This window comes from Pangasianodon hypophthalmus, chromosome 23 (genome assembly GCF_027358585.1).
Source record: "Pangasianodon hypophthalmus isolate fPanHyp1 chromosome 23, fPanHyp1.pri, whole genome shotgun sequence".
In the NCBI taxonomy this organism is placed as follows: Eukaryota; Metazoa; Chordata; class Actinopteri; order Siluriformes; family Pangasiidae; genus Pangasianodon; species Pangasianodon hypophthalmus.
Window position 1 is genome coordinate 5,515,443 of NC_069732.1, and position 57,831 is coordinate 5,573,273.

Here is a 57,831-nt window from a genome sequence, read left to right on the forward strand (position 1 = left end):
AAATAACAGACCTGATTCTGATTTTGATTAATAGCATACAAACTACCAAATGAAGAATACTGTTTTGCTTTAAATTTTCAGTTTTGTTCAAGTGATATGTAATATTATATTATATTATAATATTATATTATATATTATGTTATATTATATATTATATTATAATATCAGATTCGAATGTTCGAATCAGATTGATCAGAATGTGTGCATTATTTTCGTATAACAGCACATGTAGTTCTGGCTGTAACATGAACGTTAATATTAATGAGCTCATTCTAATATGTTATTGTTAATAGTAACAGTTTAAGCATACGACAGACAGGCCACATAATCTGAGACTAATAATAAACGGATTTAAAAATGGGTCTTTGTTCAACAATGTCGTTCCAATAATCGTTGATATGGTGAAGTTTTTTGTTCTTAGACAGGAACTAACTAACTCTCGAAGGTTCAACAACATTAAATCTAAATAAAAACCGTTAACAGGCAATCTTGCTTTTATACAACAGTTCTATTAACAAGAAATTAATATTGAGTAACTGACATTTCGGACAAAATATGACTAAATGTTTTGATTAAATTTGCTCCACTAATGGAAATAGATCCCGAAGAAGCTACACTCACTTTATAACTTTAAATTGGCTTCCCTTCTTCTTCTTCATCTTCATCTGATGACTTTTAATATTTTAAGTCAAAAATTTTTTTTGTGACAAATGTATCGTTTGCCGCATCCACTGATGATGTCGCTAACACTACTGTAGTAACTGTTTTGAAATAGGAAGTGGAATTTTCCATGGCAAAAACAGATGAATGGAGTGATACACACAGTGAAATGTCCCAGCAATAAGCGCTCAAAACGCTGCTCGACCAGTCAGATTAGTGGAACGGAACTAATATAATATTAATATCATAAATGTGCATGTCTGTAAACGTGTGTGTATGTGTGTGTGTTGGAGTGCCAGAGTGGATGAGTGACAACTAACAGCTCTGAATGTTATTACATTAGGCTTCTTATAGCTTGTAGAATGGTAATTCAAAACAAATGTTTTGTTTTGACATGTAAAAAGGTCCAATATGAAAACTGCCTTTCTCTCACTTTTCTTCTTCCAAGCAGACAAAGATCAGCCTAGAAACTTTGCCATTGGGCCTGCTATTGTGGTTTAGAATGTTGACTGCTCATCAGCTGTAATTAGCCTACTTCATACTCAATATTCTTGTAAAACAGCTATTTCTACATTATAAGGTATGCATTTAAACTTATTTCCAGGACATTTATTTCTAGGTTTAATATTATAAACATGTGGTTATTTGTTCTTTGCCACTTCTGCTGCAGAGTTCTAAGCCTTCTTCCGCATTCATTCTTTGACAGTCGCAGCACTATTACAGCAAAACAGACCAGATGGCAAAAACCATAAGTTACATAATACACAAGTAGCTTTGAGTAAATAGGTTAGGCCAAGACTATGCTTAAAAGAATAGTTTTGTAAAAAGTCTCCGTGCCTCACATTTTAGTTTTTACAGTAGAGAGGCTCAAGACCACATGGTAGCATGTTAGCAATGTGACATTGGATTTCTATTTGGCCATCAAAATATTACAAATTATCCTAACATGTCTGAATAAAGAATGTAAAAATTTTTTTAAAAGCTTAAACATTTAGAGTAAACCTTGAAATGAAAATATGAAACTGACTACATTGATGACAGGGGAGGACTGGAAATTACAATGTAATTATGCAATTAAATGCAGTATATGAAGTTTCCTAAAGTTAAATGTTAAGAACACGTAATAAATAGTTCATTATGGCTTCTTAAGCATGTAAAACAGTGTTTTAATTGTATATCAAGATTTAGTCTAACTTTTGAATGCAAATATGGGCCTGGAGGCAAGACTAGCTGAAAATGACATGTCCTATACTATTTCTAAGTTATCCTGATACAGGTGCTTTACACTGCTGTTTTTAGGAGGCTCAATGAAATGAAAGGAAACTGCAGCTGTAACAGTACGTTTCAAACAGAACTGTTATCTCCCATCTACAGTGTAGCAGTGCATTTTACCAGTTACCAAATGGATAGCTATATGGCAGAAATAATCTCTATACTACTATTTTTTGCAGGAGACACCATAAAATGGCAGTGAACATTAGCAACAGGAGCAGCAGCTGTAACAGTACGTTTCAAACAGACCTGTTACCTCCCATCTACGGTGTGGAGATGAGTGTGGCACTGGTGGGGAACATACTGGCACTGTGGCTGCTTGTGACTAAGGAGAAGAAGAACTGGCACATGGGAGTGGTGTTCTCCTGCAACCTGGTCATCAGTGACATCTTTTACGCCCTCACTCTCCCCCTTCTTATCCATTACTATTCAAGAGGACGGATCTGGAAATTTGGTGATGCTCTCTGCAAAATAGAGCGCTTTCTCTTCACCTGTAACCTCTACGTCAGCATTTACTTCATCATGTGCATCAGTGTTCATCGATACCTGGCCATTGTTCATCCAATCTTCACACGCAAACACATTCAACCAAAACATGCCAAGATCATCAGTGTGTTCGTCTGGATCTTTGTGGCAAGCATTTCATCTCCAATCCTCTACTTTTCAGGTATCAAGAAGGACAGATGTTCCTTATTTGCAAATCTCAACAGTAAATCAAACAGGTCTACCTACAGGGTGTTTGTGGCTGTTACAGGCTGTTTGGTCCCATTTGTAGTTACTTTTGCATCCTATTTTGGTGTAATATGGGTGGTTTTTAAAAATGCAAATATCACCTCACTGCAGAAGAAAAAAGTGGCTCTGATTGTGGGTTTAGGCTGCGTCCTGTACGCTGTGTCTTTTGTCCCCTATCACATTCTGCAAATACTGATCTTTAAACTGTGGGAAGAAGGTAAGACTAATTGTTATGTGCGTAATGGATACCAAGTGTCAAAGGCGTTAGCCTGCCTGAACATGTGCCTCCATCCCATCCTGTACATGGCTGTGTTTGACAGTATCAGGGCAGTGTGCTCAAGAAGGAGCTCAAATGTATCAAACTTACAAATCACAGTTGGAGAACACTCGTCAAAGGACTTTGCATTGAAATCCAGAGACTGAGATTGGAGAAGATTTTGTTTTCCTGCAACATTTGTGTTGATTTGGATGAATGTTTGGGGTCATTATCATGTTGAAAAATTCATCTATGGCCAAATATTACCCTTCTGGAAGAGGCAACCAGATTTTGGGCTAAAATATTACTGTAGTTAGTAGAATTTATAATACATTCAATATTCACAAGCTGTTAAACAGCCCCAAAAGGTCAATGTTGCACCTCCAGTTTTATTTTACAGTGGGTTTGGGGGATTTTCCTTGTATGCAGTTGATATTTTCGCCACGTGTTTCTTTTGGTATCATCTAAACTGATTACAACGGTAGATCCAGTGATGAGAACACTGGAACAGCTCTCAGGAACAGCTTTTTTGTGCAACTCTTCCAAACAGTTTGTGGGGTTTAATAATTGAATTTGAAACTCAACAACCCCAAGAATCAAATAAACTGTACAATTCTGATTCTGTAAACTTGTGTTCTTCATCTGTTTTAGTTTCAACTTTAGCTCATCTACTTTCAAGCTTTCAAATTAACAAGTAGAGTGATATTGGTCTACATTTGATTATTTATAACCTCAAGTAAATGCTGTAATTAGAGAGTGGCTATCCTGTAATATTTTTTTTTACCAGCCATTATTTACAATGTGTGTATATATCAGCTATAACATTAAAACCACTGACAGGTAAAGTGAATAACATTGATTATCTCATTACAATGGCATCTGTCAAGTGATGGGATATATTAAGCAGCAAGTCAACAGTCAGTTCTTGAAGTTGATTTGTTGGAAGCAGAAAAAATGTGCAAGCATTAGGATCTGAGCAACTTCGACAAGGGCCAAATTGTGATGGTTGGACGACTGCGTCAGAGCATCTCCAAAACAGCAGGTCTTGTAGGGTGTTTGCGGTATGTAGTGGTTAGTACCTACCAAAGGTGTTCCAAGGAAGGATAACCGGTGAACCAGTGACAGGGTCATGGGCACCCAAGGCTCATTGATGCACGTGGGTAGAGACAGCTGGGTGGCACCAGGATGTACTATGGGAAGAAGGCGAGCCGGCGGAGGCAGTGTGATGCTCTGAGCAATGTTCTGCTGGGAAAACTTGGGTCCTGGCATTCATGTGGAAGTTACTTTCACATGGACCACCTACCTAAACATTGTTGCAGACCAAGTACACCCATTCATGGCAACAGTATTCCCTAATGGCAGTGGCCTCATTCAGCAGGATAATGCGCCCTGCCATACTGCAAAAGGGGGACCTACACAATATTAGGCAGGTGGTTTTATTCTTATGGCTGATCAGTGTATGTATGTTTGTATGTATATATATATATATATATATATATATATATATATATATATATATATGTATATATATATATATATATATATATATATATGTATGTATGTATACCGATCAACCATAACATTATGACCACCTGCCTAATATTGTGTTGGTAGGTGGTATGTGTCAAAATAGCATCCACGTGAATGCCAGGACCCAAAGTTTCCCAGTAGAACATTGCCCAGGGCATCACACTGACTCTGCCAGCTTGCATTCTTCCCATAGTACATGCTGGTGCCATCTTTTCCCCAGATAAACGATGCACACGCACCCAGCCTTCCACATGATGTAAAAGAAAGACAGGTCTGTGGCTACACAGCCCCATACACAGCAAGCTGCGATGCACTGTGTGTTCTGACACCTGTCTATCTTTCTATCATCCAGCTTTAACTTTTCAGCAATTTGTGCTACAATGGCTCTTCTGTGGGATCAAACCAGACGGACTAGCCTTCACTCCCCATGCACATCAGTGAGCCTTGGGCACCCATGACCCTGTCGCTAGTTCAGCGGTTGTCCTTCCTTGGACCATTTTTGGTAGGTACTAACCACTGCATACAGGGAACACCCCACAAGGCCTGCCTTTTAAAGATGCTCTGACCCAGTCATCTAGCCATCACAATTTGGCCATTGTCAAAGTCTCTCTAATCCTTACGCTTGCCCATTTTTTCTGTTTCCAGCACATCAACTTCGAGAACCAACTGGTCACTTGCTGCCTAATATATCTCAACCCTTGACAGGGGCTATTGTAAGGAGATAATAAATAATATTCACTTCACCTGTCGGTGGTCATAATGTTATGGCTGATCAGTGTATATGTGTGTGTGTGTGTGTGTGTATGTGTTTGTGTGTGTGTGTATTGGAATGATAGATTGGAATGAAACCAATAAATATATGGTGTGCTCTGTGTGCTGTGAAAAACATAAATAGAACTTCGTAAGGTGTCCAGAGTTTGTTTGTTATGTTTTTCTGGTCTGAATGTGGTTAATCACACAGTTTCCTCAAGAGACCACTGTGCTATTCTATAGGTCCATTAAGTCTAAGCCGATGTTGGACCTAAATCTGTTACCATGCTAAAATGCAAAGCCAATACATTACCCTCTTGTGTCATATTGAAGTATTTTACAGCATTTTAAATATCATGACACAGTAAGAGTTCCTTTTGAAGCAGTTATTGCAGGTTGTTGTAGGTGTATGATAGGAATTTACAATTTAGGGATTTCTAAAAAAAAAAAAAAAAAGCCCTGTCACCGCATATAGCCTTCCCGTATGGTCTAGCCCAGGAAATGAATGAGATTTTGACCACAGCATCACTTTCAACTATGTATTTTTTTTTTTTTTTTTTGAGCGCTTTACCAAGCCAAAACTGGGTTACTGAGTCCTTTAATAACCTCAATGTCACTGCTGGCCTGAAAATAATCCCCCAACAAATAATAAAATACATACCTAACAGTGTTGCTGTGGTCAAAATCTCACAACTAGCCCAAAGCCTGAAAAACAGCCTCAGAAACAGCATATAAGCTTTGTAAACATATTGTAGTAACTCTGGATGGCCTTTCAGTTACATCATGTGTAGACCTTGGTGTTATTGATTGCGATTGCTGTAGTGGCTTTTGGGGCTGCGGTTGCCACGAGCACCTTCATACTCAGGACTCCATCAGTGGACAGTGGATAGATTTTAACCAACCGGACTTCTTGCAAAAACTGTGATGAATTTATTGGTTGCACAATTGCACTATTTGTCCATATAGTACACAATAAAAAAAAGGGATTTATTTATAATTGCACTATCCGTTAGCACCCAGATGAGGATGGGTTCCCTTTTGAGCCTGGTTCCTCTTAAGGTTTCTTCCTCATATCATTTCAGGGAGTTTTTCCTTGCCACCGTCACCTCTGGCTTGCTCATTAGGGATAAATTCACAGGATAAATTCACATATTTACAATATATTTTTTGTGAATCCATTTGTTTCTGTAAAGCAGCTTTGTGACAATGTCCATTGTTAAAAGCGCTATACAAATAAAATTGAATTGAATTGAATTATCATTGATTCCAGTCTCCAATCCAAGATGTATTCCCACACACAGTGTTCCCAGGATAGGTTCAGGGTCCACTGCAACCTCACAAGAATAAAGCAGTTACTGAAGATGAATGAATGAATAAATCAATCAACTGAGGGAATATTTTTGGAAGAATGGTGTTTCATCCCTCCAATACATTTCCAGAGACTTTTGGAAGCCATGCAAAGGCATAAAATGAACCTGTTCTGGAGGACGTTGATGGCCCCACTTTCTTTATTAATTTTTAAGTAAACCTTAACTATACAAAGAGAGACATACAGTATACGGCATCAGTGGCTGCAATAGTACAAACAAGAAATAAAAAGCCACTTTTGCCAGAGTAGATGTGGTGACTTGATGAACATATACCCATAGAGGACACAGGCTATCTGGGCAGAATCTGTGAACAGACTACTAGAGAGTTGGGAGACAAACTCAGTACTAATACCAAACATTTTACCAAGGCAGATTCAAGGTATGTAAGATATTACTTTATACAACAATAATATGCGTTATGCGGTAGCTTTTTCCTCACTGTATGGTCTGCTATTAAGCTTACAGGAAGTATAAGTGGTATTACTTGGTATTTGGTTTTTTTCCCGTTCACTTCCTTTGCACATATTTCAACCTTCTTCTATATTCAATAACAGTAACTCAATAAATAAACAACAGACCTGATTCTGATTTTGATTAATAGCATACAAACTACAAAAGGAAGAATACTGTTTTGCTTTAAATTTTCAGTGTTGTTCAAGTGATATGTAATATTATACCACAGCATGGTTCAATGTTCGAATCTGATTGATCAGAATGTGTGCATTATTTTCGTATAACAGCACAGGTAGTTCTGGCTGTAACATGAACGTTAACATTAATGAGCTCATTCTAATATGTTATTGTGATTGTGTATAGTAACAGCTCAGGCACAGGGATTTATAATCTAAGACTAATAATAAACGGATTTAAAAATGGGTTGTTGTTCAACAAAGTCATTCTGATAATCATTGATATGGTGAAGTGTTTTCTTCAGAGAAGTTTATTTAACATTTATGCAAGAGGTCTGATATATTATGAATATATGTCGGCACGCTCTGTGCTGACCTCGTGATATCTTTTGTTCCTCCTCTGTTCTGTTCTGATAAACATGTTCTGAGCACGGACACTCCGGGACATAATCTCACTTTGTGAAACACGTCAACCGCCACTTCTGTTCTCTGCTGACGCCTTCTTCTGACACCTTTGTTTCTGCAGATATTGCATATAGATAACTCAGAATACTACACCTTTTTTGTATAAATACTCCCTGTATGCCTAAGTAAACTCTGAAGAGCTTTGCTACTCAAACACTGACTTTGTGTGTTTCTTTGGCACTCTCTTCCCTGGGCGGTACAGAGGTTATGGCAGCAGCACCAACACAGACTTCTTCCTGATTCTAAGTGAACACAGGAAAATCTATCAAAGTCTCTGATTTCTTGGTAAAATGACAGGATGCGCTGTGTGTGTGTGTCTTAGGGTGGTGGAGTGGTAAGTGGCAGCTGACAGCTCTGAATGCTTGGATGTTGATCATAGCTATAAGGTAGCTGAGGACAGGAACTAACTAACTCTCAGACGTTCCACAAGATTAATTCTAACTATAAACTGTTAACAGACAATCTTGCTTTTATACATCAGTTCTATAAACAAGAAATTAATATTGAGTAACTGACATTTTGGACACAATATGACCAAATGTTTTGATTATATTTGCTCCACTAATGGAAATAGATCCCAAAGAAGCTACACTCACCTTATAGCCCGTTAGCTATAACTGACTAGCTCACACTGATTTGTACATTCCCGTTAAAGGGTCTTCCGGTGAAATTGGCTTCCCTTCTTCTTTTTCATCTTCATCTGATGACTTTTCATAATTAAAGTCAAAATTTGTGTTCATGACAAATGTATCATTTGGAAGTGGAATTTTCTGTGGCAAACACAGACGAGTGGCGTGATACAAACAGTGAAATGTCCCTGCTGAGTTATACTAAATATAAGCACTCTCGAAACGCTGCTCGACCAATCAGATTAGTGGAATGGAACTAATTATTGTATAGTAATAAATTGTAAATATGCATGCTTCTGAACATGTGTACATGTGTACATGAACATCTGAGCATGTGTTTTAAACATGTGGTTATTTGTTCTTTGCCACTTCCGTTGCAGAGTTCTAAGCCTACTTCTGCATTCGTTCTTAGGAACTAGCAGCACTATTACAGCAAAATTACATACATAACATACCAGATGGCAAATACAATAAGTTACAAAATACACAAGCAGCTTTGCACAAATAGGTTAGGCCAAGACTATGCTTAAAAGAATAGTTTTGTAAAAAGTCTCTGTGCCTCAAATTTTAGTTTTTACAGTAGAGAGGCTCAAGACCACATGGTAGCATCATGGAACTGCATGCTCAAAACATCATTTTCATTAACTGACATTTCATTTCTATTTGGCCATCAAAATATTACAAATTACCCTAACATGTCTGAATAAAGAATGCAAAGTTATTTTTAAAAGCTTAAACATTTAACCTTGAAATGAAAATATGAAACTGACTACATTGATGACAGGGGAATTACAATGTAATTACGCAATTAAATACAGTGCATGAATCTCGCTAAAGTTAAATGTTTAGAACACTTAATAAATAGCTCATTATGGCTTCTTAAGCATGTAAAACAGTGTTTTAATTGTGTCTAACTTTTGGAAGCAAATATGTGTCTGGAGGCAAGACTAGCTGAAAATGACATGTCCTATACTATTTCTAAGTTATTCTGATACAGGTGCTTTACACTGCTGTTTTTAGGAGGATCAATGAAATGAAAGGAAACTGCAGCTGTAACAGTACGTTTCAAACAGAACTGTTATCTCCCATCTACAGTGTAGCAGTGCATTTTACCAGTTACCAAATGGATAGCTATATGGCAGAAATAATCTCTATACTACTATTTTTTGCAGGAGACACCATAAAATGGCAGGGAACATTAGCAACAGGAACAGCAGCTGTAGCAGTACATTTCAAACAGACCTGTTACCTCCCATCTACGGTGTGGAGATGAGTGTGGCACTGGTGGGGAACATACTGGCACTGTGGCTGCTTGTGACTAAGGAGAAGAAGAACTGGCACATGGGAGTGGTGTTCTCCTGCAACCTGGTCATCAGTGACATCTTTTATGCCCTCACTCTCCCCCTTCTTATCAACTACTATTCAAGAGGACAGATCTGGAAATTTAGTGATGCTATCTACAAAATAGAGCGCTTTCTCTTCACCTATAACCTCTACGTATGGCCATCGATACCTGGCCATTGTTCACCCAATCTTCACACGCAAACACATTCAATCTTTGTGGCAAGCATTTCATCTCCAACACTCTACTATTCAGGTATCAGTGAAGACAGATGTTCCTTATTTGCAAATCAAGATAATAAATCAAACATCCCATCCTGTACATGGCTGTCTTTGACAGTATCAGGGCAGTGTGCTGTAGAAGGAGCTCAGATGTATCAAACTTACAAATCACAGTTGGAGAACACTCATCAAAGGACCTTGCATTGAAATCCAGAGACTGAGATTGGAGAAGATTTTGTTTTCCTGCAACATTTGTGTTGATTTGGATGAATGTTTGGGGTCATTATCATGTTGAAAAATTCTAATATTTTAGGCTAAAATATTACTGTAATTAGTAGAATTTATAATACACTCAATATTCACAAGCTGTTAAACAGCCCCAAAAGGTCAATGTTGCACCTCCAGTTTTATTTTACAGTGGGTTTGGGGGATTTTCCTTGTATGCAGTTGATATTTTCGCCAAATGTTTCTTTTGGTATCATCTAAACTGATTCCAGCTGTAGATCCAGTGATGAGAACACCGGAACAGCTCTCAGGAACAGCTTTTTTGTGCAACTCTTCCAAACAGTTTGTGGTGTTTACTAGTTGAATCTGAAACTCGACAACCCCAAGAATCAAATAAACTGTACAATTCTGATTCTGTAAACTTGTGTTCTTCATCTGTTTTAGTTTCAACTTTAGCTCATTTGCTTTCAAGCTTTCAAATTAACATGTAGAGTGATATTGTTCTACATTTGATTATTTATAACCAACATTTTACCAGCCATTATTTATAATGCGTGTATATATCTTGAAGTTGATTTGTTGGAAGCAGGAAAAATGTGCAAGCGTAAGGATCTAAGCCACTTTGACAAGGGCCAAGTTGTGATGGCTGGATGACCATGGAAAGGTTTTGTATATATACAAATCAGCCATAACATTAAAACCACTGACAGGTGAAGTGAATAACATTGATTATCTTGTTACAATGGCACCTGTCAAGGGATGGGATATATTAAGCAGCAAATGAACAGTCAGTTCTTGAAGTTGATGTGGTGGAAGCAGGAAAAATGTGCAAGCGTAAGGATCTAAGCCACTTTGACAAGGGCCAAATTGTGATGGCTGGATGACTGGGTCAGAGCATCTCCAAAACAGCAGGTCTTGTGGGTTGTTCATGGTATAAATAAATCCATAGACTGAGACTGCAAACCATTTTTAACCATTGGTGTTTAATAATTAAGTTTGAAACTTGACAACCACAAGAATCAAATACTCTGTACAATTCTGATACTGTAAACTTGTGTTCTTCAGCTGTTATAGCTTTAGCTTTAGCTCATCTACTTTCAAGCTTTCAAGTTAACATGTAGAGTGGGTATTGGTCTACATTTGATTTTTTAAAACCTCAAGTAAATGCTGTAATTAGAGAGTGGCTATTCTAAAGTTTCTCAACCTTGGAGTCAGTGCTCCACAAGAACTCGCCTTAGATTTTTACCAGCCGTTATTTATAATGTAGTTCTATACATATAAACTTGATTCATCCAAATTTTTTAAAATAATAATTACAACGTTACAATAATTACTTCATCTATAGTTGGTTTCTAGTTCATCATTAATTGTAGGGCAATTTGTTATTTATTTTAGGATTGACTGTTAGACTGAAATATTTTACTATAGTAAAATGCAAAGCCAATACATTACGCTCTTGTGTCATATTGAAGAAATTTACAGCAGTTCAAATATCTTGACACAATATGATTTTCTTTTTAAGCAGTTGTTGCAGGTTTAAGAAAATCATATCCTGTTGAGTGCATACCAAGCCAAAGTATAATATTATTTCCTTTATTTTTGAACATGCTATATAAGTGGGTTGTAAATAATTACATCTCACAATCTCAATTCAACCTCTGCAAGAAGGTTTCAGTAGCCTTCTGTGTGAGGAGTTTATGACAGAACCCTGGCTGTCTCCATACTGGACCTAAAAGTCATTCTACCATACTCTGTGTAGTGCACTTCTGTAGGGAGTAGGGCACTGAATCCAAAAAGAGCCAATGGTTGAATTCTAAATGGCCCTTTATTGGACATACAGTGCACGATACTCAATCAGACGTTTAAGTGTAGGTGCACCAACATTGTACCTTCACTTACTGACCATTTATCATTTACATTTATCATATAGATGTTCTTTGTAGATACACAATAACAGACACTGTGCTATGTGCAGTGTATCAGCCCCCCTATATACCCTGTTCATAAATGCAAAGGGGCCACAATACAAGCATCACTGACAAGATATGATTTAGACTGTAGTTTATTATCAGTACAGCGGTGACACTAACATGCATGTAGTGCTGAATGTACCAGGTACAGCTGTGTTACTGGGTCTTTCTAAAAACTTCAGTGATACATTGAAAATTGTCAACAACAAAAAATATACAGTCAACAGTGTTGCTTTGGTTAGAAACTTCATGCACAGAAATTTCATGGGCTAGTCTACACAGGGCAGCTGTTTGGGGTAATAGGGGTGGTAACCATGCCATAGAAATTTTAGAAATCCCTAAAACGTAATTTCCTGTGCTATGCCTACAATAACATTTAACTGTCTGCTGCCATCTACTGAATGTAAGAAAACAATAGAATAAAATGCACTGAATATAACATGCATGTTTTTTTTTTTTTTACAAATTCATGTCATTAATTAATTATGTTCTCCTGCATTGTTTTGCTTTAATAGAATTTCAACCTACTTAACCTACTTAAGAGAAGCTGTAGGAGCAATCACTGCTGAGATAAAACATGAACTAGCATCTACACAACAGAGGCTGTCCTAACAGGAACAGCCCTGTGGTGGCAATGTTAACAAACAGTGTAATCTGATGAATGAGTGAGATATTCCTCCATTAGTGACTGCACTCTGCCTAAAGATATACTTGTGCCATGTGAAAACGTTCATATGCTTCTTGGATATACTGCTGTAAATGTGAATAACACTGATTATCTCGTTACACTGGCACCTGTCAAAGGGTGGGATATATTAGACAGCAAGTGAACAGTCAGTGCTCGAAGTTTAAGTGGTGGAAGCTGGAAAAATGGGCAAGCGTAAGGATCTGAGTGACAAGAGCCAAACTGAGATGTCTAGATGACAGGGTCAGAACATCTCCAAATCAGCAGGTCTTGTGTTGTGTTCCCAGTATGCAGTGGTTAGTACCTACCAAAGTGGTCCAAGGAAGGACAGCCAGTGAACCGGTGCATCATGGGTGCCCAAGGCTCATCGACGCGCATGGAGAGCGAAGGCTAGCCCGTCTGGTCCAATCCCACGGAAGATCTACTGTAGCAGAAATTGCTGAAAAAGTTAAAGCTGGTTATGATAGAAAGGTGTCAGTACACACAGTGCATTGCAGCTTGCTGCATATGGGGCTGCATAGCTGAAGATTGGAAAGAATGCCCATGCTGACCCCTGTCCACCCCCAAGAAGCACCTAAAATGGGCACGTGAGCATCAGAACTAATAATAAAATATTAGATGAGTCATATTTACATTTATTTATTTATCCAAAACAATTTGCAAATGAGGCAGAATATAGTCCAAACAAAGAGCTGATAAAGCAGCTGACAGCAATACAATGCTATGCTTTACAAACTGAGCAGGACCAAGTGTAGAGAGCTACATACCACACTTACACAAGAGCAATGCGATGCAAATGTGCAAATATGTTTCAATAGAGAAGTATCTACCAGCGATAACAAAGCAAAGGTAGTCAAAGAACACACCACTCAAGGAGACTGGACTAAAACATTTGCATTTTTAAGAGATAGTAATCTAAGCCCACACTGACTGCATTTGAAAAGAAAACTTCAAATGATAAGCTCAAAAGACAAAGTAGAAAACAGCAACAGGCAAGCACACATAATGCTGAGAGTATTTCTGCATCATTGCAATCCATATTGATGACAGCTGTATGATACTTACTTCTGATTGAATGTGATTTGAATTATAAAAGGGTGTGTACATTTATGCAACCAGGTTATTGTTTTTATTATAAGTTTTTTATTTTTCCTATTTTTCCCTAAAATGTTTCTGATCGTTTTTCATTCAATTTTTATACGTTGTAATTTCACACTGAGGGTGGAAAAAGTTCTGACATGATTTATCTTGGTTTCATTTTTTTACACCACAAAAACCTGCCATTTTAATACGGGTGTTTTTATATCCACTGTATATTACTGGCATTCAAAAATTACTGCATACCGAAAGAAAATTTTAAATGTGAACCAGTGTTGTGGTTAGAGATGTGATTTTTTAAATCCCGTATTACATTCATTCTTTCACAGTTTTCAGTATCATTATAACTAAATGACGTGTATAATAGAGCAAATGCAAGATAAAGTAAATAAGATAAGATAAAGCACTTTTAAACTTGCCCAAATACAAGTTTGGGCAAGTTTAAAAGTAATAATAATAATAATAATAATAATTATAATAATAATAATAATAATAATAATAATAATGCATTTTATTTAATGGCGCCTTTCAAAACACCCAAGCACATCACAAGCAGGCAAAAATAAAAATAAAAATACAAATCACTACACAAGACGAAAGCACACAACAAACACTCAGCATATACAAATAAAATACAGTAAAGACTCAGTAAAACATATTATAAAAAAGATCATGTAGTCTAATTAATTTTGAATTCACTGTAAGCAAACATGAGTTTGCAATAAAATTCCTGACAGGAAGAATATGTGTATCTATCACATATAAATTCCAGGGGAATACTTCAACACTTTTGCAAGCCACTGTATATGTCAGAAATAAACTCTCCATTACTATGTTTTGCAGGAGGCTCAGTAAAATTAGAGGCAAGCATGAGCAGTAGCAGCTGTAACATTAACATTTCAAAAGGAACTGTTACCTCCCATCTACGGTGTGGAGATGAGTGTGGCACTGGTGGGGAACATACTGGCACTGTGGCTGCTTGTGACTAAGGTGAAGAAGAACTGGCACATGGGAGTGGTGTTCTCCTGCATCCTGGTCATCAGTGACATCTATTACGCCCTCACTCTGCCCTTTCTTATCAACTACTATTCAAAAGGATTGAAGTGGGAATTTGGTACCTGGCTATCGTGCATCCCTTCTTCACACATGAGCACATTCACTTAAAACATGCCAAGATCATCAGTTTGTTCATCCCATTTGTAGTTACTTTTGCATCCGATATTGGTGTAATAGTGGCTGTTTTTTTAAAAATGCAAATATCACCTTGATACAGAAATAAAAAGTGTCTCTGATTGTGGCCTTAGTCTGCGTCCTGTACACTGTGTCTTTTGTACCCTATCACATTCTGCAAATATGGTACTTTAAAGTGAAAGAAGAAAGAAATACTAATTATTATTTGTGCAACGGATGCCTAGCATCAAAGGCCTCCACCCCATCCTGTACATGGCAGTGTTTAACAGCATCACATGCTGTAGAAGGAGCTTAAATTAATATTTATGAATATTTTTAACAACAAAAACTGCAACACTCTGTAAGGCTTAGATTTGCAATAGGTTACTTTGGTATAATCGTACCTTTTTCTGTTAGTCTTTTGGAAAATGTGGTAAAACTGAGCATGATAAAATGATAAATGATAAAATTATAACATTTCCTATTTCCTGTTACGTGAAGCTTAGGCTCTAAAAGTGAAATAGTCATTTTGATCTCTCATAATATATGTCTCACAGCAAAATGAGTAAAATAATAACCGAGAGAAAAAAAGTTCTCCTGTTTATCATAGTGATATTTAAAACTGATATCATGACTGGTTCCACAAAATTGCCCATAGCTGTGATTGGGTGTGTGAATGTGTGTGCATATCTCCCTGGTGTCCCATCCAAGATTTCCCAGAGTAGGCTCTGGATCCACTGCAACCCTGATCAAGAAAAAGCGATTACTGAAGATGACTAAATGAATGAATGACTCACAATCTGTGAATATTAATTACTATGAAGTAACAACAGTGATGGTAGAAGTGCAGACAAGCCACTGGTTGGAATATGAATGGGGCAGCATGTAACTCTTAGCATGGCAGCTGTATTAGTAAAAAAGAGGGAACCGTCTTGTTGGTAAAGCATGACTTATTAGATTCTTATACTGATGCATACACAGTAGCCAGAGCAACTTTTTTTTTTCATATTTCATATTTTCCCTGAACTTGAGCTATTTTTGTCAATATCATTTGTTTGAAATGTCATTTTGTCACTCCATTTCTGGTTTATGGGTCTTTCCCAATTCAAGTAGACAGGAGCTTGGTCTTGTATGACTTAAAATAAAAATAATGCCTAGGAGATTTACCAAGATGACCACCGAGTGGACCGAGTGAAGGACTTTGGAGACAGTAACAAAGTAACTAACAGAGAGAGCTGCAAGTAAAAACAAGAGTTTAGTACTCAGTGCTAGTATACCTAGTCTGTATAAACTTATTGTGTGACATGTAATGTAAAGGACACTTGAAGGGCCTAGTTGTTGTATTCTGAATAGTCTGATTTACTCACAAGTGCTACGGTAGCTCCATGGGCTGCAGTAATGACTACAACCAATAGAACAGAATGCATAATAAGTCAACTCAACATATTTACAGAGGTCATAAATTATGTACACAGCTGCTGCCACCCAGCTCACCTTCCCATATGAATGCCTCTCCTGTCAAAATTCCCTGCAACCATTTTCCATGTCTTCTAGATCCATAACAGTATCAAATGCACTCTTTGCAGAATTAAATGTTGGATCAGACAGAATTTTGGCTAGGCAAGGCCCCACTCTCCATTTCGGTTTTAGTAAGGTATATTCAATTTCGCCTTTTGTTTTCAATTTGGATTAGTCCATTTTAAGGCATACAGTACAAACACTAATGTATCTTCTCACTCATACACTTACAGTACACTGAACTTCCTGCTGCTGTTAAATGAGGCGTGCATTTGTTTCCCTTTCTAGACACACTCGTCAGGTTTGTACAACCACAGAAACACAGGATGTATGAAGAGCGGTTTACTCATCATCCACTGCTGGTGCTGAACGATTTTTCCCTGGAGCATGTGCCATTCAAAAAGAAGAAAATTTCTTCTCGAAAGATGACTTTAGGTGCTAAATCTCTGCTAGCAAGAAGTTTGGAGGGAAAAGGGGTAAAATTAAAGTATTAAGAACGATTTTGAGCTAGACAGTAGTAGGAGGAGCTATGAATTAAAGAATGAAACAAATGAGAAAGGATCAGGGAAAAGAATCATGAGGATCACAAAGTCTGATGAAGCACAGACAAAGACGAAAGATAGGCTAAGCCATTAAAGCAGACCTGAGTGGAGAACATGCAAAGGAGAAAGAAGAATAAAGAGAAAAGGTGAAGGAGCAATTGATGCTGAGATAAAACCTGAACCAGGATCTACACATCAGTGGATGAGCTAGCAGAATTCGACCTGCTGGTGGCAATGATGTCAAATGTTTCTCCTGAGTGAATGAAACATTCCTACTTATTCCTACTTCCTACTACAGCCATGAAAAGATGATATTCTCTCTAAAATTATACAAATTTATATTATACATTTCTTGCATTTTCAGTACTAAATAATTTAGTTTTTCATAAACTGTTATAATTCTCACTGACTAAATTATTTTCGGTGTCTTATATTAGAAAACAAAATGACACATGGAAAAAATGTGAACAGAGGAAATGAAAGTCAGACGAAGGCTAAGAGATGTGTTGATATGACGTAAATGTCACACAGGAAAACCTAGGCGTAGGTGCCATGAGCTATCTGTACACAATTTATGAAAAGATTTTGGGTGAACTAACGGTCCTACTGGTGAGCAGGGAGACAATTTCATCTATACATTCTCAAGGTATGAGATGCTTTTTCTAGATTCTAATCTGTATCTGATTTTATACTTAAAATATTTTTTGATATGTAGTTTACGAATGGAAAAATGTTTAAAGCAGCTTCACTTGTGCCGAGAGATTTTTTATGCTTATTGAAAATTATTTAGTGTATAAAACAATGATTTTTTTTTTTTCCTATTTCCATTGTCTACAACAATCGAAAATTCTCCTTGGCAGACATTTTGGTAGAGAGAAACCCAGCCATGAATTAAAAGAAAGAACATTTAAATTGTGACAAAAAAAATAATCTCAATGACAAACATATGAGTGACTGGTCATGGTTGATGGCTTAAGCATACAGCTTGAAGCCATCAGCCATGACCATGAAAATCTCTGAGAGTATTTGAATATTTTTTTTTTAATGTCTGGTGTTTTATGGTGTTTCAGATTAACTGTTAGATTAACTGTTGAAGTGTTTTATCAGATCTCCAAACCTTTTCTCAATTTATTGTATAACATATCAATTTCACAACTTCACACATGGGTTTAACTTGCTTCAGATAGTGAGGCTTTATCAAGAGCAGAGTTGGTGGAGTTGCTATTTTTTTTTAGATGTGTGCCAAGTAACAGTAAAAGAAAAAAAAACTCCAGTTTGATTGCTATTTAATAGTGGTATTGCTAAGTTTGGTTTTGTTGTGTGTGTGTGTGTGTGTGTGTGGGTGTGTGTGTGTGTGTGTGTGTGTGTGTGTGTGTGTGTGTGTGTGTGTGTGTGGGTGGGTGGGTGGGTGGGGGGGGAGATGAACACACACGTAAGACAGCTACCACCTGGGAAGCATGAAGGCTAACATCTGCTTCTGTCGAGCTTCCTTTTCAAACCGTTGCTCATGTTGAGGTGCAGAGTGGCATAACACACTTGAAGGAAAGTGCTACCTCTCTCTCTCTCTCTCTACCCTCTTCCACATACATGAGCTCACAGACACACATGATAGGCTGCTGTTGCTGTGATTGATAGTGTTTAATATCCCTCCCACCCTGAAAGCACAGCAAATTTTGCTCACTTTGCTCTTAGCAACAGATAGTCGTGACATTGAACTCGTAATCTCCTGATGATAGGGTGAACGCATTTCTGTTTCCATTCTCCCAGGAGCCCCGTTTTTACATTTTTACCATCCAAAGAGACCACAGTCCCATCCGCTCATTTTCTGTTGGCTCACAAAACCAAAACAACATTAACCTAGATAAGTCAGTGAGATGTGAAAGTACCTGCTATCAGAAGGAAGTATTTCACATCCCGCATTCTTTCCCCTTCAGTGAATTAGCTATAAGGCTGTGCAAATTTTATTATGCTTTGGTCTGACTGCTTTATCTGAAAAACCAGAAAAGTGTCTTTATCAGGTCTCTCCCGTATTGCTGTAAAAAGGGGTTAGAAATCTTAAATACTATAGCTAAACTGTAGATGACAGCACCTTAGCATCAGTGCTTTATGATTTTAATGTTTAATGAAGACCATTAGGCCAATTTCCATTACGAAGCTTTTTTTCCCCCAGCAGTATAATAAAATCTAGTAGGCTTCAATAACATTTTAAATCCTATTTAACCAGTGTAAACATAATCTTATAACGGATTAGATAATAAATCCCATGCTTCATTACATTCCCTCCTAATGTCATGTGCGTGACCATGAGTAAAATTGCCTTTATGACTTGTGATAACATAATGGCCAAGTTCAGGATTATGTTCCTTTAGTGTTCCATGCACAAGATCTCATGCCCACCATATCCTGTGTGACAACATCTTGAGCTATGAATCACATAGTCACATGTTACAAATTTTTTCCACCATCTGTCATCTGTTCACTTACAGATTCATGTGGTCTTGGGCTAAAAGATGCTAAATTTCTAGTTTTTCTTGTCTAGAGTACCCTCCATGTGCCATGTACATGGAAGTTATGATGTGGAAATATGTTGTTTTTGGGACACAATGATCCTACAAAGTAATAGGATCTTTCCACATTGTGTTGCATCTGTTGTATAGCACTGTAGCTCTTTCTTCATTAAAAATATTTAAAGATTTTTTTTATTTTAAAAGATCATTAGCTGTGCCATGCGAAGAGAGCATGTGAACTGTGTTATTATTAATCATTTCTATAATATCCAAACTTCTTTCAATTTTTTTATGAATCCCCATACTTTTCCTGGTCTGGAAAATAACGCATTTTAACCTTTTAATGCCACTGTTTATTATTCAGTTATTCACATAAAGCATACTATTCAGTAACTAGTATGAATTATTTAGTAAGCATTGTGGTCCTTATTTATCAGAGCTGTGCAAAACCAAGCACAGATCTGAGTACACAAAATGATGTACAAACAAATCTGTGCCCGACTCATGAACGTGTCGGTATTAACAGGAGCAATGATTCGAGAGAAAATGATGAATCAGCTTCAGCTGCATGGACGCAAGCTCCCTCCTATTATTTTACATCATAAGCAAACAGCACAGACCAGATTACCATCATATACATCTCATTTACATGAAATACAATAATACAGGTTGATGCACGTTTTGCGACAGTGAGCAAATAAAAGGAAAGAACTCAGCTAGCTACAGTTATCCAGTGGAAAGATCTGGGGAAAGAAGTAAATGGAGAGGAGAAAATACATTTCAGGGAAGCTAAGCTGATCTGATTTGATCGTACACAACTTTATGCAACACCGTTATGCCTTCGCCAGTAGCCTAAGTGGTGGAGGCATTCTATTCCCGGGTTGTCTGTCCATCCGTCCATGTGTGTGTCCATCCTGAGATTCTCATTAGCGTGATATCTCAAGAATGAGTGGCTGAATGTTTGCAGGCTTTATATGGAATTATTATTGTAACCAGCAGATGAACGGATTCAATTTTGGAATTGATCCTAACAGGGAAAAGGTCACAGCAAGGTCAAATGTCTGAAGTAGGTTTTCTTCAATAGCATCCTTCCTGTTTGAAGCACATTTTAACTGTATTTCAGGCATACAAATTAGTACCAAGAAGGAGCAGACTTATTACAGTCATTTAAGTATCACAAAAAAATAAAAAATACTCTGTACCACTCAGCTAATAACCATGGCAACGTTAGCTATTTAGTGAGGAGGACACTAGTAGCTAAGAAAATTACAATGTTCAGTGGCTAACGCTAAACTTGACATGATTTTTAATCAGGAAATGTGTACACAATCATTTCAGTAAAGTAAAAAAAAAAGACACATTATATTAATTCAATCCACATTCCTGGCACAGTTTTTGCTCGTTTTCAGGTAGCAGTTAGCTAGTAAGCTCTTAATGTTAATTATCAGCTTATAACATAACAACATTCAGCCAACTATGCTGTGGATAAGTTATTTGTTAAAATATAGACAAATGGTTTCCTAATTTAGATCTAAATAATTAATATTACTGGTATGTCAGACACAAAGAGATCATTTGTCTTTGGTGTTTCTCTGATGAGTTAAAAATGTAGTGATGTGTCGATCACGAAGGAGTCAGCTCCCATTTTGGTGAGTGAACAGCTCAGAAAGAACTGCAGAAAATCATCAAAATGAATTTATTTTTAGAATTGACCAGAGTAAAAAGGTTAATATTGCAGTCAGTGGCACCGCTATGATTTTTGGGCCCCCTGACAAATTTCTATGCCTGGCCCCAAGCCCTGACTTCCCAATTATCTGATGAAAGTGTGGGGTTGTGCTGGGCCCCCTGTCTGACCAGGGCCCTTAGAATCGTCCCAGCCTTCCCCCCTGTTACGGCGCCCCTGCTTGCAGTAATGAATTAAGGAATGTGTCAGGGGAAATTTAACAGAGTAAAATGAGTGCATTGAAGATGGTCTAGTCAACTCAAAACATTTAGCATTTTAAGGTGCCATATTAAATGTAGCTTTTCTACAGTGCCTAGTTAATTTTTAATTACATTTATTCTTTGAGTGTGAGTTTTTTTTTCCCCCTAATAAGTTGTGGAATGCATGCTCAAGTAAAGTAGACATGTTTCCAAAACATAACTGAAATTTAATTTATTGGAAAGAACTTGGAAGAGATGAGAAGAAGGATAGGACTAAGTTTGTTGAATGCGAGCATGCACTCAAATCAGCACAGAAACACTAGTATGGCATTTGGGACAGGACTTCTGTTTAACCACCGCCCATTCCCCGGCTGTGTGTGTGTGTGTGTGTGTGTCGTAAGCAGGCAGACCTTAGCACTGCAGACGTCTATGTTGCCAGGTCAGCAGTGATCTTGCCCTATTGTGATTATCAAATGATATGAGTTTATTTATTTATTTATATTTATGTTTGTCTGTGGGCTGGAGGTTGGTATTCATTCATTCATTCATTCATTCATTCATCTTCAGTAACCACTTTTATCCTGTGCACATACACATGTGGATATAATAAAATGTAAATTATCATGAAAAATTGAAATTTAATTGAAAGGGTGTATCATTAGCAATACTGTGCATCTACTGTATATATATATATATATATATATATATATATATATATATATATATATATATATATATACACACACACACACACACACACACACCTGACACCTGACCATCACATCCTTATGTTCTTGTTGACCATCCTGCTCCAGATGTAGTGCCCCCTTTGCTGTTATAATAACCTCCACTCTTCTGGGAAGGTTTTCCACTAGATTTTGGAGAGTGGCTGTGGGGATTTGTGATCATTCAGCCACAAGAGCATTAGTGAGGTCAGGTACTGATGTTGGTCCACTCCAACTTCGGCAAACCATGTCTTCATGGAGCTCGCTTTGTGCACAGGGACATTGTCATGCTGGAACAGGTTTGGGATAATGTGCATCTAATGCAACCTTGATTACAAACAAAGGCATTACTGAAGATAATAATACAAACCACTTTAGAAGCTTATTTAGGAAAAATGGTGGTTCCATTTTTTAATTTTCAGGCAGATCATATAAGTTTAAGCTTCACTTTTGTTGACTGAAATATATTTTTAAAAATAAAAAAAAAAATAATAATAAAAAAATCATACCTTTAGATCTACCACTGGTCTGGTTTCATTGATCAGTAAGGATGAGTTTCCTCAGACCTGGCAACCCTGTCAGCTACGTGGATGGAGGGATCCGAACAAGGTATCGCGGGACAGAGAAGTGTAGTCATAGATATCAGCTTGTTAAATAAATATGTGACTAGTTATTAGAGATTATTTAGTACTATATTAGAGTAGTGTACTCAGTACATTCTTGCTAGTCTTTGGATCTTGTTAATATTTCAGTAGGTATATTATGCTGAGGCATTTCTGTTGAAGCGGCGTGTAACGGTTTCCCGTAGAAAGAAACAGGAGCCTGTGTACTGAAGGGGAAGGGCTGCAGGTCACATTTACTTCTGAGGGTTTTTTTTCTTTTAACCAGGTTCTCACATTGCAAGCATTCTTTAATTTTATATAGTAGCACTGAGCTGCGGGCAAAATAAAAAGAAGAAGAAGGAAAATACATGAAAAATTGAGGGAAGTAAGAGGTAAAAGGTAAGAGCCTGCATGTGTCCACCTGGATATTAAAAAAAAAGAAAAAGAAAAGAAAAGAAATGTGAAACTGAGGGAGAGGAAAAACAGATTTATTTTAAAAAAAAAACTACAAAAAAGTGAAACTGAGGGAGAGAAAAACAGATTTATTGAAAAAAAAACTACATGCATTTTGTTTCAGTTTCTTCAGCCTTATTTACAGGATGATTTTACAGGATTTTTAGTAAAAGTGGAATATTGACTCCTATTGTATTGTATGTTCTGAAGTCTCTCAGTTGTAGTATATCAATACTTTGGTGTGTCTGGAAATATTACGATTGAATGGAAGCTGGGTGACTGATTTAATTTTCCAAAAAAGGCTGTTTTTCCTCAAACATCCGGACAGATTTCCTGCCCTAATCTGAACATTCATTCCTTAAAGATTACTACAGGGCCAGCTTGTGGAGCCCAGCCCAGAGTTTCTCATTACATAGAAATTACTTTGTACTACAATATTCTTGCATGTGTTCTTCAAGAGCAGCTATTTTTTCACTGGATGGTACATTACAACACTAAAATGACAACTGAAACACACCAAATGCGGGATTTCATAGAAAATAAGGTCCATAATACTGTATGCAGAACATTATAAGACTGAGCTCCCTTGAGTTTCAGGCCTCTGCATCTGCACTGATAGGCATTAAAGTTAAATGTTATTGTCTCAATTGTAGTTTATTAGACAAAATACTGTTTATCTAGTGTATAAATGTTACATTTCTAAGTTTGCACTGGAGTAATGAGACTCATGATCGTACATTAGTATTATGTAACAGCATGCTGAAATCATTTTTCAATTTTCAGCAATGTACCTCTATTCCCTTTTATAGTAAAAATGCCAGAAGCTCCAGATTACTTAACAATTACCTACATAATGTAAGTAGAGTAGTATAAACAGTAACAATAAAAATAGCAAAAAATGTTAACAATCACATTTGCTTGTGCAGGAACCTTGTACTAAAATGCGTTAATGGGGTTTAGTTACAACTTGTAATTTGTAAATGTGAATAAGAATGCACAGAAGTGCACATGCTGTATGCATATAACATGTAAATAAGGGATTAGTGGGCAGAGCTTGCTCCCACACAGCTGAAGCTGATTCGTCAATTACTCTTAAATCACCACTTGTTTTATTTTGAGTTTTGGATTTGTGGTTTGTGTGAATTCCTGTGCAGTCATCATCTAGAGCTTAATCCACTCCGAGGATCATTTAATCACACTGACACTGATGCTTCGGTTTGTTCAGGTCCAACTTTAAACTTCACATTTCTGTTTTTGCAGGAGACACCATAAAATATCAGCGAACATGAGCAACAGCAGCAGCAGCTGTAACAGTAAATTTTCAACAGACCTGTTACCCCCCATCTACGGTGTGGAAATGAGTGTGGCACTGGTGGGGAACATACTGGCACTGTGGCTGCTTGTGACTAAGGAGAAGAAGAACTGGCACACGGGAGTGGTGTTCTCCTGCAACCTGGTCATCAGTGACATTTTGTATGCCCTCACTCTGCCGCTTCTCATGGTCTACTATTCAAGTGGACGGATCTGGAAATTTGGTGATGCTCTCTGCAAAATAGAGCGCTTTCTCTTCACCTGTAACCTCTACGTCAGCATTTACTTCATCATGTGCATCAGTGTTAATAGATACCTGGCCATCGGTCATCCGTTCTTCACACGCAACCATGTGCGACCGAAACATGCCAAGATCATCAGTCTGCTGGTGTGGATCTTAGTGGCAAGCATTTCATCTCCAATCCTCTACTATTCAGGTGTCAAGAAAGAGAGATGTTCCTTATTTTCAGATTCAGAACATGAATCTAAAAAGTTTATATACAGGGTGTTTATGGCTGTTACGGGCTGTTTGGTCCCATTTGTAGTTACTTTTGCATCCTATTTTGGTGTAATATGGGTGGTTTTCAAAAATGAGAATATCACATCTTTGGAGAAGAAAAAAGTGGCTCTGATGGTGGGTTTAGTCTGCGTCCTGTACTCCATGTCTTTTGTCCCCTATCACATTTTGCAAATATGGCACTTTAAACTGAAGAAGGAAAATAATATTAATTGTTATGTGCGTAATGGATACCAAGTGTCAAAGGCATTAGCCTGCCTGAACATGTGCCTCCATCCCATCCTGTACATGGCTGTGTTTGACAGTATCAGGGCAGTGTGCTGTAGAAGGAGCTTAAATGAATCTAATTAATCTACTAAATCTTTTTTATTCTCTTAGGTTCACCTTAAATTTTAAATACTTTTTTTTATGGACTTTTATCTGATGTGCATGACCAACACTGTCTAAATAAAGTAATGGGTGTAATAATGGATTTTTTATTATTTTTTTTTTGGTTAATGTAAGCCTGACTAAGCCATAAACGTTAACTAGTTATTCAGATGTCTGGTCTCATTGTAAATATACAGTATACGTTAATTTCAAATAAATAAGTGATGGAAAACATGTGCCTTAGTACTGTTATTTCATTACAATGAAATTGTCATAAAATTCCCACATATTAAGTAGCATCTGAAAGATAGATACAATTAAAGAATAAATGATTAGCAGCCTCATTTTCAAATTCACAGAAGCTACAATGACAGACAATATCCAATTAATTTTTTCCTAATAAATATTTTACAGAATATATGTATATTCTATGCAATACTTTGAGGGAAACTTCTTTCACTTTGTTCCCAACACAACATTTGTCAAAAAATTGTACATATCTTACTCCAGTTCAAATCTCCATAAAGTGATGACTAAACAGATTTACATGAAGGACATTTAATATTAACCAAGTTAATTAAGCAAGTTATTCCTTATGTACCTGTTTGTACATTTTTCACTTGGTATGTTCTGTAATGCCCCCTAAGTATACTTCATTGTTCACAAGGCATATACTGTGATTAGTCCTATCACTTATACAATCTCTAAACAAGAGCTGTAAAGCAGGTACAGCATCAAAAACCATAGCAGTTTTTTATTTATTTATTTTTTTTTTTTGGGTGACTGGTAAACCAAATTTAATTAGAAATTCACTGTATGTTACTAAACAAACTGTTCTTTGTTCAAAAGCTATTTAACTAAATTAATGTCATTAGCAAGCTATTTAAAAAACAATACTGTATTTTTAAATTGAAAAAGCCTGGTGTTCCAATTAAAAACCTTACGTTTTACCAGTAGTTTGTAGTTTGTCATGTAATGGCAAGTCACATTTAAAAAAAAAAGTTCTACCCCAGTTTTACTGCTACATACATACATAGCTACATTACAAAGAAAGATTGAAAGAGTCACATACGTACACTAAATGGCCAAAAGTTTGTGGACACCTGACTATCACACTCATATGTGCTCTTTGAACATCCCATTCCAGATTCATTCCCCCTTTGCTGTTATAATAACCTCCACTCTTCTGGGAAGACTTTCCACTAGATGTTGGAGCGTGGCTGTGGGGATCTGTGTTCATTAGGCCACAAGAGCATTAGTGAGATCAGGCGCTGATGTTGGTGAGGAGGTCTGGGGTGGAGTCGGCTTTCCAGTTCATCTCAAAGGTGTTCAGTGGGGTTGAGGTCAGGGCTCTGTGCATGCCACTCGAGTTCTTCCACTCCAACCTTAACACACCATGTCTTCATGGAGCTCGCTTTGTGCAAAGGGGCATGCTGGAACAGGTTTGGGTCTCTTAGTTCCAGTTAAAGGATATCTTAAATCTACAGCATACAAAGACATTCTATACTCAATTGTGTGCTTCCAGCTTTGTGGCAACAGTTTGGGGAAGAACCACATATGGGTGTGATGGTCAGGTGTCCACATACTTTTGGCCATATGGTGTATGTATTTTCAAAGTTTTACCAGTTTTCTTATTCTTAGACATATTGAGTAAATTAAAGTAAAGCTTAACTTCCTTTTTAAATATTAATAAAATAGGTTTTTGGTTGATATAGGCTTATGAATATGAAATGTACCTAATATAATGAAAGGATTAATCATATAATATTGGTTGAATGTATCAATTGAGACACTGGCGAAGCCAAACAATACATTTTTTAAAAAGCAAAAAGATGCAATTTAAAACATCTCCTGAGACCAAATCATAATATGAACAATTAATGAACAGTCTTTTTAAATTTCTGCCAAAAAAAAGTGCCAAAGTGCAGGGTTTTTTTTTTTATGTTTAATGCAACTGTATTAGAAAATAATTACCTAAAATAATTAGATACAATAAAGTGAATGGCAGAGGAGTGTACAGATCAATATACTAATATCGCATCAGTACCCTTTTCTTTTTTGTGTGTCTGTGTAAATATTTAGTCTTGACAGTTTTCTTCTTTTGCAAGTGTAGTGCAGTTGATGCCCGACCTCCCAGTATATAGACGTCACTGTGATACGGAAATCTCGCGAGATTTCCTTCTTCTTCGCTCCCGGGAAACTTCTCTCCACCGAGCTAGCTTAGTCGCTATCAGTAGCGGGTCAGAATGCCGTCGAATGAATATGATGAGTGAGTATCTCTATTTAAAAAAAAAAGACGATTTTTGTGTTAAATATTACACACAAGCTAATTATAGATCTCTTTCTTAGCTCGAAGCCAAGCTGGGCCGACCAGGTTGAAGAAGAGGGAGATGAAGGTAAGTTTAGCGTGAGCTAGCTTAGCACGCGCGTGTGTCACAGAAAAGCGAGTCCCAAATTACTGCTCACTTCCTGTGTAGGTGTTCTTCATAGGGCATAGCGTTCACTTAGACACTACGTAATGTAAGTGCACTATAACGGCATTTGGGATGGAACCTGACCAGACTGCTGACTTCCCACGCGTCAAAACGTAATTTTAGATATACGTGGTATTGATTAAACACTGACACCTAAAAATATAAGTTAAAATATAAAAAAAAATTAACATCAGTTAAACTGAATGCTGTGGTATTAGCCAGCTAGCTCTATAATTCGGCGTTTGGCTTCTACTCGTCGCTAAGCTAATCTTTTCCTACCGCTATTCCGTCATGTCCCGCCTCAACGTTAGGATTGGCTATCGGTGTTCCGCGGCCTGCACAGGGATTGGCTCACTGCTGGAAACGTGCGCTGATAGCCAATCATAGCGCAGGATCCTGATAGCTAGCCAATCACAGCGAAGGGGCGGGGGTTGGACGGAAAATGGATGGAGAAAACGTAAAAAAAAATCAGCTGCTATAGTACTATAGTAAAGAAGCGTGTCACTGTGGATAGCTGGGTGTTAAATTTAGATTGTTTCGTTAATATCTTTAATTTACACAAAATTACCGAACTGAAGAACTTTTAGAGCATTATTTTTTTTTCTGTTGCTTTCTGAGACCAAAAGTGTGCCTTGCTTATTCATTGCTAATTATTTGAGATTCGATATAGATGTAAAGTCATATCCTGTTTTACACAAAAGATAAAGTGCAAATGCTTCTAAATCAAATCCTATACCTTTATATTGCATGTCCTACAGCTTGCCCTATGGGTGAAGGTGCTTATAGCCGATATGTATGGTGGAGATGTAGTCATGGATATGTATCTGATGAGGTTCTTGTTCAGACCTTGAACATATTTCGTCAAAGTTGTAAAGGCTTAAGACGCAATAAAGCCCGTGTCATGCTCAAAAACTAGAACTTTACCGGTAATGTTCAGGGTATACACGCTCACACACACCCTGCAACCAATACTGTACTGGTAAGTAAGTAAAATGTATTTATTATAGCACTATTCTAGACAGTTGTCACATAGTGCTTCACAATATATAATATTGTATGAACATAAACAAGACAGGGAATAACAACAATTACAACATAACACACAGCCATAAAGTAAGACATAGTGTAAACCATTAAAACAAAAAGCCAGCACATCACCCACTGTAAGCTAGGAGAAAGCCAGCTTGTAAAAATGAGTTTTTAAGAGTTTCGTAAAACCTGACTCAATTTGCTGATCTTATGCTCAAAGACAGATCATTCCAAAGTCTAGGCGCTAAAACAGCAAACGCTGTGGTGCTTGTGCAGTTTGGCTGGCACGCAGTCACACATGCCATGAACAGACCGTGCTGCTATACGAAAATATTACACGCTCTTTCTCGCTCAGTCAGATCTCTCAATCTCTCACTCTTTCTTTGTCTCTGTCTGTCTCCCTCTCTCTCTTTCTCTCCCTCTCTCTCTCTCTTTCTGTCTGTCTGTCTGCGTCTCTCTCTGTCTGTCTGTCTGTCTCCCTCTCTCTCTTTCTCTCCCTCTCTCTCTCTCTCTCTGTCTGTCTGTCTCTCAAAAAGCAGCCTGTCATTTTACTGAGAAACCAAAAAGCATAAACTCCTCTGTCCTGAAAATTTTCTTAAGCTGGGAAGCTTTGCCTTGTTACAAAGCGCTTACAACCGAGACTACTTCCATAAATGTTAAATAAATATCTTCTAACAAAAAAACGTCTTTGCATCCGCTATTATATGTTTTACTTTGTTGAACTTTTTTTTTTAAACTCTGTTTATTACTAGTCTTAGATTATGTGCAGCCTCCACCATATATATCCCTGTGTATGAGCTGTTGCTATAGAAACAATACCGTATTAGAACGAGCGTATTAGAACGAGAATAATGCACACCTTCTGACCAATCAGATTTGAGCATTCAACCGTGCTGTGTTATAAAACAAAATAACTGACTGATGGAAATTGCATTTAAAAGACTTGAGCTTGTTTATCGCTTCCATCTTCTCTACTTGCATCTGTTTGTGCCATCATCTGATGAATAATGAAGTCCTTTATTTCTGGGTCGCTCCATTAGGCATTATTCCTGTTTATCTTGATTGTTCGTCTTGTTGTATTTTTTCTGTGTTAATGTTTTAAATCGGCTGCTTTAAAACATGCCTCTCCTGATAATTTCGCAGGAATTACTTGGTCTCATATACTTTCCCAGGCTTTCAGCTCTGACTTGCATTCAGATGATTATTTAAAGTTAAATTCAGACATAAAATTACATGTGTGAAAAAGACCTGTGGTTCTAAATCTCTTCAATTATTCTCGCAATTGACACAGCCTCCCTAATGCATATCACCTTCCACATTCCTGTCAGCATGATGCAGTTCATAACCCTGAACCCCTGTCCTTCAAGTTTTAGTGTTTTCTCTCATATAATATGCAACGTTTAACCCAGTTTAGACCTGTTAGTTAGCTGATGAGTTTAATCAAATGGGTTAGAAGCGAGGGGAAAACACTAAAATGTGCAGGGTCGGTGTAGAACTGAGCTGTAGTAGTCTTTGTGCCTATTTAATAAAGTCTTCTTAATTTTTTTTAAGGCACTCTTCCATCACCAAAAGAGACAGTCAAAGGCAATATCAAGACTGTCACAGAATACAAGATAGATGAGGATGGCAAGAAGGTCAAGGTGAGAACAGTTCTGGAAACAGGATATTGAGATTCCTGGATGAGAAATTCACTTGTTACATGCTTAGCGTTGTTATCTTCCAACTTCAGATTGTCCGAACTTTCAAAATTGAGACAAGGAAAGCTTCCAAAGCTGTCGCCAGGAGAAAGGTATGATGGCTTCAGCTGCTAAATATTATGCACTTATGCAATTGGAAAATTAAAAAAAAAATCTGCATATGTTTATTTTTATTTCTGTCTTGCCACTATGCAGAATTGGAAAAAATTTGGAAATTCCGAATATGATGCACCGGGTCCTAATGTAGCCACCACCACTGTCAGTGATGATGTCTTCATGACCTTCATCTCCAGTAAGGAGGTATGTAATTAAATCTTCTTATGACACATTTCCACTGGATAGTTTGGTACAATACAGTACAATGACACATATTTTACATTTTGTCGTTTTCCCACTGTCAAGTGAAATAAGGACTTGCAGGATTTGATCAAGTGGGAAACATCACCATCCCACAAGTTCCAGAAAACTCCTATATCACAGATACAGTTATGTGATGGGGAAATGAACTCGGGTAGTTTTGAATCCAGTTTAGAAACTGTACCATACTGTACCACACTGTCCATGTGAAACTTGCTATTGGATGGATGGATTCTTTGATGGATGGATGGATGGACTGATGGTTTAATTGATTGATAGATTGACTGTTTGTTGGATGGATGGATTTAATGATAATGAATGGATAGAAGGGATGGATGGATTGATGGTTTTATTGATGGATGGATTTAATGATGGATGGATAGAAGGGATGGACATATTAATGGTTTGATTGATTGGATGGGTGGGTGGATTTGATGGATTTAAGGATGGTTGCATGGATAGAAGTGATGGATCTATTAATGGTTTAATTGATTGACCGGTGGATGGATGGATTTAATGATGGATGGATTAATGGTTTAATTGAAAGACGGATTGACTCGATTGATTGATCGATTGGATGGGTGGGTAGGTGGGTGGATTGTTGGATGGATGGAAGGGTTGTTTGTTTGATGGATGGATAGATGGATGGATTTAATGATAATGAATGGATAGAAGGGATGGATGGATTGATGGTTTTATTGATGGATGGATTGACTGATGGTTGGATGGATTTAATGATGGATGGGTTTAAGGATGAATGGATGGATGGATTTAATGATGGATGGATGTTTGGACTGATTGGTTGTTTGGATGGATGGATTGGTGGTAATTCAGGAACTTTATTGTTTCTGGTAGTGCAAATCAGAACTTGATGTGCTTCACCTCTCTCTTTCAGGACTTAAATTCTCAAGACCAGGATGAAGATCCTATGAACAAGCTGAAAGGCCAGAAGATCGTGTCTTGTCGTATTTGTAAAGGGGATCACTGGACCACCCGCTGTCCCTATAAAGACACTCTGGGTCCCATGCAGAAGGAGCTGGCTGAGCAGCTGGGCCTGTCCACTGGGGAGAAGGAGAAGGCTGCAGGTAGGGTAGCAGAACAGCGTTTCAGAAACAAAGCAGCTCCTCAGTGGTGTTCATTATATCTGATTCCCCTTTTAGGGGTTTGTCCTTACGATTTGGTTACGGTGGTATCTTGACACAAATTTCAGCAGGGGTTAATTATGGCCTGCACCATTAGTAAGGAATAAAAAATGAGACATGCTGTTACAGGAAAATAGTGCAGGCTGACACAACGCTAAGTTGTTACCACCCTGGAGGTGAATTTTATTTATTTATTTATTTATTTTTAAATAAGAGCCCATCCTGAAGTGGTTTATTCCACTGATACCACAGCAGTTTGTCACTGTATTGTTGCGGTATGTCTGAGAAACATCTTAGCTCCTGTTAGGAATTGCATTATAAGAACTATAAACAGTTGTTCCCCCTTACCAGCCTCTTTCTCTCGCTCTCTCTCTCTCTCTCTCTCTCTCTCTCTCTCTCTATCTCGATTGAAGTTAAAATGCAGTTTGTCATATTACAGAGAAACCGCCCAAAATAAAAACATCCTGATCAGGAACCTCAACATCCTGAAGAATTTCCCATGTCAGAAAATTTTTTTACAGCTTTATCTCTGACTGTTACAGCTCTGACACTGACTCCTAAAAATGCTTAAACAAAAAAAGTCACTTTCCTGAATTCTTCAACATCAGTGATTAGAGCTTTGCTTCTTTGTTAATGTTTTTAAAAATGTTTATTAGTCTCTTTCTAGTCAAAACAATGGAGCTGTCCCTTCTGTAGTCAGTGTACAAGGCACTGTTTTTTCTAGACTTGTTTGAGTAATTTTTTATTTAGTTTGCCCAACACTGCTGAGATGGTGAAATGCTACATAATTTCCCCCTTCTCTGTGCAAGCTTTCCACCATTGTGGATTTTTTTTTTATTTTTATTTTTTTAAATAAAACCCGAAAATGCATTTTCATGAGCTCCCTGCTGTTCTGAAAAATGTTCCAGACAGTCACAACAAAAATGCTTGTAAAATGTCACAGTCCTACACACTAACTGATGAGCGTTGATTTGAGCATGAATCTTCACTGCCTGTTGTTCAGAGCCTGAACCTGCTCAGCCAGTCCAGAGCAAGACCGGGAAGTATGTTCCTCCCAGCCTGCGGGATGGAGGCACGCGCCGAGGAGAGTCCATGCAGCCCAACCGCAGAGGTGTGTTTAAGATCCACACAGTTAGATCACTTTCCCCTGTGTTAACTAAACAAACTTACCCAGTTATCATCTCCACGTTAATGTGTTCATTTATGTCCAGCTGATGACAATGCTACAATCCGTGTGACCAACCTGTCTGAGGACACGAGGGAGACGGATCTGCAGGAGCTCTTCAGACCGTTCGGCTCCATCTCTAGGATCTACCTGGCCAAGGATAAGAATACGGGCCAGTCTAAAGTAAGTCTTATTAGTAACCATAACAACATGTATGTACATATTACTGTAGAGTGACTGGTGGTAGAAAAATAACACAAAAGGCAAAAAAAAAACACAAGGCATCTAGTGTAGAGAAATCATAACTTCATTAGCAAACCTACGGGGAAAGTGAAAGCAGATCTGCCCACTTTTACACATTTTGTGTAGGAACTCTGCATTGTTATGCAATATTATCCATAATCTGCTTTTCCAAGGTACCTGGTTAGAGATTTGTCCATCCCTGGATGTATTTGCTTTAAAATTTAGTAGTTGTTTTGTACTTGTTGTAAAGCTCCTGTAGATACGACCGTGGGGTTACAGAGAGTTCACGTTCCCCTGCTTTAACAGGATGCAGCAAACACATTGCAGCTGCAGAACAATTTGTTTTTGTTCGGCTGCATGTGTATAAGCGGTACAAACTCTTCACGTGTCTGCTGTCTGACTGTGGCATGTGTTAGTATATGTTAGCTTTGGGTGTTGATATAAAGAGCAGACGTGTGAGAGCACTTTTCTGTGCATCCTGTCTTAAACAGGCGTCAGCATGTGAATGGTGACAACAGGTGCATGGCCTAAAGTTAAAATTTGTCCTGATTTGTTTTATATTTCTCCTACACTACAACAAGTGGCCAACAATTACAATTGTTTTTATTTATTTATTAAACAACAATGTGTACTTTTTATCCTTTTATAGTTACATTCAGTGTTTTGGAATGCCTGTGAAAAAAGTTTCATGTTATGTTGTGTTTTTTCCCTCTGGTTTCTTGAACTTAATAAGACAAAAAAAAAAAAAAAAAAAAAAAAACAGCTTTTCATATTACAGACAAACTGCAAATGCCTCTGTTGTGATGACTACCCAGTGGTGGAAATCTTACTGTTATAAAACACTGACACTGGAGACTCCTTTCATCAATGTTAAATGAATTTCACCAAGAAACTTCTCCATTGATATGTTTTTCTTTGTTAAATAACACGTTTATGTTACTATAATATATACTATATACTATACCATTACTATAAACCTGATATTTGCCTCGTATTCGGAAACTACTGTCAGCTGTGAGCTGCTGTTAAAGAAACTTACCCAAGAAAACACCTTCTGACCATTCAGAATAGAGAATTCAGTAGCGCTTTGGTATAAGTAACCATCAGCCCTCATAACTGAACTGCACTCCTTTGTTTTGCTCTTCAGGGTTTTGCCTTCATCAGCTTCCACCGGCGTGAGGATGCGGCCAGAGCCATCGCAGGAGTGTCAGGCTTCGGTTACGATCATCTTATCCTCAATGTGGAATGGGCCAAGTAAGTACTGCTGAAGCATACAGACAAGATAGTGTGTGCGCGTGCTTTTACATTCAAAATGCGTAATAAATACTTTCTTTTCCAGACCATCCAACAACTGAGAGTGAGTGCTCCGCTTATATTCCAGGAGGACGACTGAACGTTGTTCCAGTAGTGAATTGCTGTTGATTGAATTAATAAACATGATGATGAGTAATTTGCTTCTTGGTTTTTTTTTTTTTCTTCCCCAGATTCTATATCTTTTTAAATGTTAACATTTAGAGCAAATAATTTTTTTTTTTTTTTTTTTTCACATCAGTGCATGAACTTACAAGATGTGGTCTGGAGGAACTTGGATTAAGCTGCTGCAAAAAAAAACAAAATTATTTTTGTAAAAGGGAACTTGGCAAACCGGAACATGATTTGAACATAGACGGAAACCAGACATCCCTTACTTTGTACTTTTTGGTCAGTATGTATTTTTTCAATTTCAGAAAGGTCCACTTTTTTTTAACCTGTTTGAAAAAAAAATTGTCATGTGGCCCAAATAGATGATCTTAACTGTATGATGCTGTTGGAATTTTATTTTTTTTTTTTTTAACTATGGGGCCAAGGACAGTTTCAGTCTGGGTCTTTGTGGCTCTAAAAACAGGTAAATGATTTTCTTTTTAACTCTTCTATAGCAGCGTGTGGTATGCAGTTAGGGGTTGTGGTAGGGTTCAAAATAAAATGTGCACATTGCAGAATAGAAAGTGGACCTGAAAGTCTCAGTATGAGTACATCTGCACTCACCGTGCTTGGATTTTGGTGTGAGTGTTTTTGTAAACCAAATAAGCAGTACTGAGACCTTTACCACAGCCCTGTTCAATTCCTCGATCTAATTGAAGACTGGCAAACCACAGGTTTATATTAATGTGCTTGTTCTAATGCCATGTCTGTAGTAATTCGTTCACAGGGACTTGAATAAACTCTCCTCATAACACAATGCATAACATCATGCACATACAGGTCATGAGCATCGCTTAATGTTCACATCAATGGGGGAAATCAATGACTTTTACCCTTGCATGGTTGTTGATGGCAGATGGGCTGGTTTGAGTATTTCACGACAATTCAATTTATTTGTATAGCACTTTTAACAATGGACATTGTCACAACGCAACTTTACAGAAACATAATTTCAGGATATAAATTTTAAATGCAACACTTTCTCTCCAGCGAGCAAGCCAGAGGTGATGGTGGCAAGTAAAAACTGAGACAATATGAGGAAGAACCCTTGAGGAACCAGACTCAAAAGGGAACACAGCCTCTGGGTTACACTGGATAGTACAACTATAAATAATTCCCTTCTATGAAAGTGTGTGCTACATGGTCAAAAAGTGTAATTGTGTCAGGAAATCCACAAAAGTCTCTATAAAGTTTACACAGAATGGTGTGAAAAACAAACAAAAAACCTGTCCAGTTCTACAGGTGAAAACACCTTGCTGAAGAATGACCAGGCTGTTTCAAACTGACAAAGGCTATGGGAAGTCAAATAACCACTCTCCACAACTATGGTGAACAGAAAAGAACCTCAGAACACACCAAACCTCGAGAGGTTACAATAGGAGAAGACCACATCACAAGCACAGGTTACCGAAACTAGACAGTTGATCATTTCCCCCATTGCGACGTTTATCTGAACATTAAGTGATGCTTGACCTGTATCTGCATGATTTTATTCATTGTGCTGTTGCCACATAACTGGCTGATTGGATAACTGCACGAACGAGCAGGAGGAACGAGTGGACAGTGAATAACAGTTCAAGTACTGTGATATTTTTGCACACCTGCTTCGGGACAGACTAGCCTTCAGTCATTACCAGAAGGTGTTCAAATGAGTACACAGCATTTTATTACTAATTTTTACCAGAATAAATCATTGAAAACAGGGAGGAGCAAAATAGTACTGAAATAGCATGAGCCTTTAGGACATACAACAGAATTCATTTTACTAAATACACATTTACACAAATTTGACATCCAGTTGATAAGAGCTTTATTTGAAATATTACAACATATAAAAACTACATAGAATTTATTCCACCACGAGTGGAGATTGCAAATACACGATTAAAATTACATTTAGAAAATGAATAAAACACTTTTAATGGCACTGCACAGACCGCACATCCATAGAGAGGCCAGCTGAGTGGCCAGGCTCAACACCAGCACGTGTTAATGGAATGAGCTGAGAAAAAACATGTGGAATTAAAGTACTCGGAGGTGTGCTACTCACACACATCCATCTTCTCCTGTTTCACAGGCTCTGAAAGGAAAACAAAGAGGAATTAACTCTATTCTGATTCAAAAAAAGACTGATCACTGCAAGAACCAGACATCAACAACACACCTGTAGCATTAAGCTTCATCTTCTCCTGAATGCACTTCTTGATTTCAAGTCCAATGGCTTTGGAAAGAGGTGGAGGCACTGCGTTTCCAACCTAGCAAAAGGCAAAAATGAAGTGCTTTAGATTTGTCCCATCAGTGTTCACATAGAAGACAAAATATAAATGTGAGGGAAATGTTCAAATAACGCAATCAGATAAATAAATAAATAAAGAATAATGTAGAGGTAAGGGGGGGAAAAGAATAAAGTATAAGAATAAGGTATAAGAATTCTACTAACAGCAGTGAGTAGTGATATAGAAGATAATGCGCACTTAATATCCAGACAGTTTAGTGAACGAGGTGGTGTGTGCACGCATGTGCGCTTGTTGCTACACTTCCGGTGAAAAGTGTCAGACTATAGCTCAGGATGCAGGATCCTTACCTGTCTGTGTTTGTCCAGGATATTGCCGAAGAAGCGGTACGTATCGGGGAAACCTTGCGAGCGAGCACATTCTCTAACACTGACCACGCGGTGCTGTTCCGGATGTAGCACACGCCCCTGAAAACACACACACAATTAGGAATTACTCTTTACTCCGCAGAACATGATAAAATCAACATGGAAGCCAGTTCCTAACAGTTACGATCCATGTGTATAAGGATTAAACTGAAGGGAGAACAGAACAAATGCATTATATAGTATAAGTATGTGAGGAATATGATTCTATAAGTCAGAGTATGAACAGGAATTTAGAAAGTGCTGGTGTTCTCTCACTACTAGATCCATCCGATAGCACTCCCATAATTCACTTGTATGGTATATATACACGTTTCCCAGCATGAAGACTAAACAGAAATACAACCTGCTGCCAATCATCCGCTCACATGCTCTGGTTAATTCAGTTCGCATGGCTCATTATAAACCACCTTGTGAAGACTGTTCACGATAATTACGTTATCAACTTATCGTACGATATATGGACACGACCTGGATCATTTTTGCTTACTTTGATATTGCATTACATCAACATTTTAGCCATTCGTGCTGCTTCTGTCCTCTTGTCTGTTCTCAGGCTGTCAAATTAAAAATTTAACTTAAATTCGATGAATATTTGAAGATAAAAATGCATATTTGTATGCAAAAACTGTGTGCATTCGAAATTTAAGATGTGTAGTAAGCACTAGCACAGATTTTAATTAACATACTGTTAAAAATGACACGCAAGATGATAATAATACACTGACAATATTTTTTGAAGAAGAAAAATCTAGAAAGAATAGTTCTGGTATTTATAATAATCCAGTCATAGTCATAGTCAATAATGTCAGGGTTAAGCTGAACAGTGAAAGAACACCAGTAAACCGAAGCACTTTACATCCTATACACATGGGAGATTAATCAGACATAAACGTAGTATTACAACTTGCTTCTGCACAAAATGACATGAATGCACAAGTGAACTTAAGTTGCATTCTAGGTAGAATGTTAAGTCACGTGAATACGCTCTTTCTTTTAACTAAAGCATAAAGCATTCACAGTACTGTATTACCGTAGTATAGTCACTGTAATATTTCAGCAGATTAGGTTTTCACACCAAGGGCAGTTTATGTTTTTTTTTTTGATACATGTTTAAGTTAATATATTAAAATGTGTGACTATTTGGTTTAATTTTTGCCTTTTCTCATCAACTAAAATGCTGTTAATTTATACTCGATGCCATTTTATTCTGGATGTTGTGCCCTCTTGTGGACTGTTTATTTAAAAATCTGGTGTTTGACAATCCAATTCCAATATCTGAATATTCTTAAGAATTAAAAGTTCATTGCTCTTTGAAAGGATGTACTTGCATTATTATGCTATTATATTAGTGGCATAAAGTGACCAATAAAATATTGCAATTATTTCTTGGACAATATATCATGACAACTACTTTTGTTGGACGAGAGGCCAAGTTATTTGCTGTCCTTTCTAGGTATGTACAAAATTTCCTAAAGCGACCAATATCAGGAATAAGCTACCAAACTCACCAATTTCTAGAGCATCATGCAAAAGTGAAGTTTTACCCTTGAAAATTCATGTATGCACTGCCGTACACATCATATTGAAGAATAACACACTGCTGCATTTTCCTGAATTTCACGAAAGCTGCTTTATATCCTCCACTAGTGATGGGCAATATAATGATACAATATCAATATTGTGATAAATTATACAGCAAGACGCTGACAATACACATGAGGTCGCAATTATAAATTGATAGATGATTCGATTTAAAATTATAATTTAGTTGCAGTCTTTCTGTTTTTTTTTTTATAAACTTGGTGCAGAGATTTCTTAGGTGTTCTGTTGTTATCAGAGCTGTACCTGCTTGCCCATGGGCTCAGGGTTGGTAACGGTGGTGCTGAAGAATCCGTCCCACTCCAGCCTGCCATATAGTCCGGCCCAGTGGTTATGACGATTACCCGTGTGAGGCAAACACCACGGGATCAGTGTGTTGAACTGCCTGTCTGCTGGGTCACATGGTTTACCTTATAGGAATGAAAGAAAAGAGGTCATGAATAAGCAGTTTCTGCAGGCATTTCTGTGTGCAGAGTGAGAATAATGACAACGCACCTCCAGCACAAGTACACACTCCTCTCAGCGCACCAGTGCTACTTCGGCCGTTTTTCTTGTCCGAGTGTGTGTACCGAAGCTTCTTTGTTGTGGTTCCGTCCCGTAGTCGCACCTCGATGTTGGGCAGGTCTCTCCAGTCAGAGCCTGGTGCTAGGGGGATGTGACGCATGCGCGCTTCCACCAGGGCGCTCATGTCCTGTAAGATCATCAAAAGGGAGACTGTAAGATTAATCAAACATTAATGTAAGGCACAGGACTAGTGGTGGGCAATACTCCAATGCCAAACAGTGATGAAGCTGCACCACTCACAGCCATGAGGGTGGGAAGAGGAAATGATCCAACTACTTCAAAACATGCCAGTGTGTTTTAAAACTCAATTTCTATCCAACATCTGTAGCAAATGATTACCACCAACAAGAACTGCCAGGATTTTCTTCTCGGATCTACTCTATAATTAAGGGTTTTCTGTACTCCAAGTGCAGAGAAACCTTTATGCAAAAATTAGTATTTAAGGATGATTTTCACAAACACCTTCAGAAGGCAGAATTAACAGCAACGTGTTGCCATCATGGAGTCTGTTTGGAGCAATACAGTAACAAGTATATCCAGTTAGTTGCACATTTCTGAAGGTTTCATGGTATCTGTATAGTAACCTTTCTGAATTTGCTTCCATAGTTCTTAAAGTAACAACCTTTATGTATATCCAGTATGTTTCACAGACATACTGCTTTTTCAGCTGGATAAGTGGAAAGCTTAGAATAAAAAAAAAAGCTTTAATGACCCAAATACATGGTACATATTTGCCCTATCTTTCTTAATATTCTTAAATCTGTGGCATGATAAGGGCATTCCTGAAAATTCATTGACTCGGTAAGGTGTCCCTGTACGCAAATTTCGTGGGAAACATTTTATTTTTGTCTGTAGTAATCTCTCATACACAGATCGGTATTTTTAAGGCTTAGCTGTTCTGTTATCTGGTGGCATTAAGAAAACCATAATGACAGGCTAACCTTGCAGATATGGTCCCTGAGAATGGGCTGGTATTGTGCACCCCGAATGTGTCTCTGGAACCAGGATTGTGGCTCGCCGTTGTAAGAAATCTCTAGAGCAGAGGCTCCGTTACGGATCTCTGGGAGGTCAGACATGGTGTCCCGGACTGTAATGGTTCGATAGATACCGCCATTCCCTCTGCGGAAGAAAAACATTAGTACACAAACTAACAAAACAATCTGATTAAAAAAAGTTAGTAACTGAAGTAGTTACCTAGTTACGTTGGAGACGTATTTTTTGTCATCAACCACTACACTGAGGGAGCATGCTCTTGGAGCAAACACGTGCAGTGGTTCTGGGTAGCGTGGGAGTTTCTCACCCGGAGCAGCAGCCAGTATAATTGCCCTGCGCCGTGTCTGGGCCACTCCGTACTGCCCCGCCTACAAAGAACAGGAGCAGTAATTACGATGGATCACTTAAAACATCCACTGAAAAAAAGGAAACAAATTTTATGCTGGATCTTAAATAAGTACCAGAAACACTTACTTGGAGTACACCAAACGTGCACTGGTAGCCCATGCGCACTAGGCAACGCAGAGTGAGTTTCAAGACCATGGAGCGCTTAAAGGACACAAAGTTTCGGACGTTTTCCAACAGGAAGAACTTTGGCCTGTAGTAGTCACAGTAACTGAAAACAGAAAACGCATGCATGATGCAGGTATGTCAACATTGCCAAAAGGAAAATTCTTGAGAGGTAAATTTTTAGGTGTATGCCAAGCAACAGAACACAAACAGTGTGGCATAAGTCCAGCATGGCTGCTAATAAGCAGTGATGCAAAAGTAACTGCTTCCAGTGAATTCAATTCCACCAGGGGAATTTCATTTGTGTTTGGTCTGACAAAAACAGGTGGTCAAAAACCAGAAGTGCTGTGGTTAACTGTAAATGTTGGCACCTGACAACTAAAGTTAGATACCAGCTGTTGAGCAAAAATTAAAAATGCCCCTGCCTCATGTGACCTTGTACAGTCACACGCAAACTATTTTCCAAATTGATTCATTTTTGTGCAAATAAATAAATAAATAAAAATAAATAACCTTCAGGCACCTTTTATACTGACCTCAGATAAGAAACAACAAGGGAGTTCTTAAACTTGGAGTAAGTGCGTGAGTTGAAGCGGTTCATTCCACTGAAGCCTTGGCACGGCGGCCCTCCACACAGCATCTCAACATCTCCCTTCTGTGGGAGTTTCTGGCCGAGAGAGTTGGTCTTCTCTCCAGACATTACCAGCTTCAGCAGAACATTGCAGTCCTCTGTGAACACTGTGGTGCCTGGGTTATTCAGCCTGAAGGCCTGTGCAGCAGGATCCCACATCTCAATGGCCCAGTGGGTCTCAGAGATACCTAGAAGCATACGAATGCATACATGCATCTCATTTTTAAAAGGGAAGGGGGAAGTGCATGTATGGAAGGAACTGCAGTTGAAGCAAGGACACACCTGCTTGGTGGAAGCCTTCTGACAGACCACCACAGCCGGAGAACACATCCAGTGTGCGCAGCTTATGGACTTTGAGCTCTAGAGTCTCCTGCTCTTGGGTATCCTGTGAGGAAGCTTTTCCTTTCCCTTTACCTAAACGACAAAAGGAGTCAACAATTTCTGCATACTATGTAGAGAATTACATAACTCAATAAAAGTGAACTCTACACATTTATACCTTTTCCCTTTCCTTTTCCTTTGCCCTTGTTTACAACAGAGCGAGCATGGTTTGGTGGGTCTTCAAAGGTTTTTGATCTGGCACAGTAGGCCTGTGGTAAACAATAACACCTTGTGATTGCAGTGAATTTATTGCTTTACTAGAATAAGGTTTGCAAAATATACTTTGGCTTCTGTGCTGAGGCTCAAATTAAGGGAAAACAGTGATTTACATTTTATAGGCATGTACTATAAAAGTGATGATTAAGGAATTTAACACACACACACACACTCCACAGAACATCAAAGTAAAAATAATCGACGACAAGGTGGTGCAATGAGCTACTGTTATCACCATGAAGTTGAACATTTCCCAACTAAAAGCACATCCCAAAGTGCTTTGTCCCTCTAATACAACAGCAGTATGTCAGTGATTACAGTGTTTAATTTATTAATGAATACATGGTGCTTTGTGTGTCCATAGTTAGTTTTAACTTTACAGAATATCCACATAACGATTTAGTTCCAGTTTTACCTCTAGGAAGTAGAACCGATCCGTTCCACCACTGGAGTACTCTTGCACACTCTCCACCAGGTCCTCCCCGTACTCCACACGACAGTGACCCAGTACATCTGCCATGTTCACAGACACCTCTTCATCACTCCAGTAAAGCTGGTTTATATCAGTGTGGTAGCCAGCCTTCGGCCCCTTGTGAGTGTTCTCTGGTCTGTAAAGAATTGCGTTAAATTCATGTACAATGTAGTTAAATAACTTATGGATTATAGTTCATTCGATTTGATCAAGATTCATGAATACATGCCTGTAGAATTTGTAGATGCGCAGTTTGACCTCTGATTCATCTGGCTTGCCATTGCTGCGCTTGGTGCAATAGATCTCTTTAATGCGTCCGATACGGAATGGCTCTGGAGCATCCAGATTGGATCCCTTGATGTAGTCTGAGGACTTCCTGTAGTATTCTGGATAAAGGTCCTCATCCACATCCTCTTTCCGGTGAGGACGTTTCACTGGGCTTGCAGCTTTCACCCTGGGATAAAGATCATTACGTTTGGATCAAAAGTGATATCTGAACCAGGAACAAATTCTGGCAAGCTGAGGAAATAAATACCTGCAGCTGCCCTGATAGTTAATTTCATGCAGCTTATTTCTGTATTATTTCTTAATCTGTCCAATAGTATCATTTGGTTTCACTAGAATATTACATTGTCAGTCAAGACACATACTGCCTGTAGTGATGACAAATGTTTAAGCAAAATATGCCAGATTAGATTCCATCAAATTGTCTGAAATGAGGAAGCCACTTCATATGGGTATTTAAACCCCTAATCAGTTTCAAACCACATGTGCATGTGGGTTTAAGTCCAAATAAGGTCTGATTTTGTTCAAACTGAACTGCGTGTTAATCAATTTTGTTTAAGTATGACTGTGTTGCACAGAAGTCAATTGATAAAAACATTTGGTCAAAAAAGAAAAGAAAAAAAAATTTTTTTTTACATGACTCATTTGTGGACAAATTTGTGTCTTTGCTCTTCACTTACCCAAATGTGAAAGCCTCAGGCGGCAAGTATACGCCATCTCCCACTCTGTATTGCTCCCCCTTCAGGCAAGCCAAGGAATACAAGACTTTAGTGTCACTCTCTTCATCCTCCAGGGGATCGAAGGCACGAGGCATCTCCTGTTCCTGCTGCTCTTTATTTCTAGTGCAGCTGGCACAGAACCTGCATTAAAGCAGTTCAGCAGAATATGGTTAAAAATTAAATCTAAAAATAGCTTTCCTGTTTGCATGAACCAATTCAAGTGTATTGGTAAAACAAATTCAATTTGTATGAAAATTTAGAAGATAATTCCAAAACAACAAACTTGTATTTGGAGTCTTCGTCTGGGATGACCTTGGGTGGTGTCTCAAACCGAGCAAAATCTCCGTCGTACCATAGTTGATAAAAGAAGCTTTTTCCGTCATCCTCAATGACCTTTATGTCATCAACAAGACCACCCTGAGGGGAAAAACGAATTTAACAGGCTGCCTTTAAAATGTTTAGTAAAACTAATAGACAAAATATTCTGACATACAAAAATCACTCACACTAAACATTCATGATTGACTGCAATATGAGACTGACAGCAAATTAATTTGTTCAAACTCGAATTTCTATATTATGGCCATCTGCAATATCAGAAAGCACATAAGCCGAACAGAACGTTTTCTGTAGTCCAGAATTCTCACTTAAATCTCAGTGTTTAGTAAAGAGTCAAGGAGCAAACAATCACACCTCCATGAACCAGTCCTCTGAAGGAGCCTTGTAGTGCACATTGACTTTGCCGTGCACGAAACTCAGCTGCATGTCCTCACACTCATCCACAAGGAAGAGCTCCAGAGGGTCCGAGGACTCGCCAAGAACGGTGTCTGTGCCACGGCAGAACCAGTGCGCATGAAACATCTTCTCATCCTCCTCCCACAAAGCTGTAATCCTAAAAAAATAATGAAAATGTGTCAGGTAAAATTTCATGCCTGGTAACCTACATGAGCCATGTAATAGTTCCTGTAAATAAAGAACTTTAGATGTCCATTACACTGTTTGAGAAATACTACATGCTCAAAGACAACCTGAAACCAACCCTGACCATAACCATGTTTGTTCATGTCCATGTGCAAGATTAATTACCAACAATCTAGCTAGAATTTTTGTAATTTATTAAAACATCATTTCACTTAGGCACCTAAAACATTCTGAATTTTGAGCACATCATGCATGAAAAACAAATCAATATTTATATTAAAAAAAAATAATAAAAATAAAATTAATTTATATACCCAAAAATGATCACTGTCTGACTCAGACTTCATGTTTGTTTTTGGACATTTTTCACAATCCAGTCAACAAAAAGGATAAACATACAGCCTTAGCTTATTTCCCCACCTAAATATTCCATTTCAGTTGAACAGGTCAATTTTGGAAGTAAATGGTGTTTATTTCTGTCTTTCAGGCAACATTAAAGCACCACAGTTACCTGGCGAGGTAGAGTGCATGAGAGGGGTCATCTGGGCTGACGGACACACAATCTCCGACTTCCAGCACCTCATTTTCCACACGCACCTTCATATAGTAGTCGCGTTTTCCTTCAGTCTGTGGGGGGAAAAAAAACATTTAAATGAATCACTCACCAAGAATGCAACTGTAAGGCTGCAGGACTGATTCATTATTAGGCAACCAAGACACACATTAACAGTTGGGTTTTTTGTTCAAGTGGCAAAAACCAGCCAAGGTTTTTGCCACTAGTAAATGTGTACATACCCTAATGGGTTCTCCCACCCAGGTGATTTTGTTCTTGGTCTGCTTTTTCTTAGCTTGAGACATCTTCTTTGATGCATCTTTAAAGAGCGGCAAGACGTCTTCCTCGTCTATATTCTCATCATCCTCTGCTTCCTTCACTGCCATGTTGGGACATCTGGATAAAATACACATCTGTTTAGCTCTATTTACCAGCAGTGGGCTTATTAGACACATTAAACTTATGAGAAAAAGACTACTTAGAGACAAAATGTCTGTCTTTACTACTTTCTCCCTTCAACAGACAGCAAATTGTTCAACAGAAACGGTGTCTGGTGTTCATTAGTATTACTCACAACCAAAACATGTTGTCTGTTTAAACGGAAAGTATGAGAACACAGTACTAGGTACGCAGGATGTTAGACACTGACTCGTTACAGATAAGCCTAGGTTTAAGCACAGAGCAAACTTAAATTTCTTTCCATGTAGCAACGTTTCGCCCCCACACAAGATCTCATTACAAAATTCAGACAAGGAGTGGAGTAAAACAGCCATAAAAAAAAAAAGAACTGAAAATCTAGTTGACAATCTACTCAATCTGACAGTCTTCCCATTAACAGTGCCTATACTCACACAATGGCTGTATAAAACTTATTTTTGCACACACAGTAGCACTAAAGATCTAGCAAAAACAGTGTATACCTCCTCTTTTGACAGGCCTGCTTGCTGCGACCACTGCCTCCAAATTTGATCATGTCCTTACATGAAGAACATTTACCACAATCAGGGGCTTGGCACACCTGGAGGAAGGAAGTAAACTCATTAAAACCTTACTATTAAAACCAAATGAAAATCATGGCAATCCCCTAGACTTTAGGACAAATTGTTTTCAGTGCATTATATGCTAACAACTTGGGGTATGACCATGCCATACTAGACCCTGTAGTGCAGGGAATATAGTGACTCCAGTAATATCGGTTGGAAATTACTTGTATAAAATTTCTCTCAGTTATCTAATCAAACAACTTTTACTAAATCTATGCATAAAAGGAATGCATTGTTTAGATTTTTTCATCCCGACACACTACGCACCTAGGATCGTTCGGCCAAAAGGTTTAGCAAACATGTTGATATTTCATTAGGCTGCTCTCAGACTAGATGTGACTTTTCCCCCCATTACCCACAGGTGCACATTTTACATACAACGGTAATAGGAAGCAGCTACATTTGGTTAAACTTCTAAAACGGGCTGCCACAGGTGTGTTGGAAGCGCTCTGCCATGACGGAGGGGGAAAAGAATGCTCCCAGTGACGTTAATCTCTTTTCATGTCCTGACCAATCATGGAGGGGCAAGCAAGAAAAACAAGGACAGAGCATGTAGTGACAAAACTACTTAATTTTTGATGTTCATTGGTATTGGAGGTCATGAAATGGTCCCACTGCTGCACACAGTGGTCTAAAACTTTTAAAAATTGAGTATTTATTAATTACACAAGCTAGAATTCAGCTGTAACATTGTTATGGGGAAAAAAGGTCACAAAATACACTGTGACCATATTACAGAAGACATAATGGTCAGCACTTTTTCTGTATGGGGAGGAGAGGGGGAGAAAAAGAAATTTGAAGAAAAAAAAAAAAAAAAAAAAAAAAAAAAAAAAAAACCATCTGCCTGAATAGTGAAAATTGATGGTTCAAACTGAGTTCGAACACGAGTTAAAGCTCACCTCACAGACCCCACAGCGCTGCCTCTTAAGTCCTCCTCCCTCTTTATTATTCTGATCAATCTGCTCTGCAAAGAAGGCATCGAAAATCTGATACACAAGCTTCGTTGTGGTAGCTTTTGTCGGACCCTTGATATCCTTCTCGATCTTTGTAGGATGTCGAATAGCTTGTCTTCTGGCTGCTCTCCTGAAAAAGGGGGAATAAAATAGGGAAAAATGGGCACACATTAGGAACACAAACACAGCTGAATGACAAGAAGAGACCACTTACTAGCTAAGCAGAGATGGAGACATGCGGTTTTTACGAAAAAGAAAAAATGAATAAATGCAGAGCTCTTCAGGGCAGGGTGATGCAAACTTTTTAAAAAGCACTCTTACAATTCAAGACTGATAAATTTCCAAACCTACAGCAGGGATTTTTAAATCTTGGTTGGAATGAAAACCTGAATCCACACAGCACCTATTTGTACACAAGATTAAAGACCTCTGCTGTACAGAGTTGTTCAAACATTTCCTCATGTAATTTAAATGTTGAATTTCATCCACATTTAACAATTATTCAGACCAACTCAATATAATTAGATTAAGAGTACATCATGAGCAATGCGTTTGCTACATCACCCATCCCTTACAGCCGATCATGAGGTCTGGCAATCAGTGCTTCCCACTGCAAGTCAGCATCAATCAAAACAACAACCAAAATCACAAGCACTCCAGAGGCGCAAATTAAAGGTTACCTACCAGTACAGCAGCATGCTGCATTAGGGAATGCCAGAGAAGCATTAGACATTAACATAGCACAAGCGGCAGCAAAACTATTTGTAAAACAGAACCCAAACCCACGTCAAATTAGATACAAACTCCAAAATAATAACTGAACAATGATGATATCAGCTTCAGCCTGAAACAAGAAGAGGAACTACATTACCTGTACTCATTCATACGTTTATACGAACTTTCCCAGCAGTTGCTGTATTACATAGTCTGAAGGCATATTTGCTCATGTTGTGTCCAGGTTCTGTTAGGTCTAGCCCGGCCAATTCACAGTATTTTGGGTCTTTTATTAGATCTTATGTTTTCATTATTTGAAGTAAAGCAGAGATTATAGTCAGTATCAATGTATTAACTCATTAACGTACTGTATAATTATAGGACGATGGAGTGCTTTCGGAAAAAAAAAAAATAATAGAAATTACAGTTAACACTGTCTACTGAATAACCTAAACTATCACGTGAAACAGTTAGTAAATAAATAAGAAAACCACCACACTCTTTTCGGTAACCTGTGTCAAAGTGCTGTTTTTTGTTTTTTTTTTCCCCTCGTCGGATTTTAACTTGCAAAACAAGTCATACTAACACTGCTTTTTTCCCCCCCATCATTTTTCATTTCAAACAGATTTTTATATATGGATTTATAATTATTACAATCAGTTCACAGCTGTCAGGATTAAACCTAATGATGCAATAACAGCTTGTTTTTAATATAGCGGCAGGAGTTCACCGGGGGGGGCAGGGGAACAAAACAAAAAACACTGACACATGCAAAAGAAATTAAAAGCAGAGTTTCCACAACTACCAAACATTTCTTGGTTTGTAAACTGTTCCAGTTACAGAAGATGCAAATGTTGGAATAAGATTGGAACCCAGAAGCCCCTAACGAATCAAACCTTGGCGCTTCAAGCACGCACCTCCCAGCCACACCGATGTTGACAGTTCACAGTTAACTGCACTGATTCACAGTGTAAAATCCAACACATCATTACAACACCCCAAGTCCCCCAGCCTACCTCTTGCCCAGAGTGACTCCAGCCAGTTTGATTAGGTCCCTCATGCACGGGGTAACAATGATGGGCTGTTCGTCTGAGTCTCCGGCCTCATCGTAGCTCTCCACCTGCTCCACAACAAACTGGGCATGACGCAGGAGAGTGTCTTCGGTGAAGCGATTGAAGTTCAGCCCAGCCGGAGGGACTGTGGTCTGTAAAGGGATAAAACAGCAGCGCTCTTTCAGTAAACTAGTAAACCCATGTTCATTAACTCAAAGAGACTTTAAATTTTAACCTCAATTTTGTTAAGCAGGTCCTCATATGTAGCATCTGGGTTCTTCTGAAGAAACTCGACCACAATCTTACTCATGTAGATCTTCTCCTGCATCAGGGCAAAGATTGGAGAGTATTCCTCACTCGGCTCCATTAGGATGTAGTCAGCAAACGCTGCAGAGAGCAAGAGATAGACAGAATGTGAGCAGCTAATGCAAAACAAATTTGGTTGTAATACAGTTAAAATTACGACACCTCATGATGTTACCTGTGGTGAAGCCAATCAGAGCTTTCTCTCCTCCATCAAAGCCAGTGATCCACCAGGCATTGATTGGTCCCAGCTTTTTGGCAGGTACACCACCTGGAGGACACAAAAATAGCATCTCAGCCATAAGGAGACAAATATAGCTCATTTAGTACTGCTGGATCCTCCAAACATACCATCCATACAGGGATTGTCATCATAGATGGGCTTGACCGCACAACTGAAGTACAACTCAACGTTCTTCTCGATGAGTCCAGAATCAAATGGACACAGGTGGCCACGTTTGTCATAGACGCTAAACAAAATCAAAAGAAAATAATATAGCAAAAGGAAAAGTGTGAAATTGAGGAGTAAAAAAGTTCTCAGTAAACCCCCTCCTCCTACCTAAAGTTTGTAATCTTGTGTTGAGGCAAGTCTTCATAACTTTCAAACCCATCTTCATTCGAGTCGAACAATGAAAGACGCTCATCTGTTAACATCTCTGGTTCATCAAGCTGCCAATGAGATACAATGACGATTAATACAGAAGGAAAAATAAAGCATTTGAAATTTTTCACCAGCTCTTAAATGGAGGCAGGAACAAAACATTACCGCATCATCAGGATCTCCTTGGAAAAACTTGAGGTCAGAGTCGTCCAGGTACTGCCTGCAGTCAGGACACTTGGGTGGAGGTGTCTGAAATGGCAGAAAGGAACGTTAGAGGTTTGTGAGCCAGTGGATATCAGGAAAACCAGGTTGGACACATGTCAGTTAAGGTTCATGAAATAAAAAGAAAGCATCACCTTGGCTGTGTTCACAGGCTTGGTCTTCTCAGCATTGGAGTTTTCAGTGGTCGGTCTGAGAAGAAAGGAAAGAGATAGCTCTCACAAGCGTCATGTTATTAAAGCTGCCTCATCACAGCTGAGTGCCTTAAAGCCTTGAATGACAAGTACACTTAAATTTTAAACCTACTTTTCATCCTCTTCCGTTTTGAGACGTTTTTCTTCACGGGTCTTCATTTAAAAAGAAAATAAATTCAAATCAGACTATTGAAAACCAAATGTTTAGCACTTTAGCAGACAAAATACACTACTGTCTACCTCCTCAACATCAGCTTCCTCAGTGTTAACCTCTGTATCACCATTTGTAGCTTCGCCATTCACCTCATCAGACTTGCGCTTGGGTCTGCAGGAGAAAAATTTCAAACTGGTTACTACATTTTAGAAAAAAAATCTGATACTACAGCACTCAATGTCTTACAATATTACCACTATATTACATATAAATCTATAATGCCACATTTTTTTTTTACTTCTGCTTTATAGGTACATGAAATTAAATTTTTTTGTTAAGGAGTGGGCGATATGACAATATTTTCCTGGTACACCAACACAGAACCCTATTTAGTACCAATCATTTCACTCTTTTTACATTAACAAACACTTAATTTTTGAAGACAAGGGAACTTGGACAAATGATTATGATTAGCAGGTCTGGTATTTTTTAGCCAAACTTCTATATAGTGAAAATATTGCAATAAGAAATAACAATTCTAATCATACCACCCGTGTGTAAAAATCATTTTCCACAACTCTACTGAAGAAAAAAAAATAAATCTGTATGAAATTTGGATTTTCATCCTTACACTCTTGAGAACATTGACAGGATCGTTTGTTGTTTTCCAGAATTGCGTGTGACCCTTGAGCTTGCAGGAGATTCTGTCGGTTGGATCAGAGAAAAGATCATGCAGCGTTACACAAATTAAATGTGATAAGTTGTAAAAACCTTTATGACAGGCGAACTGCAGTAAAACTTAACCGATTACTCACTTTTAGGCTCAGAGTCTGCTTTACTGCGTCTGCCACCCCTGCCCTTTGATGTGCTGGGAGATTTCATGGTTTCTCCTTCCTCCTGAGTTTCCATGGCTCCTTCTTTTTCACCATTATCTTTATGAGATCCATTTTCAGAGAAGCCATTCGAGTGCCCGTTCTGCTCCGCCCCATCGCCGTGACCTTCCTTGCCCAAACCTAAAGCCTTCTTCAGCACAGCTTTCACTTCGGACGTGTACACCTCCTAAAATGAACAGTAGAGTGAGAAAGAAGTTCTAATTACCAGTTCACACATTAAAACCTTTTTTTTTTTTTTTTTTAAATAAATAAAGAAGGCAAGACGCTCACCGTGGTAAGTTCAGAGTTTTTCAGCTTGAGCTCAAGGTTTTTGAGTTGGACCTGAGTGTCATCACGCAGGAAGTCCTGCAGTAACCTGAGCTTCTCCTTCACACAATCCTAAACAGGAGGACACATTCATCCATCACAAGGGTACTCAATCATTATGAGAATTTAGTTCTTAATTGGGAAGGAGTTCTTTGAGGGGAAAAAAAAAAAAAAAAAAAATCCTAGGAGTCCTGTGATTTCCTGGGACAAAACCTAACACCATCCTCAGAAAAATCAGCATGAAGTAGTAGTGGATGGCATGGGCAAAAATGAACTGCAATAAAGCTTATAATTCTCACAGTACTGGTACACAAACAAGTATAACGTCATGTCCCTTCAATTTCACAAGGGCCGTATCTGATCTCTCTGCTGAACACCCAACAAAACCAAAATAAATCACCTTTAAATCCAATTTCTTGTTGAATATAAAAAAGCAGCATAAAATATTACAAATGAAATGCAAGTTTGCATCATAAGTTTATTGAAAAAAGGAAATATATATATATATATATATATATATATATATATATATATATATATATATATATAAAATAACTAACAATAAGTGTGGTGTTTTGCATTGATAGGCAACAAGACTTCCACATGCTGCATCAGAGCAAAACTCTTCTGATAATGCACCATAATCTGTCCAAACCTGTTTTTTAGGAAAGATTATCACACGATAAAGATCACAACACAGCAAGCTGCTCCAATGCTGCACGTCTCCATTTCGAAATAAAATTGAGTATTTAACTATGCTGTTTCTAATAAAAGATTTATAACAATACAGAAGCTAACCGGTTAATTTGGAGATGATCATTTATCAATTATGTAATCAATTATTAGTGTTCTAATCAGATGTAGATTTCTGATTCAGATTCACTGGACTACACTACGGTCAATTACTGATCGACTCCTGACACTGCGAGTGCAACGGTGCTGAAAGAAACAAGAGCTTAAAATAATTTAAAAAATAAAAATAAAAAAGTAGAACTTGACATCAAAGGCGTAGATGGCGATGCCTCCATCACCAGCAAGTCTAGTGTGTCTTGTTACCAATTCGTATGCCTCAAACCCTTAAACTATACTTCAAACAGGTAAAAAGCTTTTTGGTGACGTGTACGTACCTCATCTGACAAACTGTCATCACCTTTATCCAGCGCCTGCAGTCTGAAAGTATAAAAAGTACATTAGAGCCATGCACAAAAAATATATAAATTTACCAGCGTAACTCATTATATTCTCTATAAACTTGTAGGCAAGTGTTGCTCAGCTAACAAATTTTGATACTCACCTGAACTAACTGAAAACATGACGAAAACAGATTAACATCCACTGAGATTTTTATTACAGTTAATAAAAGCGTCAACACCTGAAGATGATTTGTTCAAGAACTGAAAAAGGTTCCTTAAGGAACCTCTTATTTGGATAATTAATGTTAATCATGGCTTCATAGCTTCCTAAAGAGGTTGTGTGTGTAACCCTGTCTGATAGAGAAACACTGTTGTAGAGTTATGGATAAACCTCGAAGGATTCCTGCCAACTAACAAACTTACAAACGCCGCCGAAACGTCAGCATTTCGGCTGAAAATGTTTTCCTTAAGGGTATTAACAGCATTTGACTGAACGTTAAAAGCTATTTAAGTTTTATTGTTGGTTGGTCTTAATAGTTTCTCTCCCTCCTACAGCTCTGATTCACCGCGCCATCGCTCTGTTCCAGGTCTTCAGACCCGCTGCCATCGTCTGCTCCGAGATCTCGGCTGAAGAATAATGTTAACTGTGTCTTTTCAAAAGTAAAAACTTTACAGACTTTTACTAATTAGCATTTTAATCTGTGTGGTGGTGTCCTACATGTCTTCCCTGTTCAGTGTTTTTAAGTTTGTTTGTTTTATTTTATACGACATACATTTTTATATGCTCTCAACTAGACTCAAAACTTAGGTCAGATTTTGTTGTTTTTAAATGTCCTCAAAATATTAAAATATCGCGATATTGATATCAAATCGTTACACCTCTCCAGCCCTACGTCATGCCTCCTAATTGGATGTAACATTACAGGAACTAAAGGCTTTTTAATACAAACCTGACAAACACCACGGGATAAAAATAGAACATGGCTCATGCAGGAAAAGCTAACTAGCACTTAGTTTTGGATATCTTGTGAGTTTACAGGTTTTGATGGTAAATAAATGAGTTAAATGATGAGGTGGGGGGGGGGGGGGGGGGGGGGGTGACACGCGGGGTAATAACAGTAAGCAGCCATTATTATTTGGCGCCAAATTCAGCCTGCTGGATGACAGCGGGCGCGTGAGCCAAGTTAGCTAGCATGCTAACACTCACACAGACCAAAACAAGAAGCCAGCTAGCAAGCTAATGCGAGTTCACTGTTGCAGGAAGAGCAAAGCTTGCTAGCTAGCCAGCTAATATTTATTTAAACAAAACAACCCACCATGATTTAGAAGAACAGCTAGTTAACCCAAGCTAGCTGTGTGTTCTGTAAATTAACCCTAGCTCAAAGACAGCTAGCTTAGCTAATTTCATATTCTCCATTTTGTTTTTGTTTTTGTTTTTTTGTTTTTAGCTAACATACCGTTCTTTCACATCCTCCGGCAAACACAGCGAGGTCCTGGTAGGCATTTCAGCAGATAAAACGACAAGAAAGTGCAGGCTACGAGAAAGTTTAAAAACAAAACAAAAAAAATACAGTGATTAAAAGCGATCAGGTTTATAAAAACAGACAGGGGCGGCAGGAGGAGCAGCAGCAGCAGCAGCACGGCTTCACCGCAGCACCGGGATGCGGCTTTAAACACTTCACAGCAGCCGTGTGTGTGTGAGCGCGCGGGCCGCTTTTTCGCGCGGGTACTATGGACCGTACCACGAATTCAAAGTATAGGGTACACAGGAGTGAGAAGTAAAATTAAAAAAAGTCTGTTTATTCAAATAGATTGGTAAATTATTACTGAAATATAAATACCCAAAAGTGATGCGTCGTTAATTAAAAAAATAAAATTTCCATCCCTACGCTGTTACCAAATCATTTTATTCAAAATACCTCTCGTTTCAATGGAATGATCCAAAGTGACGTTTCACCATAGACGCCGCCATATGATGGATAGTAATGGATTGTTGCCAGATCCTCGGTTTATCTACCGAACCGAAATACTTTTTAATTGCTGCCACAAGTTGAGTTTTTATGTCCGAGGGATGGATTTGGACATATTTTGAGTGTTACTCTTTCTCAGTGACGATATAAATATAAAATAATAAAGTTATCTAAAATAAAACAATGCCAACATAGGACACCGGTGAAAAAAGTTTAAGAAAACAGCGTATTTTTATTAGGATCCCCTTAAAAATGTCTTGGATCATGTTGCATTTAATATTACAACCAATTTTACAATGCTGTTCTTGATGGATTTCAGAAGCCGTGTTATTTGGAAGGGATAATATGAAGATTGGCTGATTTTTTGCATGATGTGAATGATTTGTTTTGAAACGCGAATCTGGCAACCCTGCATTGTACCGCTTTGATTGGTGCCAGGAAAGGCGGGAGATTGCACTGCATGGCCTACACGGGAGCGGTGATGCAAACTGAATGCTGTTAAGCCTGTTGAGACCATCATCATCAACAACAGCAATACTATAACTACTACTTATGATGATAATAATAACAACAATAAAATTGCTACTACTACAACTAATAATAATAATAATAATTATTATTATTATTAGTAGTAGTAGTAGTAGTAGTAGTTTACTACTACCAATAATAATAACAAAAACAGCAACAACAACAACAATAATAATAGTAATAATAATAGTAATAATAATAGTAAGTATTATTATTATTATTATTATTATCCCTCTCTCTGCTGAGCTACACGTGCTAACCCTGAGATACCAGTGATCCTGACCCCTTCTGCTCTCTGGACCTGCCTGATCCATCCTGCTGCCCTACTTCTGGTTGGAGTTCTCATGGGTTGAGATCGCTCGCTGCTGCTGGAGGTAGCCCCACATGGATGGCCTGAAGATCAACGGCATTGCTGGGGATGGTGCTACTTGGGGTCCATGGAGATGGCTTGGGGATCTCATATGGGGAGTTGTACTGTGATAGCTTGGGACTGTGATTGCTGTGGTGGCTTCAGGGCTGCGGTAGCCGCGAGCAGCTTTGTACTCAGGACTCCATCAGTGGACAGTGGATAGGTTTAACAAACCGGACTTCATGTGAAACCTGTAATGAATTTACTGGTTGCGTAATTGCACTATTTGTCCATGTAGTGCACAGTTATAGAAGGGAATTATTCATAATTGAAGTGAAGTGACATGTAGCCAAGTATGGTGACCTATACTCTGAATTTGTGCTCTGCATTTAACCCATCCAAGTGCACACACACAGTAGTGAACACACACACACCATGAACACACACCCGGAGCAGTGTGCACTATCCGTTAGCACCCAGATGAGGATGGGTTCCCTTTTGAGTCTGGTTCCTCTCAAGGTTTCTTCCTCATATCGTCTCAGGGAGTTTTTCCTTGCCACTGTTGCCGCTGGCTTGCTCATTAGGGATAAATTCACATATTTACAATTTATTTAGGTTTAACTTAATTTGACTTTATTTATTTCTGTAAAGCTGCTTTGTGACAATGTCCATTGTTAAAAATGCTATACAAATAAAACCGAATTGAATTGACTTATTATAATTATTGTTATTGTTATTGTTATTATTGAACTGTGCTGCCTCTCAGCTCCAGGGTCCCTGGTTCGATCCCCTGTCGCTGTCAGTGTGGGTTTCCTCTGGATTCTCCAGTTTCCTCTCACTTCCCAAAAACATGCCATTAGGTTGATTGGCTAAGATAAATTGCCCCTAGGTGTGGATGAGTGTGTGCATGGTGTCCCGCTATAGACTGGCATGCCATCCTTTATCCTGCTATATAATACTAATACTAATACTACTAATAATAATAATAATATAAGTACATTAAAGTCAACACAACACTATTTTAGTCTCTTTGAATGTGAAATGACATGACAGTATCTATTTTTAAATTTAACATGCAAAACTTTAAACAAAGACATGACTGTATCTGACCTGCAGCAAACATTAAATATGTTCTTCTTTTGGCCGTTCCCATTATGGGTAGCCACAGAGGATCACTGTTCTGCATATTTTGATTTGGCACAGTTTTTATGCCAGATACCCTTCCTGACACAACTCTTCCCAGTTTTATCCGGGCTTGGAACCCGCACTGTCGTGTGCAAGCCCAGCAGCTGGGGTTGGTTCCCTGGCCGGGAATCCGACCCGGGCCACGCCGGTGAGAGCGCCAAAGGACCCGCAGCAAACATTAAATATAAAATTCTAAATTTCATATGCATGTCATGTTTGCTTCCACTTAGCAAAAAAAAAAAAAATTCCAACATGCCGGTAAGTGGATTGTCGGCTGCAAATTGGCCCTATAGCTGAGAATGAGAGTGTGACTGTCATCCCATCCAGGGTGTATTCCCGCCTCACACCCAGTGTTCCTGGGATAGACTCCAGATCCCCTGGGACCCTGACCAGGATAAAGCAGTTACTGAAAATGTATGAATGAATAAATGAGTGAATGAATGAATGAATGAATGAATGAATGTGCATATTATCTAATAAAATTTCATCCAAATAAAATGGCATATATACAGTAGGTACAAATTGGCAAATTGTATAACTACTTTAAATCATGTACTCCTTTATTTGTTTTTTTGATTGTGTGTTCATTCATTCATTCATTCCCCTATAGACTACTGCAATTCCCATTATTTTGGGAACATTCATTCATTCATTCATTTTTTTGTTCATTCATTCATTTAGAACAGGGA

General features: G+C 38.2%; 4 protein-coding genes and 1 pseudogene across 5 annotated transcripts; 4 read left to right on the forward strand and 1 right to left on the reverse strand.

The window, feature by feature from the left end:
- Positions 1–1,861: 1,861 nt before the first annotated feature.
- On the forward strand, positions 1,862–3,747 carry LOC117595834 (P2Y purinoceptor 11-like). Its single transcript, XM_053228534.1, has one exon. The coding sequence runs from the start codon at positions 2,125–2,127 to the stop codon at positions 3,085–3,087; it is 963 nt and encodes a 320-aa protein (XP_053084509.1). The 5' UTR covers positions 1,862–2,124; the 3' UTR covers positions 3,088–3,747.
- A 5,724-nt stretch (positions 3,748–9,471) lies between these two features.
- Positions 9,472–15,325, forward strand: LOC128317224 (P2Y purinoceptor 11-like; annotated as a pseudogene).
- A 1,528-nt stretch (positions 15,326–16,853) lies between these two features.
- On the forward strand, positions 16,854–25,705 carry LOC113535910 (P2Y purinoceptor 11-like). 2 transcript variants are annotated; one of them, XM_026929473.3, is made up of 2 exons: positions 16,854–17,710; positions 24,535–25,705. In XM_026929473.3, exon 2 carries the CDS (start codon positions 24,560–24,562, stop codon positions 25,451–25,453), a length of 894 nt encoding a protein of 297 aa, XP_026785274.1. In that variant the 5' UTR covers positions 16,854–17,710; positions 24,535–24,559; the 3' UTR covers positions 25,454–25,705. The 2 variants fall into 2 exon arrangements, with proteins under 2 accessions (XP_026785274.1, XP_026785275.1); XM_026929474.3 differs by lacking the exon at positions 16,854–17,710 and adding an exon at positions 22,789–23,220.
- A 1,913-nt stretch (positions 25,706–27,618) lies between these two features.
- Positions 27,619–35,028, forward strand: eif3g (eukaryotic translation initiation factor 3, subunit G). The gene is made up of 10 exons (XM_026929400.3): positions 27,619–27,740; positions 27,821–27,867; positions 30,526–30,614; positions 30,704–30,763; positions 30,867–30,971; positions 31,924–32,113; positions 33,174–33,281; positions 33,382–33,518; positions 34,726–34,832; positions 34,918–35,028. Exons 1-10 carry the CDS (start codon positions 27,718–27,720, stop codon positions 34,931–34,933), a joined length of 882 nt encoding a protein of 293 aa, XP_026785201.1. The 5' UTR covers positions 27,619–27,717; the 3' UTR covers positions 34,934–35,028.
- A 1,804-nt stretch (positions 35,029–36,832) lies between these two features.
- dnmt1 (DNA (cytosine-5-)-methyltransferase 1) lies at positions 36,833–54,810 on the reverse strand. The gene is made up of 34 exons (XM_026929737.3): positions 54,568–54,810; positions 53,105–53,147; positions 51,942–52,049; positions 51,594–51,837; positions 51,410–51,482; positions 50,865–50,949; positions 50,737–50,777; positions 50,568–50,622; positions 50,377–50,460; positions 50,170–50,279; positions 49,962–50,080; positions 49,789–49,881; positions 49,543–49,694; positions 49,272–49,459; positions 47,488–47,671; positions 46,466–46,563; positions 45,788–45,941; positions 45,504–45,619; positions 44,765–44,963; positions 44,355–44,488; positions 44,033–44,212; positions 43,297–43,521; positions 43,011–43,203; positions 42,498–42,588; positions 42,281–42,412; positions 41,904–42,186; positions 41,332–41,473; positions 41,059–41,225; positions 40,806–40,983; positions 39,796–39,991; positions 39,547–39,710; positions 37,624–37,740; positions 37,204–37,294; positions 36,833–37,119 (listed from the first exon to the last, which is right to left on the reverse strand). The coding sequence occupies exons 1-34, from the start codon at positions 54,612–54,614 to the stop codon at positions 37,082–37,084; spliced, it is 4,524 nt and encodes a 1,507-aa protein (XP_026785538.1). The 5' UTR covers positions 54,615–54,810; the 3' UTR covers positions 36,833–37,081.
- Positions 54,811–57,831: the final 3,021 nt, after the last annotated feature.

Coding starts and splice junctions, on each gene's coding strand:
- eif3g (XM_026929400.3), top strand. CDS start 27,718: ATGCCGTCGAATGAATATGATGA. Junction 33,282..33,381: donor CATGCAGCCCAACCGCAGAG/GTGTGTTTAAGA, acceptor ATTTATGTCCAG/CTGATGACAATGCTACAATC. Junction 33,519..34,725: donor AGAATACGGGCCAGTCTAAA/GTAAGTCTTATT, acceptor TTTGCTCTTCAG/GGTTTTGCCTTCATCAGCTT.
- LOC113535910 (XM_026929473.3), top strand. CDS start 24,560: ATGAGCAACAGCAGCAGCAGCTGTAACAGTAAATTTTCAACAGACCTG.
- LOC117595834 (XM_053228534.1), top strand. CDS start 2,125: ATGGCAGTGAACATTAGCAACAGGAGCAGCAGCTGTAACAGTACGTTT.
- dnmt1 (XM_026929737.3), bottom strand. CDS start 54,614: ATGCCTACCAGGACCTCGCTGTGTTTGCCGGAGGATGTGAAAGAACG. Junction 51,483..51,593: donor AGCAGACTCTGAGCCTAAAA/GTGAGTAATCGG, acceptor TCCAACCGACAG/AATCTCCTGCAAGCTCAAGG. Junction 44,213..44,354: donor GACGAAGACTCCAAATACAA/GTTTGTTGTTTT, acceptor GCTTTAATGCAG/GTTCTGTGCCAGCTGCACTA.